General features: G+C 33.6%; 7 protein-coding genes across 9 annotated transcripts; 1 reads left to right on the forward strand and 6 right to left on the reverse strand.

Annotated features, from left to right (window-relative positions):
• Positions 1-3,995: 3,995 nt before the first annotated feature.
• LOC112726416 (uncharacterized) lies at positions 3,996-5,597 on the reverse strand. Its single transcript, XM_025775796.2, has one exon. It carries the CDS (start codon positions 5,056-5,058, stop codon positions 4,153-4,155), a length of 906 nt encoding a protein of 301 aa, XP_025631581.1. The 5' UTR covers positions 5,059-5,597; the 3' UTR covers positions 3,996-4,152.
• A 1,315-nt stretch (positions 5,598-6,912) lies between these two features.
• LOC112726419 (protein CURVATURE THYLAKOID 1A, chloroplastic) lies at positions 6,913-10,439 on the reverse strand. Its single transcript, XM_025775798.2, has 5 exons — positions 9,471-10,439; positions 8,373-8,467; positions 8,110-8,217; positions 7,926-7,997; positions 6,913-7,349 (listed from the first exon to the last, which is right to left on the reverse strand). The coding sequence occupies exons 1-5, from the start codon at positions 9,625-9,627 to the stop codon at positions 7,284-7,286; spliced, it is 498 nt and encodes a 165-aa protein (XP_025631583.1). The 5' UTR covers positions 9,628-10,439; the 3' UTR covers positions 6,913-7,283.
• A 3,628-nt stretch (positions 10,440-14,067) lies between these two features.
• LOC112726414 (disease resistance protein Roq1) lies at positions 14,068-19,142 on the reverse strand. Of its 2 annotated transcripts, none has more exons than XM_025775792.3 (5): positions 18,303-19,142; positions 16,706-17,798; positions 16,228-16,560; positions 15,129-16,124; positions 14,068-14,937 (listed from the first exon to the last, which is right to left on the reverse strand). In XM_025775792.3, exons 1-5 carry the CDS (start codon positions 18,812-18,814, stop codon positions 14,356-14,358), a joined length of 3,516 nt encoding a protein of 1,171 aa, XP_025631577.1. In that variant the 5' UTR covers positions 18,815-19,142; the 3' UTR covers positions 14,068-14,355. The 2 variants fall into 2 exon arrangements, with proteins under 2 accessions (XP_025631577.1, XP_072066200.1); XM_072210099.1 differs by having other exon boundaries at positions 15,457-16,124; positions 18,303-19,026.
• Positions 19,143-23,414: 4,272 nt separating this feature from the next.
• Positions 23,415-25,998, forward strand: LOC112726417 (uncharacterized). Of its 2 annotated transcripts, none has more exons than XM_072210100.1 (3): positions 23,415-24,252; positions 25,033-25,242; positions 25,372-25,998. In XM_072210100.1, exons 1-2 carry the CDS (start codon positions 23,728-23,730, stop codon positions 25,234-25,236), a joined length of 729 nt encoding a protein of 242 aa, XP_072066201.1. In that variant the 5' UTR covers positions 23,415-23,727; the 3' UTR covers positions 25,237-25,242; positions 25,372-25,998. The 2 variants fall into 2 exon arrangements, with proteins under 2 accessions (XP_072066201.1, XP_025631582.1); XM_025775797.3 differs by having other exon boundaries at positions 25,603-25,998.
• A 1,526-nt stretch (positions 25,999-27,524) lies between these two features.
• Positions 27,525-28,486, reverse strand: LOC112726420 (eukaryotic translation initiation factor 1A). Its single transcript, XM_025775799.2, has one exon. The coding sequence runs from the start codon at positions 28,237-28,239 to the stop codon at positions 27,802-27,804; it is 438 nt and encodes a 145-aa protein (XP_025631584.1). The 5' UTR covers positions 28,240-28,486; the 3' UTR covers positions 27,525-27,801.
• Positions 28,487-31,415: 2,929 nt separating this feature from the next.
• On the reverse strand, positions 31,416-34,931 carry LOC112726415 (BTB/POZ domain-containing protein POB1). Its single transcript, XM_025775795.3, has 6 exons — positions 34,514-34,931; positions 34,024-34,149; positions 33,640-33,740; positions 33,178-33,241; positions 32,810-33,089; positions 31,416-32,550 (listed from the first exon to the last, which is right to left on the reverse strand). Exons 1-6 carry the CDS (start codon positions 34,740-34,742, stop codon positions 31,737-31,739), a joined length of 1,614 nt encoding a protein of 537 aa, XP_025631580.1. The 5' UTR covers positions 34,743-34,931; the 3' UTR covers positions 31,416-31,736.
• A 2,900-nt stretch (positions 34,932-37,831) lies between these two features.
• On the reverse strand, positions 37,832-41,099 carry LOC112726421 (BTB/POZ domain-containing protein POB1). The gene is made up of 6 exons (XM_025775800.3): positions 40,645-41,099; positions 40,029-40,154; positions 39,704-39,825; positions 39,552-39,615; positions 39,171-39,450; positions 37,832-38,914 (listed from the first exon to the last, which is right to left on the reverse strand). The coding sequence occupies exons 1-6, from the start codon at positions 40,895-40,897 to the stop codon at positions 38,101-38,103; spliced, it is 1,659 nt and encodes a 552-aa protein (XP_025631585.1). The 5' UTR covers positions 40,898-41,099; the 3' UTR covers positions 37,832-38,100.
• Positions 41,100-71,799: the final 30,700 nt, after the last annotated feature.

Below are 71,799 nucleotides of genomic sequence, written 5' to 3' on the forward strand. Positions count from 1 at the left end.
AGAGAACTGGTTATTCAAATAATTATACTTAATTGAAAATTATTTTTAGTAAAAGAATACATGCAATTTGGACTAAAATTATGAATATAATTCCATTGTTATTTAGTAATAATATCATTATCATACCTATTTTGTAAAGACATCTTTGCCTACTTATCTAATTATTTGGTCTATATTCCCATCATGCCATTCACTACTTAACCAAAAGGAAAGTAGGTTGATATGGTAAATGGAATTTGAATCTATAGCATGGTAAGAAATGGAAACATTATCAAGTTATCATAACATCATCATCAAGATTTTGAGGTTATTATAAGATCATAAGGTAGACTTAGATCAAATTAGTGGTAAATTTCTTCTTTTTTTATTTTTTATTTTTATTTTTATTTTCACATGTCAATACCACTTTGAATCTTGCTTTATTTAGGTTTTGCTTCACAAGTCATCCTACTAGCTAGAAAAAAAAAAGGGTTAGATCATCACTTTTGTCTCTAATATGCAAATCTATTCGCATATGCACTTCAACTTTCAATTGTTGTTTCTTTTGTTTCAAAAGATAACCCTTTGAATAAATAAATAAATGAAACTCTTTTACATTTTGTAAAGCCTAATTTAAAGTGCTTAGGATTTTTTTTGTTCAATTTAAATTCGATTATTATTATTAGGTTTAATTACTCTGTTAATTCGTATAGTTTCGTGAAATTTTCAATTAGGTTCCTATACTTTTTTTCTTTTTAATTGGGTCCCTGCACTATTTTTTTTTTAAATTAAGTCCCTCTTAGTAGTAATTGGTTTAATTTTATAGGGATCCAACTAAAAAAAAACTGGTATAGAGACCTAAATAAAAGAAAAAAAAAGTATAGGAACCCAATTAAAAAAAAAATTGTGCAAGGACTCAGTTGAAAGAAAAAAAAAATATAAAAATCTAATTAAAAATTTTACGAAATTATAGAGACCAAACAGAATAATTAAACCTTATTATTAAGACTAACTAATTCAAGTTGGAGTTCATGGCTAATAGTCAACTATGATTTTTCAATTACTTTACCCTTATATTCAAACTCAAACTCAAGATTATGAAAAAGGAATATAATAAAATTTTATAGTATAAATCAACTCAAGTGATTAATTTATTTGTCTGTCTAAATAAGTATTAGAATTTGAATATTGTCTTGTGCATGCATTTATGCAATCTTATTAATTATCAATAAACTCTTAAATAAAATTATGATCCGCAATGAATTTATTTTTGGCTTATCGAATTAAGAGATACTTTGACAAACAAAAAATATAGATTATTTTTGGTCTTATTTGAACTACCAATATTACTGATTTTATTACAAAAAAATCATATTATTTGGATTCAACTTAATTGAAGTCTCCTAAAAGAATAGAAGTCTTTGAATGAAAACTTTTCTCATTTTTAGACTCAAATTTGAAACTAATAATTAATAAACCGAAACAATTATCATCTTGACTAATCTCACGTTTTTTAAACATATGATAGGTGATTATGACATTTCCGGTAGAAAAATGGTTCTTGGACATAAAATTTTTATCCCCTCAACCCTCCGAAACCCTCCGAAAAATATAAAAAAATATTATTTTTATTTTGAGCCCATATCTGCAATCAATTGGATCTAATATGTACCGATTCATTTTTTTTTTAAATCTCTAACAAGGCATGTGGGCTAAGCTAGCTCAAGGAGTGTTAGTGAGGCCTAGTTCAGCGGTTAAATTAACCATCTATCTTTTTCAATTGATCTACGGATAAATTTATTATTCTATTTAAATAAGTGGTGGAGAGTCGAGTTCTTTTTTATATATTAATAGAATTTCAATTCGTGACGGATTAATAACAAATTAATCATTAACCTGTCGAGTTGATAAAAACTGTAAAAAAAAAAAAAACAAAAAAACAAAAAAATCATTAATTCAGCTATTTGTATAGAATACATATTAAAATATAAAATATACAATAAAAATTAATTAAACAATATATATACACACACAAATATATAATGGTTCATTTGATATTTAAATTTTGGTATATATATCATTTTTGAACAAAAAAAATCTATCCTCACTTCAGACACAAAATGTTAGAACTGTGGATTGTCACACCTATTTAGGTGTTTACACGTCAATAAATGATAATTATTTGTTAGATGGTAGATATTTAATATTTTGGTTCATAGACAATTTATTTATTTATTTATTATTATTATTTTTTTAAAGAACTACATACGTGATCACTGAAAATTGTGTACCTATAAACATTTGTATTACTATGAATATTGTTCCAATAAACTTTGATTTTGATATTCAAATGAAGAATCCTTTCATATCAAACGCTAACAGGAATAAACCATGATTAGGTTTCATTTTATTTGAATTAGGACATGCTTCTAATTCTTTAAACGTTCGTAGAATTATATATTCACATAAACAAATCTCCTTAATTAATATTCATAATCAAGCCCACTTACTTTTACTTAAAATTAAAAACTAAACAAATAGCTTGTAATATATAATTTTGCCGTCCTAAAAGATTCAGCCATTTTTTTTTTATAAGTTATATAGCATCCTTCATTATTGCTAGACAACACATAAATAGACAAGAGATAGGAATAAAATTAGGTACCGTGTGGAAATAATAACAAACATATTTTATTATCTCTTCATACATAATTTATTCCTACCAAAGAATTTCACAACGAAGACAAAACAAAAACATGACATCATTATTCCATTAAGACCCAAAGACTACGTTTGATTTTAAGATCATAAAAAAGATAAGATATTGAAAACAGAAAAAATAAAAATATAAAAATTAGTATTTTTATATTTATTTGGTAATAAATTAAATATAAAATAAAATAAATAATAAAAGTTTTGATTTATTTTCATTTTTTTTCTTCACATAAAATTTAGAATAATAAAAAATATAATTGTAAAAATTTGATAGTAATAATAAAAAAATAAGTTGTATTTTCGTCAAGTGTCTCTGTGATAGAAAGGAGACAAAATACGTTAGTTCAGTATTTTAGGACACAATATCTTACATGCTAAATATGATTTTATGTCTCTATAGTAGCGTTTGGTGGAGAGATAGAGACGGAAAGACTGACACTGAGAGACAGAGACTAAGAGACAGATATTGAAATAAATCTCAATATTCTGTTTGGTGCAAAATGGGAGACAGAAATTAAAATAAGAATGAAACTCTAATTTAATTTGCACAAAGGGTAAAATTAGAATTAATTAATTGAAATTAGGGTATTTTAGGTATAAAATGTTATTAAAGTTTCAGTCTCCATCTCTAAAAATTTTAATCTCCTGTGTCCCCACTTTTTGGAGGTACTAAAATATTGAAATTTTGGAGACAAAAACAAAAATTTTAGTACTAGTCTTTCAACCAACTAACATGATACTGAGTCTCAGTCTCTTAGTCTCTGTCTCAGTACCTCAAAACAAACGCTACCTATATCTATGTCTTTTTTGTAGCATTTGTTTTGAGATACTGGGAGATTGTGACTCATTATCATGTTTGTTGGTCCTGGTATTAAAATTTCAGACTCTGTCACCAAAATTTCAGTTCAGTACCTCCAAAAAGTAGGAATACGGGGAACTGAATTTTTTAGAAATGAATACTAAAACTTTAATAATATTTTATACCTAAAATACTCCATTTCAATTAATTAATTTTAACTTTATTCTTTGTGCAAATTAAATTAGAACTTTATTCTTATTTCAATCTCTGTCTCCCACTTTATACCAAACATAATATTATGACTTATTTCATTCTCAGTCTTTCAATCTCTTTCTCCCAGTCTCAATCTCTCCATTTCTGTCTCTCTTTCAAATGCTACCTTCATGTTTTTATAAACAAAAGCAGTCCAAAGTGTTGAAAGTTATAAATTTATGTAACTTGTATTAAAAATATGCTAGATTTGTTTTCTTGCTGTCCTTGCACAAATTTTCCAAAAGTTGAATTATTCCAAGAAACAAACATCATATAAATATGCCCTAATAATATTCACTTGGATGAAATCAATTACAATAATACAACATACACAAGACAAAAAGATAATAATCAGAAAAATTGTAGCACCAATGAAACTAACTAATTAGTACTAATTACTTAATTAATTAATTACCACCACGATAATGATACTCATTCTCAAGAGATGGTTGAGTTCTAATCATGCTAGCTGATGGCAATTTTGTGTCACCAATCCAGAATGTATCAAAAGCTTCTTCAACTTCTGAAACCTTCTCCATTTCCTTTATTTTTCTCTTCTTAATAATCTTTATAGCTACTAAGATCAAAGCCAATAAAATCAACACAACAAGACCTATTACAAACCCTAACACCCACCACAATTTAGAAGATTCTTTTGCTGAAGAAGATGGAATCACAAGTGTGTAATGTCCTTGGCTTTGTGCTTCACAAAAATATGGCTTTGTCATGTTGCTAAATTCAACCGTGCCATTGTCACCAATCTTGGCACAAAGTGGTGTAACGTTTTTCGGGTGTGACGAAACGTTTCGAAACCGGATAGTAATGTTGCCTCCTTGAGTGTCAATTTTGATCTTTTGACAATCTAACAATTCTTTCTCTGAAGAACTATAAGCAATGAAACCAAGAATTGGAGCAATCATTGTGTAATTTGATACATTGAAATAAAGATTTGACCATTTGCCTAAGTTTTCATATAGTATTGCAATTCTCTTCATGCTAGGTTGAGCCACCACCTTAGGTGGAAGACTAAGGAAGCTATGATTCAATCCTCGATTCCAGAACGAAACGGCGCGCAATCTCACGGCGGAGATCTTCATTCCTGTCAAGTTGGAAGGGATCGAAATTTCGTAGACGATTGCTGTTTTTATAAACTTCCCTTTCACATCGTTCACGGCTTGCTTGCAGAGCAAGTCATCTAACGATTCGAGGCTATCAGTAATAATTGAGCCTCTAACAAAAGATGATGATAAGAACAAGAAAGAAACATTGATAATCAACCATGTAACTTGCCACCATTTATGGAGGATCCCCATTAAAAGAGAACAAAAGAAAAAATGTTATCCTAGAAGAACTCTTGTTCTGCCTCTAACAATGTTGAGTCCTTGAACAATAGCTTCTTCTTTCATGGAAAATGAAAACCATGGATGAACACAACCCATTGAAGCTTCTTCTATGATGATGCACTATTTTCAATACTCATTAGTGTGATAGAAGGAAAATTTCACACAAAAAAAACTCTAGGAAACTCCTTCACAAAAAAAAAAAAAGGGTCTACTTAAGAGAAGAAGGTAGAAGAAATCTCTTTGAAAAATACTTACCTTTATTTCTATTTTTCCATCTTCCTAATGAGTTTCTTCTTATAAGAGAAACCCACAATAAGATATTCCTAGTATATGATTGATACAATGAAAAAGTTACAAACTTTAATCATGGGTTTGGTTGGGAAGGTAAGCTTATACCACCTTATACCAAATGATTGATAAGGTTTTCCAAAAAAGCAAAAAGGAATGATGGGTGTGATGTTAAAACTAAAAAGCTTCTTCTTTCTGCTGAACTCTTCAAACTCTTTTGTTCCTATAAATCAGAGGCATATGTGGAAGAATGTAAGAAATGAGCTTTAAGATTGTGATGTGGATAATTGGAACTTTTCAAATAAAGTGTTTGATCATGCTACATTAAAATTTGTCATTGACTTCTTGTCATTATTATCTGTTGGATTCTTAAACATATAAGGGTGTTAATTAGGATTAGGATACATAAAATATATTAATTAGTATTTAAATTTTGTTTTTTTTTTTCTTTGATTTGATTCTATGTTACATGTTGGTCAAAGGAGAAAAAGGAGAGAGAATGAGTTGGAGATTGACCTATATATGCCAACTAAGAACTTAGTTTCTAGTTATAGTTATAGTGCCATATGAGAGGGCGAAAGCTATGCACTTCCAAGTATGAATACCTTTTTGAGGCAAATAAATCGGTAGCAATTTTTTTCAAAATAAAAAATAAATAATTTTTTGTCTAAGGTATTATATTAGAAGCCAAATTGTCCCATTTAGTTATTGGATGTTTATGGTGAATACTTTATTCTTGTCTTAAAAAATTTGCTTACACGGTTTTGGATGGGAGTGGTGGTTAAGTTAAGCCATTATTCCATTCCAAATGGTAAATACAAAATTCAGCTACTTTCATCATTGACCTATCTCACATAATACAAAATTGTACAAAGAAAAAGAAACACTACTAATTATGTTTTATATTTTACAAAATTAAGTCTAAAGTGTTGTACTATTTGTTAATTAAATAAAATTAAGTCTAACTATTTTGTTTATTCTATAAATCTGTTTAAATATTTTTTATTTGATTTATAGAAAAGTGAGTGGAAAAACCTAATCCTTAAAACTTAGAATGATATATTGTATGATTCCTCTCCATGAGAGCTTCTTAGAATTTTTTACAACTAGAGATACGGAGTGTGATGATATTATCATGATCATAAAATTAAGAGCAACTTTATCTTAAATTGTCAATATATGGTGATTGGTGAGAAAATTAATTAAATTAAATACTTATAAAAATTATTTGAGGCTTATGTTTGTAACCAACATGCAACTTATCACCATATCTATCTTATATTATCATGAATGCCTGCTATATCATTCTCCACTTACCTAAGATAGTATCATAAAATTAGTCACAAGCATCATTGTTAACAGAAATGTTAAGAGTTTCAAACTTATAAGAACTACAAAGTATGTCCATTTGCAAATTAAGCTATCTAGAAAATACAAAAAAAATCATATGATTTATGTAGCTGACTCCATCTAAAACGACAAAACTCGTATTCAGAGTGCGTTTGTAAGTTAAGGTTTTCGAGGGGAAGGGAATGGTTTGAAGTGTAATTATGAATTTCATTTAACTACCCTTCTCTTCCCTCCCTCTCTCCCTTTCCTTCAAGAACCAAATCTTGCCAAAAATTCATAGGAAGAAGAAGTGAAGAGATCAGAGGTATTCAGAGTAATGAATACACATAAAATTTGCTACATGATTTAAAGAAGAAAATGGGGTTGATACAAGGATAGTAGACATTGATATGAATCTATTCTATACCAAAGGGATATTAAGGATACACATGCCTCTTTTTTCAGAGATTTTTTCAAACAAGGATACTTATGCCTCTTATACAGAAGATACAACTAAATGGAAACAAATGGTGTTCAGCAAGATCAACTTGACTTAATTTATATCTCACAATACCATTCTATTCAGTTCCAGTGATTTTCTTCTTCAGTCCATCAATATCCTCAGCTAGCTCCTTTCTGCTAGACTGTATCAAAGTAAAACACTTTGTTACTTAAATGATCAATCTCATAATGGTTTGACATGTTTGACCGATTAACCGAGGCTTATTTGCGCAGAACAAAATGTGTTAATGTTCTAAACTACCCTCTATTCCATTTCAAAATGGTATGTGCATACAAAAAATCATATACATATGTTGTGTAACTCATCTCAATGTGTATTTTGTATCTCAACATGTATTCTATACGGGTGACTAATATTCTGTGTACACAGCATGGTTGATTCCATTTTACTTATCATTGCCATTTTTTAATATGATCTAAGGATGTACTAGAAAACGACAGTGATAGATTGTTCTGGCAAGTTTGTCGAGACAAATACAACGACACTAAGACTCGACAAAATTCTAAGTTTCGATATTTTAGGTGGATAGAAATTGGCAAATTTTGTCCATCCTTATAGAGACATTTAGCATGTTACTATATCTGTCTCTTTCTCCAGACACTGTTTATATCTCCCAATATCTTCGTATTTTTGTCTTGAGACAGCTAGCTATCGGTGATGGAGGGAGTAGTAAAGTATCATGATGCATTTTACTTACCTTGAACAGAAGGTATCGGTAGACGAACCATCCAGTGTACCCTAGCCCTACCAACTCCATAATCTTTGGAAGCTGAAACATTGTGAAGATTACTTTAGGTTGTTTCACCGAGCTTTCTAGAGGATAAAGGGATTACAAAATATGAAAAGAAGTGAATTAAATTCACGAAAGAGTTATGACTTACCAAGGGAACTGAGTTTATTGCACCAACAAGAATTGAAGATAGCCAAACAGCAACTATGGCGCCGCCACCATAAAGAAGTACTGTGGACTTGTTTTCAACAGCATCCCACTGATAATGAGTAATGTAGGGATATTATATCCTCTTGGTTAAAAGAAAGCTTGGCAAATTCAAATATTGGAATTGCAAGCTTGTCAATTTGCCAAATGAAAGTTCTATACATCAAATTAAATCGTTAAAAATTTTCAATCGGTAAGCTTGCTTGCCTTTTCCTTCAAATCTGTGAACAACTCGTTCGCGTCTACTGAACCGGATTCCTCCGATGAAGCTCTTGTTTGAAGCAGACAAGGTTTTTGGGACCCTAAAGAGGGAGGCAATAAGAAAATAATTTTAGCATTGTTAAAAGACAAACAAAAGGCACCATGATTAAACTTAATAACTATAATAACTAAAATGGAACAAATCGTAGGAATACTAGCACATTCGGTTTTCCACTTGGAATCACAAAACCATGGTTTGGAGTTTCAACATTCCCAAACTGGAAAATAAAAACACTACGAGACGCGTAAAGGTAGGAAGGAGGCACTTGTGGTAAACTAAAACTACAATTATGAACTAAAAGTTAGGCAAAACAAGTGTATAAACCTCTAAGACAATTATGAACTAAAAGTTCATTGCCCAATTCACATAGCAAATTAGGCAACCACACCAGCTCCTAATCATGTTTACCAGTCTCAATTTCAAAATGCAAAATCCTTTCAATTTCAGTTACTTTGCATTAGCATCTCCTCTGAAATAGTCAGCAGAATCAATCATATTATGGAATAAGGGCACATCACTATCTGATCTGCCACTTAAATCTCTCATTCACAGAATCTAGTACTAACCACTAAGAATTTACTCAGTAGTAAAGAAATATATACAAATATTTAAGGGTAAACTATACTAACCTCGTGTTATATCTCACATGACACTCCTCCACTTATAAAATTACATACTAATCTCCTTGAAATTTAAGTTATATGCCACTCCTCACTCTTTCTTGCATTGTTATTTGAAATATGCAGCAACATCTTAATGCTAAGGGATTTGAGCTCAATGATACTGTGATATAAAAAATCAACCATAAATCCATAATTCATGTAGTTTTAAAGTTAACAATTCTTAAAAAGGAAATAGCAACAATGATTATAAAGCCATGAAGGGCACTTCATAGGATTCAATTTCAAATTTCCAGCCCAAACCAAATCTAATTGAAAGCTCACACCCCAGTATCTTTGACTAACAAAGTTTGAAACTTTATGTGCAATATCTAAGAATTCAACCCAAAGAAAAGAAAAACAAAAACTTTAAGAAATGGGTACCTGAAAAGTGTTTGAGGGAAGTTGAGAACAAAGGGGTGGTGGTGAAGGAGGAGGTGGAGAGGCGTGGAGGAAGATAAGGCAAAGCAGAGCAGCGTGCAACGTTGGTGGTGGTCGGAATCCTAGGATGGAGGAGCACGGTGGTGGCAGCCGCCGCCATTATTAAAAGTTATTGTTGTGTTGTGGCTTGAGAAATGAGAAGAGTTTGTGAGTGATGATCCTGTTCCTATCTATCCTCAAAACAATCAAAATTTAGAACTTTGGTTGGTGCGACTTTGTTTGTTTACTTGCCAAAGTGATTGAAGGTTATTGGATATCCAATCCAATATGAGTCAACAAGGTGACACGTGGATCACCCTTGCTTTCTCATTGGTTGCTTCCCTATCTTCAAAATCCACATCCCAAATAGTGTAGTGAGTATGTGACTGAATTTTCCTTAGGCAAAGTTGAGTCATCTTTTTCTCATGTTTTCCAAAGGATTTGACAAAATTTAGTAGGAAAAGTATAGATAATCAACAAGATTTTTGAATAATGTGTAAATAATATGAATTAATAGGATTAAAATAGTAAATTTAATTAGTAGCATTGAATTAAGGTGTAGTGTATTTTCATTTGATTAGTGATTGTTCATGTTCAAAATTTTCATTGTTCCCCTAGCACTCCCCAATTTAGTAACCATTTTAATGACTTATACAGTTATATATTCATAAGAGTTTGATTAGTTTTAACTAACTTGATTAAATTCATTTGTCTATCTAATTAAATGCGGAGAGTTTAAACTCAATTTATAAATGCAACAATAGAAATTAGAATAAAAGATAAATAGATCTCTAATTTTTTTAAATGCGGACATTTTCGTCCTTCAGAATTAAAAAATACATTTCGATTTCTCACCGTATAAAACGCGTGACAATTATGCCCCTCCGTCGAATTGGAGCTCTAAACAGCAATGGAAATTGCTAGCATGGAGGGGTGGAGAGTGATCTGTCCGTTTTGATTGCTGATGTAGATGGGGAACAAAATGTTAGTGAACAATTTGGTCCTTATGCTCCAAAACGATGCCGTATGCATCCCCACTTTATTTCAACCTTCGTAATCCCCATAACACCCAAAAGTCACTCCACTTATTACAGAAAACCCTATCTGACCACGAAGAGCGCCCTTCTCCCTCAAAAAAAAAAAAAAAGACTTCCTCCAGTTGAAAGTGGTGGTGTGCTCAATGGACGTGGTGGTTGGCAAAGGTTACAGCAAGTTTTGTGTTGAGAGGAAGCTGCTATCTTCTACAGAGGTAAGGGTAATAATCGAGACTATGTACGTTGTTGTTTAAATACTTGTGACAATATAATGCATGGGGTTGGAATATGGGGTGATTGCATATTTTTTTCGGTAAAAGAATGAGAAAAAGCTATGTGGAGTTAACTGATTTCAAAATTTCGGACACTTGATCTAGGGTTTAATCTCCGATTTATGTACTTGTGGATAATGCAGATAGATGATATATATGTGGTACCTATTTTTTATCACGGAGACCATTTTGGTAGAACACCTAGTGGAACTCTTGAGTATATTGGTGGAAAAGTTGAAAAATTTTTGAAAATGGACTTAGACTTTGTGAATTTTGGGGATTTGGTAACATTGTTCAAGGGTCTGGGATATGCATCATATAGGGCAGTTTATTGGGTTAACCCAGCAAGCAGTGATCTTGAGGCTGGACTGCACATTCTGAGAGGAGATGCAGTGATCAATGAACTTCGAGAGAACAAGCTCAATAATTCAACCACTGATGAATTTTACGTATACTTCGACCATCCCGTTGATGAGCCACAGATAGTGAAAGAACATGCTGCGGCAGAAAAAGGAGCGGAAGAATTTGATGATCCTATTGATGTTGACAGCATCATGAGGGAGTTTCAATCATCACCATCCACAGAAGATGACGGACATGAAAGTGGGGAGGACGAACTGTATAAACCTCCTCCTACTGGCTCCAAAACTGTTTCAGATGAGAATTATTCTAGCCTTGATGAGGAAGATGATGGGATGAGAAAAAAAAATTCTGAAAGAAAAGGACAAGGTTCTGCCAAAGAAAAAGAACAGTGTGAAAGAAGGGACAGAGACAGAGTCAAGTGGAGGTAAAAAAATAGCTGGACTAAGGAGTGCAAGTGGGAGTGCTGCTAAAGGTGATGGGCCTACTATGAAGACCAAAAGAACTAGGCCCACTACCAAGCCCAAAGAAACTGGGCCTAATGTGAAGGCCCAAAGAACTAGGCCTGTTGTACATGCTGAGGAAGCTGTGACTACTGTGCAGCCTAATGATAGGCCTCCAATCGGCCTCTATGTAAATGAAGAGGATTCAGATGATGATGACCCCATTTATGAGTATGAATCAGAGGATCTTCACACACCAGTGTCGTCAGAGGATGAGGGAGACAAGCATGACTTTCCAGTGTTCAATGATGATTATGGGTTTGGAGAGGGTAGATTTGAGATTGGTACCAAGTTTGCAACCATTTATGGGTTCAAAGAAGTGGTAAGAGATATGTTCATATCTGAAGACAAGAAACTTCTCTGGATAAAAAATGATAAGAAAAGGGCGAGAGTTGGATGTAGGGGTGAAGACTGTCCATGGCTGGTACATTTATCCTACAATAAGACACTCTTATGCTTCCAGGTAAAGACTTACAAGGCAGAGCATACTTGTGCAAGAGACTTGGGTAGTAATGCTGCTGATCAACACTGGATCAGTAAAAAAGTAGAAAAGAGAATGGCAAGCCAACATCATATGACAACTAATGAGGCAATTGACTTTCTTAGAGAAGAGTTTAACCTGGTGGTGCATTCGAAGATGGTTTACAGGACAGTGAAAAAGGCCAAAGAGAGAATAATAGAAAATGAAAAAGAACAATATGGGAAGCTCAGGGACTATGGCATGGAGATAATTAAGAGTAACCCGGGTTCGACAGCAAGAGTTGATGTGAAGCCTATTTCACAATCCCTCCCTGTGTTTGATAATATATATATATATATATATATATATATATGCTTCGAGGGCTGTAAGCAAGAGTTTAAGAGTGGATGTAGGCCTTCCATCCATCTAGATGGAGCTTTTCTGAAGACATATCACGGAGGCCAACTACTTTCAGCAGTTGCATAGGATGCGAACAACCAATTCTATGTAGTGGCATATGGTGTTGCAAGATCGGAGACTAAGGAATCATGGAAATGGTTCCTCGCATTGCTACCTCTAAATTCAGACCCAAACAAATAATTGTCAGGCTCCCAACAAGTACAAATCCAACGCCTGTTGGACCACCAAATCCACCACAAACTCAAAGCACCAGCACTGGTGGGGCATCATCAAAAGAGACATTGAAAGCAGCTAGCAGTGACAATACAAGGATTTTCAAGTTCATCCCTATTCCTGGATCCAAGCATTAGAAAAACTGAAGACAACTGTATAAATTTTATTTTTTGTCCTAGTTATTACCATCAATTGAACAATGCTTTTTAGCTATCATAGTCTGGCAAACTTGTTTACATGTCAAGTAGACGTTTTGTTATTTTATGGCAAACTTATGCTGTTATTTTGTTATTTTGTGACAAATTTATGCTGTTATTTTAGATACATTAACGTGTAATGTTTGGTTATAATTTATGCAAAATTACTACCTTATATAATACTTGACTTGCAATATTATTTAGTTGTTCTTATCTCAAAAAAATCAAATTACACAACCAGCAGTGGCAATTGTCATTACAACATCACAGGTACATCAATCATCTTCAGGCCTTTAAGAAATATACAGCAAGAATAACAACAACTACACTAATCATATTAATATGCCACAAATTCATGAATTTTTCCTTTTCCATAGATAATAGCTTCCTCTCCAAATCCTCTAGTTTTTTCTCTACCTCTTGCCTTCGAAACAGTTGTTCTTCAACTTCTATTCCCTCAGCATCATCCACAGCACTAAATGCTTCACACTCTATGGCTCTGATTTTTTTCAGGTATTCATCAAGCCAGACAAAGAATCGGCAGTAACGTTCTTTAACCTGGAGCAAATTTTCAGAAAATCACCCAATTAGACACATTACAGTCTTATCCAACCATTGCCAAATTAGTAAATTACCTTGAAGAATGGACACCCGAGAAATATTCTATTAGGGTTAGTTGCTGTTCTTGACTTGTATAGAATAGCATATACGCCGTAGAAGCACCTTAGTGCAACCCCATCTCGCTCGTATCCTCCTAGCACGACGAATGAAGATCTCCCTTCAGGTCTTGTGCATGAAGAACCCCTTCACTCATCATGGACGATCGCACCATCAATAGCCATTGCTTCGTCGATGCATTTCGATCAAATAGGACTCATTCCAGCATATGGCGTCGTTTTGGAGCATAAAGACCAAATTGTCCACCAATATTTTGTTCCCCATCCACATCAGCAACCAAAACGGACAGATCACTCTCCACCCCTCCAGCAATCTCCGTTACCGTTTTGAGTCCCAATTCGACAGAAGGGCATAATTGTCACGCGTTTCATATGGTGAGGGATCGAAATGTATTTTTCAATTCTGAAGGACGAAAATGTTCGAGTTTAAAAAAGTTAGGGACCTATTTGTCTTTTATTCTAGAAATTAATTTGTGTTAATAATCAACTCACTCATATGCTTAAACAAGTGTTGAGAGTTTGAATTTCGATTTATGCATGTAACAAATTCTTAAATAAAATTCAAATCCCTTATGGACACAACAACAACATAGGCATTACATACTCGCCCATACGTGTGTATTGCTGTATTGAAGTGTTTTTTTTTTTTTTTGGTCACGGTTGCATTGAAGTGTTTGTGTGTGCCGTTGGAGTAGAAGGAAAAGAAAGAAAGGTTAACGGTTTGGCCCATCGTTGTTGTTTGTTTTTTGTTTTTTATTAGGCCCTACAGAGGAAGTATGGGAATGATTTCCATAAATATGTTGAAGATCTTCCTTGCACACCAGACGACACCCAGCCTGCACTATTCTCAATGAACCGTCAGACCAACTCGTCAAACCAAACCCATAACCTGTATGCATTCTTTCAAGGTATTCTCCAATGGACAGAAAGAGAATGTAAAGGTGCGGTTGTTTTGGCTCCATAAGAGGAACACTCCTGGTGATCACGTAAGACTCAGCCCTCCAATGATCTTTATCCGGTACCGTTATTTTTTTGGCCTGAATATCTGGTACGAGTATGCGGGACTCTAATGATGTTTGTGTTGCCGTGAAACAAGTGATCTCTGCATCGTAATAGCCCAGAGGCCGATCAGCTACCAGCAAGAAACACAGAGCATATCCCAGCCATTCAGTTGGAGGAGAAGGATGAGGAAATGGTATTTCTGCAAAGGAAGAGGACTTTTGAGGTGCAAACCATGATGGAATTTTATTCCCAGTGATAAACATGTCGAATCGTTTTCTCGGAAAGCAAATCCCCTGAAATTAACATTTTTTTTCCGATAGTTAAGGAACGTGTGATTCTCCTAAGAGAGTAGCCACAATTTCACAAAGACACACAGGAAATAACACAAGCAAAACTAAAAAAGACCTGAAATTGGCATAGAATTGCAATAATGAATAACTGACAGGAATGGATAATTATGTCAAGAAATAGTAGGGTTACAAACCTTAAGGAGGCACTTCCGTTCTCTTGGTAAGTGCCATTGTACAAGTGATGCAAAAATGCTGCATTTGCTAGATGGATGGAATTTAGAAGTTACCAATGAGGCACAGTTGCTTGCATCTACACTTTTTATGCTTAATGGAAGCTCAGGCAATGACTGAAGCTTCTTGCACCAGTTTAGACAAAGATATTCAAGCGTAGTGTGTTTGGAAATGTCGCTTGGTAGGTTAACAAAGTTGTTGCCAGAAAGATCTAAATCCCTCAGCAAAGATAAGCCACAAAAACCATCTGGTATGGATTCAGCAGGTAGATTGCAGTAACTTAAATCTAACCTTATCAAAAGGGATGGACCGCAAACAGCAGATGGAACTCGAAAGCAATTAAACTCAGATGTTGGCCCTTTGCAACCAGCAAATGACACTGCTTTGATGTTTCCTAGATAATATAAAAATAAAGGTAGTTCTTCAATGTTGCTTGCATAAAGTTCTTCCAGATTATTCATTTCCTGTAGGCACTCTGGCAAGCTACGGAGTTTCGAGCAATAAGAAACATTAAGAACTTTGAGGGACTTCAACTTATGAATGGTATCCGGAAGGCAAACAAGATACATGCAATTCTGTAAATGCAAAAGAACAAGTCCAACCAGACATCCTAATGATGAAGGTAGCTCTGTTACAGCAGTTCCATCCAAATGAAGCTCTGCTAGATGTCCCATGCAATTCCCAAAGTCTGGGACAGTGTTCATGTTTGAACAACCAGAAAGATTTAAAACCTTTAATGAACTCATCTCCATTTTACCTGGAAGAGCTTTGAGCCTTTTGCAGCCTTTTAAGTTCAATTGAACAAGTTTCTTGAGGTGCATAACAGATGAGTGGATTTCGGTTAGGCTTGTACAACCTTCAAGAACTAACGATTCGAGATTCGGAACCTCCACAAAGTCAGGGGTTTGGTTTAGATTACCGGAAAAACTCAAGTTGATGCACTTCAACTTATGTAAAATCTGATCAAAAGTATACATGTGAAAGCAAAATTTCAATGTAATTGTGATTTGTGAACATCACTAAAACGTAGTTTGAAAAAAGCAATTAACCAACGGATTTTACCTTTGTTCCGTGCCAAAGTTGTTCAATTTTGCTCCAAGACAAATTGATGTCAACAACATCCAGTTGATCAGTAAGTGGCAGAGTTTTCAGAGGGCATCCTTGCCAGTCAAGAACTCTGAGTGCATAAGGAAGGCACTCAAGGCCATGGGAAAGACGACCCACATTACGTATCTTTAACAACCTTATGTTGCTGGTCTTGGAGAAAGCTTCAGAGCTCCATCTTGCTTCATATGGTTTATTGTAGTACAATGTTGGTAGCATTACTTCAGAGAACCATCTTGCTAATGGTCGAACTCGAGCATCGTCTACTATTGCTTGAATTGCTTCAGTTCCCTGAAATTCAGAATTGTAATTACTCAATAGTGCAATATTGTTGATTAAAAGATAAAACAAATGTTTAAAGAAAAGAAATATCGCATGCCATTTTTTGTTGATCTAAAACCAATCATCCAGTAGTGGCAGAAGAATTGGCACAAACCTTATTTTGTGACAACACACGGCTGATGTCATCTTGAGACCACAATCTACTACGTTTTCCTGGATCATTTGGAGATTCTTGAAACACTATATTCTTTCCCATTTCTTGAAGTAAATCATGCATTTCCAATTGATTACGCCTACCAAGAGTGACCAAAGATTTTTCAATCAAAATTTCAATTCCAATTTGTGAAAAATGACCACAATTTTCTAACACTTCTACTACTTCATCCTTGTCCATGCCTTTGAAGAAACAAGCAATATCCAAAAATATTTCTCTCTCTGTGCTAGACAAACTTTCAAAACTTATTTTCAATGAATTTTGGATTTCAGGGTGTGGAGAACTTCTTATTTGCTTTAAAGCACTATGCCAAGCCTCAGGAGTTCTTCCACAAAGATGGGACCCCAATACTTCAAGTGCCAATGGAAGGCCTCTTGTGTATTCAACCACTTCGCTGCACAAATTCTGATATTGGCTTTTGGGTTGATCTTGTTTAAAAGCTTTCAGACAGAATAAATGAAGGGCTTCTTCCTGAACTAAGCCTTCAAGCTCGCATGTCTGATGCACGCCATGTGCCATTAGCAGATGCTTATCTCTAGTAGTGATTATTATTCTGCTACCGGGACCAAACCATTCTTGTTTTCCGGCTAAGTTCTCTAATTGGCTTCTTTCACTTATATCATCAAGAACAAGGAGGACCTTTTTGTTGTGCAAAGAGTTTGCTATTATTTTTACCCCATCAAACAAATTATGAAAGTAATTACTTCTTACAGAAAGATGAGAAAGAAGTTCCTTTTGGATGTGAACTATGCCATGTTTTGCAGAAACCTCTCTAATGTTTGCTAGAAAGCAACTAAAGTTGAACTGCTCTTCGATTGATTCATATATTAATCTGGCAGTTGTTGTTTTTCCTATGCCTCCCATGCCCCATATACCTATAAAGCGAACATCATCCAACTGCATACCGATGAGTGAATTCAACTTTTTCATCCTTGATTCAACACCAACGAGGTTTCCTACTGATGATGGCAACTTAGGAATCAGTAATTTTTGTATGTGATCAACAATTCTTTCAATCAATGCTGCCTCATGACTGCATAGAGGGAGAAAAAATATAGGCTATGATTATAAATTTCGCATGCCCATGGTTAGGTCTGAAGTTTAATTTTCATGTACTCAAGAATTAATGAATGGATCACAACTTGGATTTTTATGTATCATCTATTTTCTATATACGATGATGATTTATCATTTGAACAAAGAGAAAATTCAAAAACTCGAACACTACTGTCTACTGCACATTTAATGTGTGCTCAAACCATTTACAAAACCATTCATTGTTGATTTTTATATAACTTCTAAACATTATAATGAAAATAGATGGTTATGCATGTCTCTAGAGTATGAGTTAAATCTACTCCTGAAAACTTGAAATACTTGACTATGGGCCAAGAAAATAAACTAATATATATATAGAAGGGATTGGTCACTTTAACTATGTTTGGTGTCCAATTCTCTCATTTTGGTACCAAAAAGTTAAAAAAACTTCAGATCACTAGGGAAAAAAATAATCAAAATGAATGACAAGAGAACTCACTTATCTTTGGAGTCCCAACCGGAATAACTTGCAACTTTTTGCAATGCATCTCTCCATCTTTGGACTTTCCCCTTCTCTTCTTTGAACCTCTCTTCATGTTTTCTGAAAGCTTCTTCAAAGGTTCCTCTCTGATACCTTACATCAGAGGATTCTACACCATAGAAGATAGGAAAAACCACTTGGTTGAACTTTTCCCTGCACTCAACGATGTTTTGCAGCTCATCCAAGCACCATCTTGAGGAAGCATAGTTTGGTGAGAGGACAACAAGCGCAAACATGGACTCTTGAATTCCCTTGATGAGCCCTTTAGATATGATTTCCCCACTCTCAAGGTCATGATCATCCTTGAAAGTTTTGATACAACCCCTTCTTTCCAGTGCAGCATAAAGGTGATCTGTGAAGCCTTTTCTGCTGTCTGCACCCCTGAAACTGATGAATACATGGTTGATCCATCTACGGGTCTTGACGGAGGGAGAGGAAGAGGAAGAAGAAGAAGGTACATCAGTGATCATTGCTGATTCAAGAGTTGACTTTGATTTTGATGCTATTGTTAAGAGTGTGAATATGGTCTTTTTAAGAGCCTTGGTAGGAAAGTGTGTGGAAATTGGAAGCACTGGATTGGGGAAACTTCAGATACAGTTGCAGAAGTTCTAATTGGAAGAAGGCTGAAGAAAACGCCAATGGCAAGGGACAATTTCTCAGAAAGTGTTTGTTGGTAGGCTCCAATCTTCCATGAAACAAATTGTTTGAAATAAAGTGATGTCAACTTTTCAATAAAGTAAAAGTGTTTGAAATAACATAATGTCGCTGTGATATTTGTCATTTGGACAAAGATTTAACATTTTAAAGAAAGAACAAATGAGACGATATATACATGTAAATGCAATATTTAAAAACGAAAATTATTTCAATATTTTTTTGAAAATTGAAAGGTAAATAATCCCTTCTTGTATGTTATCACTTATCAGTTATCACATAATAATTTTAATTACACACGTATTTAACATATAAAATATTTTTTCATATGTTTTATTTGAATATAGAGCATTACCTCTGAATTAAATTCTAAATAATTAACTTATCGCATCATTTTCTTTCTCATAGAACTATAAAACTTGAGAAACACTGGTGTAATCCTAAAGTATATTTCATATGTGTTCCAAAAGCTTATTTTTATGTGTTGGGATTGGTTAAATATGACTATTTCAAGTGTTAAAAACTTAAAATATATAAAACATACCTATTGCATAATAAAACATGAGAGAACATAATTTATCTTCTAATTTCAAGAGAGTATTAGAGGTATTCCTTTAAAAATACATTAATAAATATTCCTATTGGAGGTACTGACTTAATAAACCCCCCCCCCCCCCCCCTTAAGTAAATAATTACTAGTACCTCTTTGTTAGATTTCAATCTATTCTAATTCTAATTCTAATTGAAACAATTTACTGAATTAGCAATAATTTTCATGAGATGAATCACTACAATCAATGAAATATTACTTCAGCTGTTTTCTTTGGTTACCAAAATATACCCAATATTCAATTCAACATCCAAAGGAATGGAATTGTTATATTATAATGTTGCATACTGTTTAATAAAATCTCCTTGTAAACTATCTGCTAATTTCAAAGGGAAAAGAAAATTAGGGTCTTTTCATCAGTTGCTTTGAAGCAAAGCACTCTCAAAATCTTGAAGACACAACATTTGAGCAGAAAATAATACTTAGCCAGAGCCTTCAATCTGCCATATAAAAAAAACAGATAAGAGTTTAATCAGTACACAATACTTTCATGCAAACCAAAGCTATCACTTCCAACACACAGTTTTATTTCAACTGAATCTTTCGCAATCAAATCTGTCTCAACTTTTTAGCAGAATGTAAAATGCAGGAAATGTGTATGTTGAGATTGATTATCTTGTATATTTGTCTCCAATTCCAAACACATTTTGTGCCTCTATCTTTATAGTTTTGTTCATGTTCTTGCTACCAAACACAGCCGAGGGTAATTATTCTAGTTTCAACATGCTTATAGACTATAGTGTTTGCATAATTGATTTGAGATTTGCATAGCCTGAACTTCAAGAACTCTCTAGATTTGCGTAGTTAAGAGAAAGTAGGATTTATAAGAACATAGTCAAAGCACAAGTGGGTAGGTTTGATGCAGAATATGCTCGAGAAAAAATGATATCAATGTTTGTTCGCGAGGAACTTCTTTTTCGATTTGTAGAAAGTCAATATTTTAAAGAATATTCAGCGGCTTTGTAACCAGGATTCAACACTCTTTCACGTATTACGTTGGCACGTGACATTTTGATGCTCTAGGAAACAAAGAAGGTTCAACTTTAAAAATACTTTTTCAAATACGGGGAAAAAGTTTGTCTTACAATTGATAACTAGAGTTCGTGTCAGAATATGACGTATATGTGTTTGACTATTCATTTCATTGATATGGACTGGAAGTTGCAAAAGAAAATACTAAATTTTTCTAAGTCACCGGCTACACGGGAGAAATTATGGCTCAAAATGTTAAAACTTGCTTGAATAACTGGAAGTTAAACAAGATCTTGAGTTTGACCATTGATAATGCATCGTCTAACGATATAGGAGTTATGCATTTACAAAGAAGGCTGATTTTTTGAAAGAGTTCAATTTTAAATGGAGAGTATCTTCATATGCGGTGTTGTGCGCATATTTTAAACCTGATTGTGAAGAATGGATTGAAGGAGATTGATGATTTAGTTGCCAAAATTCGAGATGCTGTGAAGTATGTTAGATCTTCAAATTCAAGATTAACTAGGTTCAAGGTATGTATTGCACAAAAAAATATTTCACATAAGAGTCTTGTTTGCCTACATGTTGAAACGCGATGGAACTCTACATACTTAATGTTAGTAGTAGCCTTAAAGCATTAGAAGGCATTTGAGCTATTAGAGATGCAAGACAAAAAAATATTGAAGAATTAAACAAGGAAAGAGGAGTACTTTCAATTCAAGATTGGAATTATGCTAAGTTCGTCTTACCATTTTTAGAAATATTTTACGATGCTACACTTTGCATCTCTGAATCCTCTTATGTCACTAGTAACTTATACATGAAGGAAGTGTTTGCTCTTGAAACGAGAATTCAACAATATCGTGATGATGATGATTTGAGCATAAGTCTTATGGCAAGTAAGATGAAAGCAAAATACAAGTATCGGAGAAATGCAAAAATTATTAACATGTTGTTGATTGCCGTAGTTCTAGATCCTTGCCATAAGTTGGATTATGTTGAGTGGTGCCTAGTTAATTCTTTTGGTGCAGACGTGGGCGGTGAATTGAAGACAAAGTTGTCTTCTTGTCTTCATTCACTTTATAATTTATATCAAGGTGCAAATGAAGAAAATTAAGATGATACCCTCTTCCAACCGAGTGCAAGTGATAAAGTCAAAGACATTTATGATATGGGAATATATCACCGATCAACTGGCCACAAATCCAATCTTAAATCTGAGCTTGATTGTTATTTGAATGAAGACTGTGAGCCATATGATAAGTCTTTGGATATTCTAGGATAGTGGAAGGCTAACTCGAATCGGTTTTCCGCCCTAGCAAATATGGCACGGGATATATTGGCTATACTAGTTTCAACAGTAGCTTCTGAGTCTGCTTTTAGTATGGGGGAAAGAATTATCGATCAATATCGTAGCTCATTGACTCATAAAATGATAGAAGTCCTTGTATGTACCGAAGATTGGCTTAAAGGAGACTTTTTCTCTTCTTTTGCATCTGATAATTTTGAAGAATTTGAAAAAGTCGAGCAAAGTAAATTGAATGAAATTAATTATGTAGATTCAAATGATGAATAAAATTAATTAAATTATTCCGTTAGTCTTTATAATTTTTTAAAATTTATAATTATAGCTTTTTTTTTTTTGCAGATTTGATTTTATTAGAGGACAACACTTGTTTAGTGGGTCCAAATTCAATTGTGCTTGAGGATGACTAGAAAGTCTTGATTGTTTATATTTTCTTTAGTTATGTTCTAAACACTTAGGTGGTAAAGATATTAAACTTATTATTTTATATATGATTAGACTTACTTATGTTTATGTTGGTTTGTTTGAGGCACAACTTAGTAGCATTCATACCAACTTCTTGGTATGGACAAATTTAGGATTCATGCCAAAAATATTTGGTGATAGATCAAAGAAATTCAATACTTCTTGGGTGGGGATATTGGTGTCAACAATTATAGCAATTGCAATATCATTTTTTAGTTCCAATGAGATTATATCAATAGTGAATTTTTTGTATAATTTGGGGATGTTGTTGGAATTTGCATCGTTTCTTTGGCTTAGGAGAAAATTTTCATCATTAAAGAAATCTTTTGAAGTGCGATTGAAAATGAAGGATTTAATTTTAATGTGCCTTATACCTTTTTTGTTTTTGGTGTATGTGATAAGTGTTGCCACCAAAAGTTTAGAAAAGTAATTATTATTTACAATGAAAAGAATTTCATTATTTACAAAGTTATTTGTATTATTTAGAAAGAAAAAAAAATTAATTTTTAAATTAAAAAAATCAATTAAAAAAAAAGGTAAAAATATAAGTTTTTGTATTTAAAAAATTATTTTTTAATGTAAAAACTGATTCTTTGATGTAAATACCGGTTATTTTTTTAAAACCGATTTTGTTTTAATAACTGATTAAAAACTAATTTTAAATTTTACTACCTGATTAATAATTGATTTTATTATGTAAAACCAATTTGATTAATTAACTAAAATTATATTTTTTATTAATAAAAAAATTAGTTTAATTTTTGGATTCATACACATAATATTAAGGATTTTATTTATTATTTGGCATCAGACAAATTTTAAACCTGAGTGTAGACATAGAAGATAATCACCATATAGAATATTAATATCTGTTACTTGAATCATGAACATGTGTTTTCTGCACAAATATATATTTTTTCTTCTGGTTTGACTACAATTTAATAATAAAAAATGCTATTTAGTAAATCAACTGAACCAAATATTTGTCATGTGCTTATTTAGGGAATATTTTTTTTTTTGATATTAGGGGAACATTTTCTTAATTAAACCAAAAAAATTAATAATACAAAAAATTAAAACTATTTTTTTTTTTGTCTTAAGCAAGATTATATCTCAAAATTACTGTACCAAAAATATTACATTGTTTTCGGTCTGTCAAAAGACTGTTACTTCATCTTGAAATCCATTTATTGGGCTGGATCAATAATTCCTTTAATGGGCCTGAGGCCCAATGCTATCATCACTCTCATCTTCTCCTACCTCCTAGCTCCTCCTCCATTTTTCAGACCTCTCTGATAAACCCTAAAACAAACGAGAAAAAGCTCGAAAATTTGAATCACCGAACCTCAAAACAACTTCGACGCATTTCTCCAACCATGCTCCGAATCACAAAGCTCAAACCTTTCCCTTCCTCTCTCACAACCCACAACCTCATTCAGCGATTCCCCGTTAGCGGAACCGCAAAGGGAAAAGCGAAGATCAAAGCTGGACAAGCCTTAAAGCGTTCGAAAATCACAACCAAGAAAATCGGATCCGAATCAAAACCCGGACCCGGTTCCCGAGAGCAACAGGAGCGTGAGAAGCTCTACGATCAGTGCCTACAAGCTCCAACCCCCGTTCGGTACCTGAAGCCCAAGGAACGCGCGCGAGAAATTGAGCGCGAGAAAATGGGGCTGCTGAGCAAAGAGAGGCAGCGAGAAATTCAGCTGATGAAGAGGAAGGACGACAAGTACAAGGTTTCGGAGAAACCCACGATAATTGGGACGCCGGGGTTGGATTATATCACTTTGGGTTTGGTTGATGAAGAGAAGATTCCGAAGTATGAGTTGACTGTGGAAGATGGTAGGAAGTTGGCGAAAGAGTATAGCAGGGTCTTGATGAGGAAGCACAGGGAGAGACAGGTAATTTTACATCATCAGAATATATAGTTAGATCGGTTAAAAGTTAGTTAATTTGTCATTTATATTGTTTGAAATTTGTTAGTGTATGTTTGATTCGATTACTTATTTAAGAATGATTTTAGTTAATGATAATGCTGAAATTGAGTGATTTATGTTTAGTAGTTTAGTATCTGAAAAGTTTAGGATCAGTTAGATTAATAGAAAGTTAGAAGCATAGGGAGAGACTGGTAGTATTTCACAGTTGAAGAAATCAGTTGGTTTGGTTAAAAATTAGTTAATTTTTCAGTTAGATTGGTTAAATGTTAGTTAATTTGTTAATTAGATTGGTTCAGCATTTGCGAGTTTGATTACTGATGACTTTGATTACTTATATTTACTTATATTTACTTAGCATGTGTTTAATTCTGCTTCTGAAAATTTAATTACTCATTACTTTGATGCATCTATAATTGATTTTGCTTTATATGTTTAAAGTGAAGTGATTTATGTTTAGTATTTTGGTATAGAAGGTGTTTTTAACAAAATTTGGTGAGCTAAACTATCTGCAAAAGCAGTTCATTGCTTATTATTCATGATATTGAAACCAATTCTAGAGCAATAGTCTGATTTGAGGATGAATCAAACAAGTTTGCCAATGGGAAAAAATGTATTTTGTGATTTTGAATTCACTATTGAGGTACTCAAATCTGCAACTAATCACAATATTAGTTGGTTAATGTATAGCTTAGTGAGAAATCATCATATTCATTTCCATCAAATTCGCTATTCTAATAATGACAGGCTAAAGAAACGACACTCTTGAGGTTGAAGAAGGAGGCGATTGAGGCTTTGCCTGAGGGTTTGAGGGAAGCTGCTTTGGTGCCCGACTTAACACCTTTTCCTGTGAACCGGTTTATGGCAACCTTGACTCCTCCAATTGAGGGCTACATGGAGAAGGTCAGGGAAGCTGCCGAGAAGATCAGCGGCACTGAGAAGATTAGATAATCACAGGTCAGTATTGTACATGTAGATGGCTAGATTGTGATTTGAATTTCAAAGCTGTGTGAGTACCACGCATGATGGTTACCAATTACTACATTTGTGAAGACTGAGATTGCTATTATTTTGTTATTTTGCCAGACAACGGTTGTTTCGATGTATACAACCTATCGATTGTATGCTGCATTAAACAATTCTGTGACGAGTGTAAACCGGCTATTTGCCATGGTCAAATGTATTGTTATTTGTAGGTTGTGTTGTGTTATTCTCTTCCGCTCATGTCCCTCATTTTTGTAGCCTTAATGACTAGTTATTTATCTTAAAAGGATTGACCCAAAAATAATAATGTTAATATTGGCAAATGTGAAACAGGTTCATTTTCAAGTGGCAGAAGCACATTTCTTTTAACTTGGGCATCTAGCTATGGACCTCGGACTTGATTTACATTGTTGCAATCTGATATTGTGGAGCTTAGTGAGGGATTAAGATCTTGCTTCAGAATCTTAGTTGAGAGAGGAATAATTGTTGACAAATAGCTAGTAATGATGTGCATGACTAATCATCATATATCTGGTTTAATGCTGTAATTTTATGGTTGGGTGATTATTTGTATAATTGTCAAGTGCTTAATCAACTTTAGTACTTGCATTCTAGGCCTCAACATACACCAAATTTTTGTCCGTCTGGTACATATGTCTTAGCATCATAAATTACACTGATTTTTGAAGGCCACATTTCTTTAATTCTATTATTTCAGTTTGTTCTAAATACCAATTATTCTCAATAGTCTTATGGCTTCACTAGGAAATATATTGGAATACGTTTGGTTTGTATTTTCATTTTCTATTTTTATTTTCAGTGTTTTCAGGATTTTGTGAAACGTCCCAAACGAACCGCATATTGATTTTGCTCTACTGTTTTTTGAGTAGAAAAGGAAGTAATAAATATGGTTAAAAAACATATACATCTCCTTTAGAAAAGGTCATGTAAACCATTGTTGTGCTAAATCTTGAAAACCTTGTTCTAAGGTGGATAAAGCTGTAGAGCATCTAGATACACCTCTTTGAATCATTGTTTGAAAGAGGTCACCAAGTTGATGCAAAATAAAAGAGCAAACTTGATATTAGTCAATGCCAAAAGGGGCATTGGATGTACTGAGTGTTCTGCTACATGACAAAACATTTTAAGAATTTCTATTTTGTATTTATGCCTGTTCATCATAATATTATGCTGGGGCAGCATTCACTGAACTGAATTTCCAGACATTCAGTTTATCCCCATTTTTTGCATGTTGTAGGGTTTGTATTTTATTCTGTTTCTTATTCGTGGGGATGCTCAATCTATAATAAAGAGTAAAGACATTGCTCAAAAGGTAGAGGTTCAATTTTTGGTTGTGAAGTAGGCAATTTAAAGTTAATATCACCTTTTTTTTTTTACTTGAACGAAAAAAAAGGGGTAAAATACACACACTAAACTTAATATTACTTGTCTCTAAATAATTGTTAACCTTAAAAACGCATCTGGATATTTATATTTGACGAATAGGTTATAAAATATATTGATTTTGTGAAGAGAATGTATCATTTACCTCTAAAGTTATTGGTTGTTCATCTCCTTTACAGGAAGAAACTTAAATAGACTTTTTTTATTTTTTACCAATACATTATAAAAAACAAAGATAAAGAAAACGTTTGCTTCAATTAATTGATGATAAATATGCTTATGATTGAGAAGTTCTTTCCTTCTCATGGAGGAAATTAACCAACATCTATTTATATTAAAAATAAATAAACAAGGCTCATTAGAATTACTTCACACTAATACCTACAGAGCAACAACTTGCCTCAACGTGAAACCCTTGATTGAAGAACCGAAATTTGATGATCAAAAAGGCTCAAACCACAAACCTTAGATGTACATGATCTAATTCATGAAGTGAATTAATTGCCCAGAACTGAATAGTAACCTTTCAACAGCACTAGAATCAGGCATCAAACCACACCAACATTCTTTCTAATGATACAAGATGAGATAATCAATCACCAGTGACCACAAAACTAGAACCAAACCTATGACTATGCTAATAAGGGTCTTATGGCAGAGAGGTAGATTGATAGTTTCCCTTCTCTTCCTCCCAAACTATCCAAACACACATCAATACATCATCTATATCTATGTCAATCAATTAATCAACTAAAATTGAAATACAATCTCAACCATACAACAAACATCACAAACAATAGCATCAACAAAGCTCCAAAACATACCATAACACAAAATCCAAACATAAAAAAGATAACAACATAACTCAGCTATTATTTCATTCAAATTCCACCAAATCCATATCCATATCTCACAGTACACAACTAATAAAAAGCTCCAAGCATTACATGAAAATTAAAAAAGTAACAGAAGCAGCAGTAATAATAATAATAGTAATATTAATAAAAGTAACACAATAGTAATTCTATTGTCGTCTTCTTCTCGTTCCCAATTTGAGCTATTAGGGTATCCCCAATTTCAATTTCAATTTCCCGAAACCCTAAAAACCAAACCTTTGTTTCCATCCCCTCAAATCTTATCAATATCCTCATCCTCAAACTCGATGTAATCATTACCAGTACCATCGTCCTCCTCATCAAGGCCACCACCGATTCCTTCGTTAAGCCTAACACCATCGGGAAGCTCACCGTACGCCTTCAGCAACCGAGCCTCGTCGGGCATGTACTTCAAGATGACGTCAGCCTTATCGTCCTGATAATCCCTGAGACCAACGAGGATGATGTCACCGGCGGCGATCCAAACCTTCTTGTGCATCTTACCGCGGATATGGCAAAGACGCTTGGTTCCGTCGATGCACATGGCTTCGCAGCGACCGTTACCGAGCATGCGGAGAACCTGAGCGTATTCCTGACCGTCTTCTTTGAAAACGAGCTCGCGCTTCTCGTCATCGGCTTCGTTCTTTCCTCTCTTGCGGTTCTTTCCTCCCTTTCCCTTGTTCTTCGGCATGCTTGTTGTGGATGCTCGAGGTTCTCGAGCTTTCTCTCTCTAGAAAATTGAGGGGATTCTCTCTCGGTTTCTCGCTCGCTCGCTCGCTCTTTCTGTGTGTGCGTTTGTGTTTCTCACTTTCTCTCTCTCTGAAACCCTAAATTTTTACGATTGCGGAATTTGGGGATTGTGTTTGGGGTTGACGCGATTGTTCTCGCTTTTGTTCTCTTTTCCGTGAGTTTGCGTAAGGAATAATAATAATAATAATAATAATAATAATAATAATAATAATAATAATAATAAATAAATAAATAAATAAATAAATAATTAAATATTTTCACTCTTATAAAGTTATATGGATGATACTATTTTATTTTATTTGTTATAAATTTATATAAATATACCATATAAGTGGATGAAATTGGGCATGTATTTTGTGGATGGAAAGACGTTTTTGCCCCTGGTTTGCGTCTGGATCTAACTTATGTTGGGCCTAATGAATAAAATTTTCGTAAGATGCAAGGAACTTTAGTCTTTATAAAAAATTATTTATGTAAATTTTATGAATAAAAGATAAATTATAGATGTTAATAATAGGAAATTTGGACAAAGTTCTCTCATGGTATATATATATATATATATTTTTTTTTTTTTGAACAATACAGTAGTATTTTATTATCTTACAAACTTCTTAATCGTAATTTAGCTGTATTTTGGATAGAATATATTTTTATAAGCTCTTTTATATTATCACCTAAAATTGATGCTTCTCATAATTACTTTTACAATAAACACGTTCTAGTTTTGTCAATGAATTATATTTCAAATGATATAGTCTTTTCATATTCACCTAAAAGTTACAAATTTAAATTTTATTTTTAATTTTAGGGAAAAGAAAAAGTATATTCTAATTTTTAATATGTTAAGTATGATGTTGGTCTTTATAGTTTAGATCGAAATTTTTTTGTCTCTAACCTTTTTTATTTTTTGCATATAAAATCATTCCTCCAGCTTAACCTAGTTTTAAAATCATATCAAAATACTCCTCTCTCTTCTTACCATTCTATCCACTCTACACCACCCCATCCTATACCATCCCATCACCATTTATTTATGAATCCAACTAAAAAAATCCAATCTTCAACAACAGCCTCAAATAAATCAAAACCAAAATAACAATTCAGTACCAAAACAATTATCATTAACAAAAAACAAGAAAATTAGACTTTAACAAGAACAACAAACATATTTTTTTTTCTCCAATTTCTCACAAAAATCAAAGAACCAAGAAAAGCAACAACAATCTATGTTCAAAAAATTAGAGTTTGTGATGAAGAAAAAGAGAGGGAAAGGAATTAGGGAATTATGTTAACACGACTACCACCACTACCTTCCCGACAATGACGAGAAACACAAGACAAAGGCGAGGGCCAAGCGCGTCGTTGTGAGGCGAGGGCGAGTCGCAATGAGGGGAGGGTGCGAGTTGTGGCGAGGCGCCATGAGGGCAACGGCAAGGTGCGGCAAAGACGACGACGAGCCTTCCTTCTTTGCTTCTGAGTCTTTGCTTCTCTCTCTTCTGAAGGTGTGATGGAGATGATGACATTGCGGGTATAATTATCAAGGACGATTTTAAAACTAAGTTGAATCTCAGGGACGAATTTAAATGCAAAAAAAGGTTAGAGACGAATAAAATTTTTTACCTAAACCCTAAGAACCAAAATCGTACTTAATCATTTCTAATACATTTAAAAATTAATTGCTTTAATAATTTAGAGTACTTATCCATTTTAGTCCCTAAAGAATTTCGGACCAGACACTTAAGTCCCCAACTAAAATTAATTACTCGATTGGTTTTTAACAATTAATTCTGTCAGCCACTTAGATTCTTTGCTCCGTTAATCCTAACAGAGGACAAAATGGTCCATGACCCCCTCTGATCCTAAATGACATTGTTCTCCCCCTAATTTCCATTATATCTCGCATAACCCTAATAGTCTAACACTGCAACTTCAAGCTACACAAAGTACTCTCTGCAATTTCAATGTTCTCAAGAAGAAAAATCCTTAACTTGTTCTCAACCAATTCATACTCAGAAAACTAATGACAATGTCGCTCAAGTATTTGTCGTCTTCGATGAATCTCATGAATCTAGACAGTAAGTCCGATTCGTTAAGACCTGTCATCTTTGTCGTTGCCATTTCCCTCCTCTTTTGCCCTATTATCTCTATGGCCACATTATCCACCACTCCGATCGCTTCGTTCAGCTTCTTCTCCAAATTAATGTTCAATAATCGCTTTAGTTTTTATATGAGCGGCAACGACGGCATTGCTCACTGTACTTATAGCTTGGATGCGAGGTCGAAGTTGTCTGCCAGCTTGGATTTCGGGAGAGAAGGAATGAAGCATTTGGAGTCCATTTCAAATGAGAATTTGCATATGATGTCGAAGGAAGAAGGAGAAGACGGAGAAAAATATTGTAAAGGTGAAGGAGAGTATGAATGTTAGGGTTAATCAAGATGCGATGAAAATTGGGGGAGAACGACGTCGTTTTCGAACAGCAGGGATAGAAATGATTTTGTCCTCCGTTAGAGTTATCAGAAACTATTTTGTCTCTCATTACAGTTGATAGAGTAAAAGACCTAAGTGACTGACAGAGTTAATTATTAAGAACCAATCGATTAATTAATTTAATTAGGAGACTAAAGTATCTTGATTTAAAATTCTTTAAAAACCAAAATAAGTATTCAAATAGCGTAGTCAAATTTGCAAAGTAACCCCGATAAATTGAAAAAAGACTTCTCCAATCACAAACTAGCAGCTCCTTATCAAAGCATTCGTGTTTATTTTTTCCAAACAAATCTCTAACAATATACCCATGACGTGTTCACTAAGAACGAATCAAATTCCTCATTGAATTTTATTTTTCCAACAATAGCACTCGCATGTTCCATGGGCTTGGTGTCACTACAATTATTTAAGCATTATTTGGGATTTTGTTCGTAGTCGCATTTTCTTTATCCTTTTTTATTTTTTTGTGGTCATTAGGAACTTCCATTTCATTTCACATAAAGAATCAGATTCTACATCGTTCACCACAGACTTCCGAATTTGAGATCCTTAATCCTTAGTTTGAACTATTATTAGAGTAGGACTCAAGAATAGCATAAAAAAAAGCATGGTTAATTTACACAATATCCTTGTCGCCAAGTATAATATATAATATAATATTCACACTATTAAATTTTGTCAAGAAAAAAGAAAACAAGAGGAAAAAATGAACTCGAGTCTAAGGCATAGATAGTCATAGTCCTAACTTTGCAAGAATGACTAGTTTCTAACTCTGAACATAGATAGTTAGATACACTAATCATCATTCAAGTAACTAATCAAAAGTTCCAATTAATACTTTGATCTCATGCAGCACTAGCCACCTATTTCCCATTGCCTGCATGTATTAAACTTACAAAATGGTGAATATACTATAGCTAGTCAACAGAAGACTAAACCAAAGAAGGTTTTCAGTTTCTGATGGTTAGCTCAGCTCTAAGGTGTAGGACACCATTAATGAAGTAACGACAATCCTCAGCCATGAACGAAGTCCATGGAATGGCAAACAAATTTCTATAGCCAACAGCCTTTCCTCCTGTGAATGTATAGCTTCCTTTGTATTTGCTTCCGAAATCCTCCATCGGTTTAGACCTCACCGCAAATTCATACTCGACGGTAAAGCCAACTGAACCCCTTTCCTGCATTCCAAGAAACAGCCCAAAGCAATGGAAAGAACTCTGTTGATCCATGTTGCAATGTGCTGACAGAAAAAACCCTTGTCCGCCTAAATGGAATGCCTGAGAATACACCCGGCCGGATGGGAACAACTTCGCACATTCCTCCCGCTTCAAGTCCAAGTATACAATACACTGCTTATGGGGAAATTCAAATTCTACTACCTTAACTGGGCGATACTTGAATGCCCGCTCAACAAAACGATGGTACAATGAGGAAGAATCTCCTGCTGCTAGTGACCGTTGGCGGTGTGGAACCTCAACCTTGTAAAAAAGGGCCTCAAGTACAAGATTGGATGCAACCTCATAATCAAAGTCCTTACACGTTAAGACTTTTTTAAGTTTTCGGGTGCTCATGTGAGGGAACCGGATAAAATGTGAGAGCCGATTACTCAGGACTTGTCGCCTTTCTTCCAGTTTGCCGTAGTGACTTCTAGCCCATTTCAAGATAAAGTCATATACAACATCTTCAGATGCAACCTGGAGATCATCACTAGAAATTACAGCTTCTATACCAGCTAATGGCAAGGTCATTAGCTCCTCTTGATACCTGCACAAATAAGATGAGTTAGCATTCAAAGCGAAAAGCAACATTAGACAGAAAAGCATGCAGAATGGCATGAAAAGAAACAAGTGTTCTACAAAAGAATGGACGGAACAAATTGAAACTGAAAATTTCACCAGCAAACAAAATGGATGTACAGGAGGAAATAGTAAATCCCAGATACAAAAAAAGAATAATAAAAAACAATTCACGGTTCCCAGAATATAAGATAACACAAACTTCTGTAAAATAGGGTAACCCTTACTTGGCTATATCCTTGAATTTATTAACAAGAAACAGCTTTGCTGCATCACACAATGGTTGGACTGTTTCAGCCATTTCGACACTAGAAGGAAGATCTATATATAGCAATGCAGAGTCGGTTGTCATGGGCATATTCCGCAACAACGAGCTACAGTGTCTCATGCATGATGCAACTTTAAATTTATCAGCAACCATCAACACATCCAGCACAGCTGGCGCTGAAGTATTGGTCAATGTACTACTATACATAAAATTCAATAACTGCATAAGAGCACCTTCTTCTGTAACAAGCGAAAGAAACATGGCATTTGTAAGAAAAAATTATTTGGGGGAACGCTCAATGTACTATAAAGCTTTTATGTTTTATACCAGAGGCATTAATTTTCAGGGTGACATGTCTTTGTTCTGACTGCTTCGTCTCATTTGAAAAAAGCTGCAACACGTAAACAAACAGCTCTAAGCAATTGAAAATATTTTTAGCAAAATTAGGCTTGGTTTGGTAAAACTTTTCCAAGAGGTGCTTGTGCTTATAATCTTGGATAAGATATGTTTGTGTGTTTGTAACAATATTTTGTAGTTTATTTTTTGATTTTTTTTATATTTTTTATTATAATTTTCATATGAAGGTTAAACATAGAGAGATGGGTAATGGGGCCCCGCGGAGAATGCGGGGAACGGGGCGGGGACGGGGAGCAGGGAGGCATCCCCCGCCCCGCCCCGCCCCATTGACATCCCTATTATGCCGTAGCTTTTAAAAAGTTGTCATAAGCTACTCTAAAAAAGTAAAAGCTTTACCGAACCAAACCTTAATCAGGACAAAAGAAAATCTACCTCGTAGAAATAGGGACTTTTAGCAGCCAAGATAGGGGAACTGATATGTAATGTTTTCACAGAGCGAACAAAATTCCAATCTGCATCAACGGCTTCATCACCTACATTAGCAAAAACCATAATTAAAAAAAAAAATTGTAAATCAGTGCAGAACCAACAACTTCATTATTAAGCAGAACATATCTATTATCTAGTCAATAGGTGACAGTTATACTCTTTGTAAAAGACTAATTTCTAGTTCCAGTTATACTCTTTTTTATATCAAACAATACATTTATATTGATTAATGTTCCACATTCGAGCTTTCCATCAAGAAAATGGAGAAAGGCGGAAGACTCAATAATCGACCCCCCAAACCTCTTTTTTTCAATGCAATAGAAATACCTGAAGGGGATTCTTCAACCACCACAACAAGATCATCGTCTTCGTTTTCACATTCCACAAAATCATCTGCATCAGGTTGATACTTGTTCAAAACTTGTTCTTCTGGCAACATAGCATGATCCACATCTGCCACGACAGAAAGCACAATACTTTATTCTCAAAACATTGTGCCTCAAATTTTCTACAAACAGTTGGCATGCATGTAGCAAATTCGAAGTCATGAATGATTAACCTTTGTTCTATTTTATTTTTCATATAATGAAGATTTTAATAAATTTTCTACCTAAGAAATATTTTCCAAGAGAAAAAAAAAATTACGAATTTTCCGCTTCTTAATTTTTCCGAAAAAACAAGTTACGCATTTCACCCTATACACCTAAAACGCGTAACAAGCAGGCACAAAAGCATAAAAATTCAGTTAATTTTCATCATCGACCAAAAAAAGGATTGCAGAAGTGATTGTGGTTTTAGTTTAGGGTTTTTCCCATACCGTTTTCCTTCTTGATGTCGTAGCGGCGGCGCTTGCGGTGGCGAACCCAGTCAGCGATGGTGGCGCATGCATCGGAGTCCGGTGGGGCGTCGACAGGTCCGTCGTCTGTGATCTTGATGCGGCGGATACGGTCGTCGACAGGCTCGTCGTCGGTGATCTCAATGCGGAGGATACGGTCGGAGAAGTTAATGTCGTTGAAGGCGAAGCCAAAATCGGCTTCAGAGGCCATAACGGGTTCGAATAGATCAGAATTCGAAACGCTAACAATCCACCGAATTAAGAAGAAGAGAAAGAGTAAACCCTACAAATGCATTAATAAGGTGAAGAAGAAGGTGTATCAGAGAGAAAGTGTAACCGAAGAAATTGGCAACTTACAGTAACTGCTTATTTAGTATTTATGCGTAATTATTATTGACTCATTCTTAAAACGTTTCTTACTTGCTTATAGAGTATATACTCATTTTCGTCCTCAAAGAATTTTAAACTGGACACTTTAGTTTCCAACTAAAATTAATTACTCGATTGGTCCTTAACAATTGATTTCTTCAGTCACTTAGATCCTTTACTTCGTTAATTCTAACGGAGGTAAAGGGACAAAATGGTCTCAGATCTCTTCTGTTCGGAAACGACACTGTTCTTTCTCAATTTCCATCATATCTCGTATAACACTAGCAGTCTAACACTGTAACTTTAAACTACACAATGCACGCTCTATAAATTTAATGTTCACAAGAAAAAAAATCATCAACTTGTTCTTAACCAATTCATACTCAGAAAATTAATGCATATGTCTCTCAACTAGTTATCGTCTTCGATAGATTGCATGAATCTAGACAGCAAGTCTGATTTGTTAAGACCTGTCGTCGTCGTTGTCATTTCCCTCCTCCTCTACCCTATCATCTCCATGACCACATTGTCCACCACTCCGAGCGCTTCCTTCAGCTTCTTCTCCGAACCAATGTTCAGTAATCGCTTCAGTTTCCATATGAGCAGCAATAGTTTCCATACGAGCAGCAACGGCGACGTTGCTCGTTGTACTGATAGCTTGGATGCGAGGTCGAAGCTGTTTGCCAACTTGAACTCTGAAAAAGAAGGAATGAAACAATCGGTGTCTAATTCAAATGAGAATTTGCATATGATGTCGAAGGATAATCTTCTTATAATGTCCTAATGTCCAACAATCTATATTGCTTGCCGGAGAGTGGAGAAAGGCGTGCCCTTTGAGTATTTGTGGAACTTGGTCTTGAGGATGTCGTGAACGTGTCGGGGTTGGAGGTGATGTTATCGAAGACGTGGAAGTAGATGCTTTTGGTGGGTGTAGTGCAGAGGAGGTGGATGTACCGGTTACAAAGATTTAGGAAGTGTGTGGTCCATAACATATTGAGGTAGGTGCGACACGTGTGACAATTACACCATGGCTTAATCTTGGAGCTAAAAAGGAGGAAGGAAAAGATGAAAAAGAAGACTGTGAAGGTGAAGAAGGAGAGTATGAATGTTAGAGTTATGCGAGATATGATAAAAATTAGGGAAAAATAGTGTCGTTTTCGAATAAAGGGGTCAGTGATCATTTTGTCCCTTGTTAGAGTTGTCAGGGACCATTTTGTCCTCTGTTAGAGTTGTCAGGGACTATTTTGTCCCCCGTTAGAGTTAACGGTGTAAATGACCTAAGTGACCGAAGAAATTAATTGTTAGGGACCAATCGAGTAATTAATTTTAGTTGGGGACTAAAGTGTCCAGATTGAAATTTTTTGAGGACCAAAATAGGTATATACTCCTTGCTTATATGTAAAAAAAAAAATACTTATTTATTAAATAACAATATTATACTTTTTGCTAATTAAAAACTTTAAATTTATAGTTCAAAATTTACAGTTTAAAATTTTATTTTTAAGATTTAAATTTTAGGAGAGTTCAGAATTTAATTTTTAGAATTTAAGATATCAATAATACTACACATTCAAATCTTTTTGTTAACCAAATTCAACCAAATTAGTCTAACATAACAAAAATCAGCTATAGCTAGTATTATTCCATGTTTTATTTTTTAACTTGGTTGAACTTGGTTCATAAAAGAACTTGGATGTGTAGCCTTACTCTTCAAATATATTGTACTACTTACTCACCTCGCAAAGTGTTAGAAAGGTAAGAGAGAGCAGCACAAAAAGGATTTGTGTCCATTCAAGTTGTATGGAATGATACCATATAGAAGAGTATTTTTATAAGTGTTAAGAAAACCGAGATAATCAAATAATAAAGACGTAATATCCTATAATAAATATTTAGATATGCTAAATAATTCTAAGTAATATCCTATAATAAATATTTAGATATGCTAAATAATTCTAATCAATGCTAATTGATTCTAATATATTCTAATACAAAACATTAGTATTCGTTGTAATTATTAATTGACTTAATCACCTAAAATATTTAAAAAATTAGATTTTTTTAAAAAAAATATAAACTGTTAGTATAAAATAATTCTATATAAATAATAATTATGAATTAGCAAATCAACAAAAATAACTAATTTTCTAACACATTATTTAAACAGTCATCTAAATGCAATATTAACCAAAATTTAAATTTTTTTTATAAAAAGCCATTACCTAAGTTATGTTTGGTTGGAGTAAAACAAAACAGAGAAAGAGAGAAGAAAAGTTATAAAATTTTATGTGTAATTTATGAAAGAAGTTTTATAATTTTTCTTTTCTCCCTTCTATTTTCCCTCTACTTCTCTCCAAACAAATATAACCTTGGAATTGAAGAGAGAAAAGGTCACAATGTCTCTTTTTTCTTTTTTTAAGGTTGTTTATCCCAAACATGTGTTAACAATGCCATGATTCCAATCATTCCATCACCATGAGTCCATGGAAGTGGGAAGGTAGCAACCAATTATCTCTAAAGATGAATATTTAAGAGTCTCCATCTAATTATCAGTGAACATAATACAAACACTTTTAGATATCCATAGAAAGCACAAAATATGTTGAAATAACATTATTGCTGATCATATATCAACATGCATTCGTGAAGAATTAGATTCCACAGCCTTCACCTCAGAATTATGTTTTCCTATCCTTTATTCTATTAATAATCAGAATAAGATTCCCCCATCCAGCAATGAGAATGGCATAGCATAGAATCATAGTTTGCTTTCTTAATTCTTCCACAACCTTGCCTCTTACAGAATACTAACATTTTCTCTCTTAATAATAATATAACACATAATTAGATGCAAGTGCAGAACAATTAACCTCATTTTATGAAGAAAACACATTACCTGCCAAATTAAGAATTAAGCTCAATGACAACATCTTAGTGTGAAATCAGATCAAAGATTTGGATTTTGAGATTCCAGGATCATTTGGAAACCTGGATTGTCTAAACATTATCTAAATAATGTATCAGTAAGTCCTAATTGACCCTTTGATCTCACACAGCATTAGCCATCAATTGAACATTCCTTCATATTGAGATACAAAGTACTATAGCTAGTTACAGAAAATGAGATACTGATGGCTGAAGAGCATAGACAGGTCAGAGCTACCCATTGAAACAAAAGATTATTAAATAAAAGGAAGGACTCAATGTCTGATAGTGAGCTCCGCTCTAAGATGTAGGACACCATTGATGAAATAAAGGCAATCCTCGGCCATGAACGATGTCCACGGAATGGCAAACAAGTTTCTATACCCGACGGCCTTTCCTCCTGTGAATGTGTAGTTGCCTTTGTACTTGCTAACAAATTCCTCTGTGGGCCTAGACCTCGCTGCAAATTCATAGTCGACAGTGAAGCTAACAGAACCCTTTTCCTGCATTCCCAAGAACAGCCCAAAGCAATGGAAAGAACTCTGCTGATCCATGTTGCAATGTGCTGACAAGAAAAACCCTTGTCCCCCCAAATGGAACGCTTGAGAATAAACCCGGCCGGATGGGAACAAATTGGCACATTCCTCCCGCTTCAAATCCAAGTACACAATACACTGCTGACGGGGAAGTTCAAATTCTACCACCTTAACTGGGCGATATTTGTATGCCCGCTCAACAAAACGGCGGTTCAACGAGGCAGACTCTTCTGCTGCCAGCGATCGTTGCCGGTGTGGAGCCTCGGCCTTGAAAAATAGTGCCTCAACTACAAGCTTGGATGCAACCTCATGATCAAAGTCATTACAGGTTAAGACCTTCTTTAGTTTTCGGCAGGTCATGTAAGGGAAGCGAATCAAACGTGCCAACCGTGCACCCAGAACCTCCCGCCTTTCTTCCAGTTTGCTGTACTGATTTCGAGCCCACTTCAACACAAAATCATATACAGCATCTTCAGATGCAACTTGGAGATCATCACTAGACAATATAGCTTCTATTCCAGCCAATGGCAAGGCCATAACCTCTTCTTGATATCTGGACACATAACGTGACATGACTTAGTATTCGAATGGAAATGCCAACGTTGAGAATGAAAACAATCTAGAATGGCATGGAAAGAAACTAATGTTTTCCAAAAGAATTGACAATCAGAAATTTATGTTGTAATTTCACTGGTAAACAGAAAGGTGGGCCCCACTTATTATAAAGGAAAACAATAGTCACTACAGAGCTTATAATGTTTGTGTCCAATATAAAGTGATTGAAACTAATCAAAGAACTAAACACTTACTTGCTTATATCCTTGTATCGACCAGCAAGAAACTGCTTTGCTGCATCAGTCAATGGTTGGACTGCATCAGCCATTAAGACACTAGATGGAAGCTCTAGGTAGAGCAATGCAGAGTCAGGTGTCATGGGCATATTCCGCAATAACCTGCTACAATATCTCATGCATGACGCAACTTGAAATTTATCAGCAGCCATCAACACATCCAGCACATCGGGTGCTGAAGTATTGGTCAAAGTGCTACTGTACATAAAATTCAGTAACTGGATGAGAGCTGCTTCTTCTGTAAAAGGCAAAAGAAATAAAGCATATGTAAAACAAACTATTTGAGGGGTCACAGAAATGACTGAAAAGATTCTATGGAATTTCTACATATGTTAATACCAGATGCGTTAATTCTTAAGGTAACATGCCTCTCCTCTGATTCCTTCATCCCATTTGAGAAAAGCTGAAAAGAAAAAGCAAATAAACTTGCCTAAGCAAACATAACTTCCAAAAAACAGGAAAAAGAAAAACCAAAGTAGAGAGACATCTACCTTATAGAAGAAGGGGCTTTTAGCAGCCAAAATAGGAGAACTGATATGCAGTGTTTTAACTCTCACAACTGAAGTGCAATCCATGCTCCAGTTTGAATCAACACTGGTCCCAGCTTCATCACCTACATTAGCATTAACCAGAATTAACAAGTGAACAAACAAGTTCACACTTGAGAAAAAGATGTATACTCTATTCACTTTACAGGATCCAAATCCATTTCCATAAATATTATAGTCCATATTTGAGCATTACAAAGAGAAAATAGAGAAAACCAGAAAAAACACTATCAGAATCCTAAATATAAAAGACTCCATATATGTATACCTGAAGGGGATTCCTCAACCATTGCAACAGCCTCTTCGTCTTGATTTTCACATGCCGCAAAATCATCCATATCAGGTTGATTCCCGTTCAAAACTTGTTCCTCTGGCAATAAAGCAAGATCCACCGCTGCAGCCAGAAAAAGAAAGTCATATGCACAAACATCAACAAACCCGTAAGCGGAACCAAGAAAAAAACAAAAACAAAAACAAAACTTTCTAGCTTCTGCGTTCTATCTCACAAACAACTACCCAAAACAGCAAAACCATACCTTATACCGCTTCTTTTGTTCCTACATATTGAAAACACTTGCCCAAAACATGAAACACAAAAGCACCTAGCACTTATACTGAAGCCATAACTCATCTTCTATTAGTAGTAGCATTTTCCATTATAAGAAGAACGAAGAAAAGTTGAACAATTCACACAGCAACGGAATTCAATTTGAATTTTTCATCCCCCTTAATCTCTCCAAAATTAGGCTAATCATGTCACAACTAAACTAACCCTAGAAACCTAACAGCAACAGAAAGCACAAAAACTCATCTAATTTTTCAAAACCGAAGAATAATTTTGCAGAAATACATAGTTTTCTAGGGTTAGGGTTTTATTATTATACCATTCTCCTTTTTGATATCTTCGCGGCGGCGCTTACGGTGGCGTGCCCAGTCAGCGATGGTGGCGCAGGCATCGGAATCTGTTCGGGCGTCCACTGGATCGTCCATGATCTCAATTCGGAGGATCCGGTCGGAGAAGTTGCTGTCGTTGAAGGCGAACCCAAAATCAGCTTCCGATGCGGCGTCGCCGCCGCGAGACCACTCTGACTCCATAACCATAACCGGGTCGAATAGATCCGAATTCGAATCCTTCATTTACGCTAAGAGGAACTAGAAACAACGACGAAGAACAAAATAAAGAAGAAGATGAAGAAACAGTTTGTTTTTCTCTTTTCTTTTTTTTAGTTTAAAGTTTAGTTTGTTTGTTAAGGGTTTGGTTTGAAAGAGGTTAAAGAGAGAGGAAGTATGACGAGGCAGAAAATGATAATAAGCTGGCAGTTATGGTTATTTACAATTTAGTACCTGCAAAAAAAAATATTTATATCTAGTAGCTGAAAATAAATAATAATAAATTCGATGGTAATTTATTAATTTAAATTGGAACCGAGAGAGTAATAGATTTTAAATTTTTTTAATTTAATAAATACATAATAAAAATTTTTAAAAAACTTAAATTTTATTTTTTTTATAAAATATTTTTTAATTATTTATTTATTATATACTTTTTAAATACATCTTAACTAAGAATTTGTTTGGGTGAATTTCTAAGAAAAGATCTTTTTTTTAGTTATCTTTTTTTAAAAGATCTTATAGAAAAGTAAAAATAATTTTATGTTTGGGTATCTCATACAAAAAGATCTTTTTATCTATCAATTATGTTTGGATATAACGATATAAAAGTACTTTTTATTTATTTATTAGATGAAAAATATCTTTTTTTTTAAAAAAAAAAGATTTTTTAAAAAAAATATAAAAGCTTCTCAAAAAAGATTTTTTTTAGTGCTTTTACTTTTACTACTAAAAATTTGCCAAATACACTAAAAAATTAAAAAAAAATCTTTTTGCATTAAAAAAGATATTTTTTATCAAAATAATGACGCCCAAACAAGTACTATATCTATAATAAAAAGTGTAAATTTGGTCCATATAATTGTATATGACTCTTATTGATAAGAGTCTTTAAAAAAAAACAGCGCATACACGTCTTTTATTATAATCCGTTCTTTTAGTGCCTAAAATTTGTGGAATAAGATAATTTGATGTTTGACTATTTAAAATGACTAATTAAATCTTCAATTTTTATAAATGTAACCTTTACAAATATAACTTTTATCTGTCTTTTTTGCCAAATTTTTTGTTTCACATCTTGGTTTAATACTAACGTGAAATACCTTGACAATTATTTTAGATAAATACTTTGTAGTTTATAATATCGTATTTGAAATTGGTTTATAACCTTAATTAAATAAACACCAATTAAATTACGTGAACTAATTTCAAATTTCATATTGATTACACTTTGAAAAAATACCAGTATCAAGTATCAACTAATTAGTATAATGTTATGATAATATTTAACTATTTACATTATACTAACAGTTGTGAAAGGAAAATTTGTCGAGCAACTAATTGGAGTCAAAATGAGAAATTTAATAAAATAATTTCTTTGGTAAAAAAATTCTGAATAATCCTCTAAATATTATTAAATAAAGGGAAAAAGCTCTACATCTATATAAAAAATACATAGATGTTATCCAAGTAACTTTCTCCACACACGCGTTCTCCCACCTCACAGTCGTTTGTTATACATGCGCCTTATATAACGTATCGCGTTTTCGTTCTTCTTCTTTTTCAACCTAATAAAATTCGTTGTTCTCCTCTGTTTGCATTTTTCTTCTCTGTTCGCATTCTTCATTATTGATCTGCATTGAATTCAATGTAATAAGCTCTGTCGTTCTTCTTCTCTGCATTGAATTCAACGTAATAAGCTCCGTCGTTCTTCTTCTTCTTTGTTTTCTTCTTCAATCTACACTTCTGAATGGAAACAACGAATGATTCAACTTCAATCAGTTGAATGAGGTTATTACGTTGAGATAGCTAAGGAATGATTGCTGCATGCTATCACAATAATCTTAAACATTGAACAAAGTAAAAGGAGGCCACCGAACCGAACAACATTCATTTGGTGAATCAAAATCACAAAGGCCACTAAACCGAACAATGTTCATGTGGTGAATAAATGGTGATCAACTTTCAATCAACAAGAATAGTATTTCTCCTCCTCTTCCTCCTTCTTCTTTCAAATTCGCGTATGTAGGTTCTTCTTCTTCTTCTTCAGTTCAGTGGATAGTTTAACTAGGGCTTTGAAATTGGTTGTTACTATGTTCAGTTCTTCTTTTGCATGGAGAAATACTATTCTTGTTGATTGAAAGTTAATCACCATTTATTCACCACATGAACATTGTTCGGTTCGGTGGCCTTTGTGATTTTGATTTGTAGGTAAAGTTATTTGAATTTGATTTTATATAATGGATTATGTTTCGTTCACTCAGTACTATACAATTGTTTCACCATGAATACTGTGTTCGGTTCACCATGAGTACTGTGTTTGGTTCATTCTGCAGAAAGCTGTTTGAATTTGATTTTATATAATGGATTATGTTTCGTTCACTCAGTACTATACAATTGTTTCACCATGAGTATTGTGTTCGGTTCACCATGAGTATTGTGTTCGGTTCACCATGAGTACTGTGTTCGGTTCATTCTGTAGAAAGCTGTTTGAATTTGATTTTATATAATGGACTACGTTTCGTTCACTCAGTACTATACAATTGTTTCACCATGAGTACTGTGTTCGATTCACTATGAGTATTGTGTTCACCATAAGTACTGTGTTCGGTTCATTCTGCAAAAAGCTGTTTGAATTTGATTTTATATAATGGATTATATTTCGTTCATTCAGTACTATACAGTTGTTTCACCATGAGTACTATGTTCGGTTCATCATGAGTACTGTGTTCGGTTTATTCTGCACTATTCAAAACTCTTCTTCCTCACCTTCTACTGCTTCTTCACCAGAGAGAGAAGGAGGAAAAGACAAAAAAATACAGCAGTAACAACAACAAAAGAATGACGATAAGGAGAAAACACGTAGTGAATAAGAAGGAACGCGAAAAATGAGGAAAAGGAGGAGGAGGAGGAATGCGAAGAAGAAGACACTCCGTGCATAAACGAGCGTGAGAAGAAGCACGCGAGAAGAAGAAGAAGAAGCGTGGGGGAGAAGAGAAAAAGAAGAAGAGAAGAAGAAGAAGAGAAGAAGAAGAAGCGTGATGGAGAAGAAGAAGAAGTAACATTTTTTTCTAATGAGCAGGCGCGTGTTTTCAATTTCATTAATGCGCGTGACTCTATTTGAAATTGGGCCAACTTGATTACATAGTTATATAGATGTGTAACGCACTCCTAAATAAATTAAAAAAAAAAACAGTTACAATCAATATATATAAGTGCCTCTTAAAAGATAATTAATTTCTTCTTTATTTAATAATTTGGACAATATATTTAGATGTATCGATTAGGAGAATATATAGAGTCTGTTTAGGGATAGACCCATTTAATTGAATGGTTCTGATTTAAGAGAAAAAAAAACTTATTATAAGAAAGAAATAGTCTCATTCTCTAATGACATAGGGAGGGTAATACCCCTGAGAAAGAAAAAATATGTATTAATTAATTTTATATAAAAAGCATAATATATATATTTACAAACTATTTGGTTGGATGTGAAATGTGAATATGTAATTATCTGAGTGAAGTTACACATAAAAAAAATAAGGATGTATTTAATTTGCGTTTTTATTTTTTATTTTTACTTTTTTTTCATAAAATTTAAAATATAAAAAATATTAAAAATAAAAAATAAAAACACAAAACAAACACATCCTAAACAATTCAATATCCTTATTAGTTTTTTTGGTGGACAACCAAGAGAAAAAATAAAAGAGCAGAAAAAAAAAAGAAAAGAAATCAGGTTCTTAACAGTAAGAGAGGACAAACTACTTCTGGTGGCTGGTGCTAAAGGTGAACCTCATCAGTTCCGCTACCTCCAGATTCCATCTTTGTCAACCGATTTGCCACGACATTAGCTTCTCTCGGGATAAGCTCAAAACGAATATCCCAATTCCTTCTTAACTTCAACTCAAAGATCAATTGTATCACTTCTTTTTCAAGATGCCAGAGTGGAACTTGCCAACCAGTCACTAGCTCAAAAGCTGCTGCGCAATCTACTTCACAGACAACAAGCTTAAGACCCGCCTCCCAAGCCCAAGCTAAACCTTTCCATATACTCCACAACTTCATCTTGATGACACTAGATCCAAAGGAATTTCCTGAGCATCCCATTACCCATTGACTGGAGTTATCGCGAATTACTCACCCAAAACCAGCACAATCATTCCCCAAGTTTACACTCCCATCACAATTTAACTTCCAAGCACCAGGTTCTAGCGGAGACCAATATAGAGGTTTTAATCCCTGGATGCAACACACTCGATTCTGAGTTGTATATTCAAAATCCACCATGCACCTGCGAGCCTTGTATGCAATTGACCCAGCAGATCCAAAAACTCCCTGAAAATTACCCATATTTATGTCTTGTCAAATTGACCATATTATAGCTGCAAATTTGGAACAACCTTCATTGAGGAGGCCATGCTTGAACTAATCATGCACCTCATGAGAGCCAAAGAAACACACATCAGAAAAAACCTAGAGAAACCCAAACTGATCGCACTACTTTACAATCCCGAAAACAATGAGGAATTGTCTGCGGAAGTTGATTGCAACGTGTACATAAGGATGAGGAGGAGAGATGTTGCCGAAAACGCAGATATTGAGTTGGTACAGCATCATGAAGGCAAAGCCACACTAGGAGCCTCAACTTTTCAGGAACCCGCGCCTTCCAAAGCCAAAGCCAATTGATATTCATATCCCAATTCAACTTATTTTGAATTAATCATAAATATTCTTGTTTAGCAGAGTAAAGAGTGTTCTCCCAACTCCAACCCAAATCACGACCAGAAGCCGAAATATGTACTAAACTAAGAATGTCTTCCCTTAAGTATTGACAAACCCCAATTTGACGGTTTATCTTGTATTGAATTTAGGGGATTTTATCACCTTTTACCCACATTTATTCAATGAAATAGCATGGTTTTATAACTTCTCCCTTAATTGTGCTTAAGAGTGAAAACATGCTTTTTAGGTCTTAAAATAGCTAAATTTAATTCTCCTTGATTCCATTAGATGCCTTGATATGTTTTCTAAGTGATTTCAGATTTAGAAGGCAAAGATTGGATTAAGGGAATGAAGAAAGAAGCATGAAAAGGTGGAGAACTCATGAAGAAATGAAAGAACCGGAAAGCTGTCAAGCCGACCTCTTTGCACTTAAACGACCATAACTTGAGCTACAGAGGTCCAATTGATGCGGTTCTAGTTGGGTTGGAAAGCTAACATCCGGGGCTTCGAAACGATATAAGATTTGTCATAGTTGCTACACGTATGGTGGCGCGCACGCGCAAAGTACGCGCACGCGCCGTTGCTGCCACCTAGTTCACTTAAAGCAAAACGTGGCCAACGAATTCTAAAGCCTTGTGGGCCCAATCCAACTCATTTCTGATGCTATTTAACCCAAGGAGTGAAGAGGGAAACATATGTTAGTTACCAATTAGTTTAGTTTAGCTTTGTAGTTAGAGTTAGAGAGAGAAGCTCTCCCTTCTCTCTAGAATTAGGACTAGGAATTAGGGTTAGATTAGGATCTCATAGTTCTAGGTTTAATTCAAGTCTCCTTCTACTTCTACCTTCAATTGATGATTGCTACACTTTGGTTCTTCTCTCTATCCCTATTCTCTTGTTGTAATTTCTCTTATTTTGTTTCTAGGTTTTGTAATCATGATACTCTTGTTCTCTTTATTTTCTTTCAATTCAATTAGAGGTAATTCATAATAATTGTGTTCCTTTTGATTGTTGTTGTTAATTCCTTGCCATAATTGTTGTTAGATTCTATTTTTGTTATCAATTTACTTTGCTTTTGTTTTATGCCTTCCAAGTGTTTGATGAAATGCTTGGTTGGGTTTTAGTATAGATTTTGTTCCTCTTGGCTATGGTAGAGTAATTAGTGACGCTTGAGTTATCTAATGTCTTTGTTGATTGATAATTAGAAGTTGCTAATTGATTTAGATACCACTAAAGCTAGTCTTTCCCTTGGGAGTTGGCTAGGACTTGTGGAATCAAGTTGATTCATCCACTTGACCTTCCTCCATTATTAGAGGTTAACTAAGTGGTAGCAATGGACAATTGTGGTCACAATCAAGGAGGATAACTAGGATAGGACTTCTAATTCTCACAACCTTGCCAAGTGCTTTTTAGTTGTTAGTTTATTTTCATTGTCATTTACATTTCATGTCTCTTATCCCAAAACCCCAAAATACAATCCATAACCAATAACAAGACACTTCATTGTAATTCCTAGGGAGAACGACCCGAGGTTTGAATACTTCGGTTTATAAATTTTAGGGGTTTGTTTTAGTGACAAACAACTTTTTGTATGAAAGGATTAGTGATTGGTTTAGAAACTATACTTGCAACGAGATTTCATTTGTGAAATTCTATACCATCAAAAATCCATTCGTCAAAATGGCGCCGTTGCCGGGGAATTGCAATGGTGTTATGTTATTGGTTATTGTATATATGTGAATAGTGTGAATATGTTTGCTTTTGTTAGCTCTTGCTAGTTTTAGGATTTAATTTTCTTGCTTCTTATTTGATTTTGTTTTCATTTTCTTCTTGCTATCATGAATTCTCACCTTGGCTATGAGTTTGGTTTTCAACATGTTGTAGGAAATGAGGACTATAATGAAGATGTGTATCAAGAATGGGATGACCAAAGGTGGGCGGAGCCATATGCATATGATCAATCCTCATGGCAACAACCTCCACCAATGCACTATGAAGAAGAGCCATTCTATGATGCACACCAATCCAATGGCTATGGTGACTCACCTTGTGATTTTCAAGAACCACCACCATATGCCTATGATCTATACCCTCAACATAACTCCCAACCATACTCACAAGCCCCTTCTTACCAACCATCTTCATATGACCCTAATCCATATCCATCCTACCAACAACCATATGAGCAATATGAACCACATATAGAGCCACCACCATTCCAACATCAATATTTTCAAGAGCCACTTCCTCCACATTATTACCAAGATGAACCACGTCCAATATATGAAAATTTTCAACCACAAGATGAATACTACTTTCCACCACAACCTCCCATGGAAGAATACTCATATCCATTGAACCAAGAGCCACATGATCCTAATCATATTATCCAAGAGGAACAAGAGTCAAGGGATCGTCTCAAGGAAGCATTGGATCAATTTCAAGCAACCATGGAGTGTGTTGTGCAACAAGTGGAAAGAGTGGAAAACATAGAACCACCACAACTCTACCAAGAAGAACCACCTTCCTACTATGAACCCTCCCCCCAATTTAATGAAACCTTCCACCCACCCCAATCTCTAAGGGATGACACCCTTGGTGTTCTTGTTCAAGGGCAAGAAAAGATGAAAAGGGATGTGCAAAATTTCATGGCCGCCTTGGATGCGGTAACAAATCAATTAGCCTCCCAATGCTTGAACACTCAAGGAACTCCCATGGCTACATGTGGAGAATCAAATGAAGAACATAGCATGAAGGAGAGATTGGAAACTCCGGTGGGAAATGAGGGAAGTTGCTTTGTATTGGAACAATTGGAGGAAGCTTTAATTGTTGAAGACAAGGAAGAAGTGGTAGAAGACTTAGGAGATGCGGAGCTTCCATGGGAACATAGAGTTGAAGAAAACCCCTACAAGATGATTGAAATTGATGCTAGGGAGGAAAGTGCACACCTTCCAAGGCATATTCCATATGAAGACTTGGATGGGATAGAGCAAGAACCGAGTTCCCATGGCAATAAAGAGCAAGCATCAAGTCCTAGTAGTGGAGAATCCTTTGAACTTGAAAAACCTTCTCCGGTTGGATTTGAAAGCGTTGAGGAGGTAAATTTTTCTCACCCTCCCTATTGTGATTTGAGTAAAGGAAAAGGTTTAGATAAAATTGTTGAACAAAGGATTGAGATTAAGAGATCTTGTGAAGAGGTGGAAGTCCCTAGAAATAGAAGAACGGGGGTTGGTTATGCTTTGTCAAGATCTTTGGAAGCATCTTTGCCTAGGTGGCCATCTACTCCTTCACTTGAGTGGGTAAAATTCATCTCTATTAGCTTTATTGTCCCACTTGAGTATGGCTTGCTTGAAACGGATGGTCAACTTAGGATCCTTTGTGGGATGAAGCGTAAGCGAGAGATGTTTCGTGGTTGGCGTTACAAATCAAGGCTCATTATGGTTGATGCATCAAACATGAGATATAAAGGTTGGAGTAGTGCTCAATTAGATGGGTCTAGGAGGATTGTTGGCTACTATATAGAGAATTCACCTCACTCACCACCCGGTTGGACTAATAATGATGATCAACCTCAAGACGGGTGTGAAAACAAAGTGTGGGATCCCGGATTACAAGAAGAGGATCAACTTTGGGAGCCCCAAGCTTGTGAAGAACTCCATTAAAACTTGGCTCAATCCATGAAGAATCTTGGGGCACAATGGAGAACCAAGCATTGGTGGGAGTTCCAAGATGAATACAAGCACAAGCCACCTTGATGAGGAGCTCCCCATAAGTCCAACTTAAGGACAATAAACAAAAGTGCTAGGTGGGAGACAACCCACCATGGTAAAATCCTTTCATCTTCTCTTTTGTATATATTGGTAGAATTAGTTTAATTTCATATTTTGTTTAGTTAGTTAAGTATGTTTGGTAGTTTAAGTATGTTAAATAAGGTTTTATGGTGTTTTGGTAGCTGTTTGGAGGTTTGGAATGCTTGGATTGGTGCAAAAACATAGAAAAAAATTTTGAAAAAACAGAGCACCATCCACGCGTACGCGTACATGGCGCGTACGCGCACTTACAGCATTTTCGACCATCCACGCGCGCGCGCCATGCGTGCGTACGCGTGGATTGAGAAGTTCCAACCTCCATACATTTTCCAGAGAGTTGTGCCTGCGCCGCGCCAACGTTGTGCCTTTGGCACAAACCTATTTGCGCGCTCGCGCACATGACGCGTACGCGTCACTCTCGAAATAAGCCATCCGCGCGCGCGCGGCATGCGCGCGTACGCGCGGATGTCCCTCCTTCACACATTTCTTTTCTTCTCCTCTTTCCATTTCTTTCCTTCTCCTTTCTTCTTCCCTTCTCCTACCCCTCATCCAACACCTCCAAACACCATTGACAACCATTTATTTTAGTTAACAAATTAGTTCGTTAGTTAGTTGATTAGTTAGTTTTAGTTTAGTTTTCATTTTATTTTCTCTCTTTTCATCATAAGTGTTGGAGTATTGACTTTGTTTACTATACATTGCTATATCCCTTATTGCCTAAATGCTATTTTAGCATGAATGTTTTTAGATAATCTTTGTTGGATTCTATGATTGAGGTTATATTTTGTTACTTGGTTTTGAGTTCTTCATGCTTACCTTTTGAAAAAATACCAAGTGATGAGAATTGTCTTCGAGCTTATAACTCTTTTGAATTGCATGTTGTAGTTAGCCATCATGTGATTTGGATCCTTTTCCCTCGATTAGGCAACCTCTTGATGGATGATGTTGTGCATTTACCTTAATGCATTGTATTTCATGATTATATCCATCCATATGTTTGACTTGAATGCTTTCATGCTTCTCTAATGCTTGTCTTACCTTACAAGCTTACTTAAAGCATCTCAAGCACACTAGGATAAGTGAAGTGCACGCTTCTTTTGTGACATAGCTTTTATGCTAATGTGTATTCTAAACCGCGCAATTTAGAATTCACACACCTAATATTTCTTAATGTCGCACTAATTCACTCACCTCATTCTAATGATTTACCTCATTCCAACAATGTATGCTTCCTTGCTTTCATATCTTCTCATCTTATGGTGTTATATTTTTGTTTTTCATAACGAATGCACCACAAGCAACCATGGAAGCGGAAGAAAGAACACATAGCAATCCGGAGAGTCGCCGTATCCCCTTGCTCATCTTTGAGTGCACCGAGGACGGTGCAAACTTTTAAGTGTGGGGAGGTCGTCCGACCGGTCGGCGATTTTGGGTGACAAATTTCTAATCCCAACACTTTTGCATTTCATTCTAGGATTTTAGGATTTTTACTTGCATTTTCTTATTTTTGCATATGTATACACAATAAGCTTAGTCAAAATAATGAGAATTTTTCAAGATTTCTATCTATAGGGCATGTCAATTGATTTGAGTGAAAACTTTTCATAGAACTTGCTTGAATTATATATATTGTGGAACATGTTTTGAGCTAAGAACACAAGCTTGTGAGATTTGAGCCTAACGGTGTGGTTACATCTTACAACCACTTATTTTTCCTTCTTGTGTGCATTATTCTCTTTCTATGATTGTAATCTTTGATTTGTTTGATTCTTTATGTCCATTATTTTGTGTATTTATGCATTTATGTGATTGAGGCCATCATTTCATTTAGCTCACTTACCCAAATAGCCTACCTTTTATCTTCCATTGTTAGCCAAATTTGAGCCTACGATTAACCCACTTGTTCTTAATTTAGCACATTACAAGCCTTAAAGCGAAAAACAATAAATATCCTTATTTGGATCTTTGATTAGCTTAGGCTAGAGTGTGTGTATCATTCAAATGTGGGGACCTTGGGACATTGGGTGAATAAAAGGGTAGTTTTGTATTATTATTGTAAATATTGGGAATTGGGTACATGCTCATGTATTGATTAAATGTATAGACCTTATGCATTGGTACTCTTGTATATAGTTTGAAAGAAAGAAAAAATGAGAAAAACAAAAGAAAAAGAAAAGAAAAATAATATGGAAAAGAAAAAAAATAGAAAAAAAAAGAAGAAAAAAATAATAAAAAGGGGACAAAATGCCCCAAGGCAAGGTCCAATAAAATCAATGCATAAGTGTTGTGAAATGAAAAAGAAAATGCATGAGTATGTGAAAAGGTGAAAAATGGGTAGCTAGATTAGAACTTAATTGTATAGGATGTCATAGGTTAGGTGGGAAGTTTAAGCTTATCAAAGATTCAAATTTCAAGCTCACTTGACCATATATGCATCCTACCTTGACCCTAGTCCCATTACAACCAATGAAAAGACCTCATGATACTTGTATGCATGCATGAAATAAATGTTGATTGTTAGAAGAAAAACAAATCTTGGAAAGCATGAAATAGAGGAGAATTGAGTGAATCAACCCTAAACACTTGAGCGAATAGAGTGCAAACACATCCGGTGAGGGTTTGATGCTCAATTACATGTTTTCACCTATGATCATCATTCTTCATGCAAGTTTGTAAAAATATTTAATAACTCAATTCAATTGTGGATTAGACTTGCTAGTCCTTAGCCCTTGTGCATATATGTTTCTTGGGAATTGATTTATTTTGACCAAGCACTTGCATTCATTTAGACAGTTACATATAGGTAGATTGCATTTAGTTAGTTTCCATTGAATAAATGCCATACCCTTACTTCATTCTTGGCTTAAGCATGAGGACATGCTTGGTTTAAGTGTGGGGAGGTTGACAAACCCCAATTTGACGGTTTATCTTGTATTGAATTTAGGGGATTTTATCACCTTTTACCCACATTTATTCAATGAAATAGCATGGTTTTATAACTTCTCCCTTAATTGTGCTTAAGAGTGAAAACATGCTTTTTAGGTCTTAAAATAGCTAAATTTAATTCTCCTTGATTCCATTAGATGCCTTGATATGTTTTCTAAGTGATTTCAGATTTAGAAGGCAAAGATTGGATTAAGGGAATGAAGAAAGAAGCATGAAAAGGTGGAGAACTCATGAAGAAATGAAAGAACCGGAAAGCTGTCAAGCCGACCTCTTTGCACTTAAACGACCATAACTTGAGCTACAGAGGTCCAATTGATGCGGTTCCAGTTGGGTTGGAAAGCTAACATCCGGGACTTCGAAACGATATAAGATTTGCCATAGTTGCTACACGTATGGTGGCGCGCACGCGCAAAGTACGCGCACGCGCCGTTGCTGCCACCTAGTTCACTTAAAGCAAAACGTGGCCAACGAATTCTAAAGCCTTGTGGGCCCAATCCAACTCATTTCTGATGCTATTTAACCCAAGGAGTGAAGAGGGAAACATATGTTAGTTACCAATTAGTTTAGTTTAGCTTTGTAGTTAGAGTTAGAGAGAGAAGCTCTCCCTTCTCTCTAGAATTAGGACTAGGAATTAGGGTTAGATTAGGATCTCATAGTTCTAGGTTTAATTCAAGTCTCCTTCTACTTCTACCTTCAATTGATGATTGCTACACTTTGGTTCTTCTCTCTATCCCTATTCTCTTGTTGTAATTTCTCTTATTTTGTTTCTAGGTTTTGTAATCATGATACTCTTGTTCTCTTTATTTTCTTTCAATTCAATTAGAGGTAATTCATAATAATTGTGTTCCTTTTGATTGTTGTTGTTAATTCCTTGCCATAATTGTTGTTAGATTCTATTTTTGTTATCAATTTACTTTGCTTTTGTTTTATGCCTTCCAAGTGTTTGATGAAATGCTTGGTTGGGTTTTAGTATAGATTTTGTTCCTCTTGGCTATGGTAGAGTAATTAGTGACGCTTGAGTTATCTAATGTCTTTGTTGATTGATAATTAGAAGTTGCTAATTGATTTAGATACCACTAAAGCTAGTCTTTCCCTTGGGAGTTGGCTAGGACTTGTGGAATCAAGTTGATTCATCCACTTGACCTTCCTCCATTATTAGAGGTTAACTAAGTGGTAGCAATGGACAATTGTGGTCACAATCAAGGAGGATAACTAGGATAGGACTTCTAATTCTCACAACCTTGACAAGTGCTTTTTAGTTGTTAGTTTATTTTCATTGTCATTTACATTTCATGTCTCTTATCCCAAAACCCCAAAATACAATCCATAACCAATAACAAGACACTTCATTGTAATTCCTAGGGAGAACGACCCGAGGTTTGAATACTTCGGTTTATAAATTTTAGGGGTTTGTTTTAGTGACAAACAACTTTTTGTATGAAAGGATTAGTGATTGGTTTAGAAACTATACTTGTAACGAGATTTCATTTGTGAAATTCTATACCATCAAAAATCCATTCGTCAAGTATCTAGGAATAAAAGAGTAAATCCTCTCCAAATGCCAAACTCCATCACGGTAAACATCTTCAATGGTCAAAGCAGCCTCACAGATATCAAGAAATTCAACCCTCGCTCTTACTGGCCCAGAGTGCAACCAATAGTCAAACCAGAAATTCTTAGAAAGAGCTCCCACTTCCCAAACAAACTCTTCCTTCAATACGGAAGCTGAGTGCACAATAGACTTCCATATATACGATGAAGAACCCATTGCTTTAACTGCAAATAGGTTTCTATTCTGGAGGTATTTCTGAAGCATAATCTTGACCCACAGTTTCTCTTGATTCATCAAAATTTGCCAAACTAGCTTTCCTAATAAAGAAAAATTGACCAACCGCGGCTCCCGCAAAGCAAGACCTCCAAACTTTTTTCGGAGTGGTCAAAACTCTCCAAGATACTAAATGAAGACCACGGTGATTATGACTTCCACACCAAATGAAACTTCTAGTAAACCTATCAATGTTAGAGCACACACTTGATGGAAAAAGGCTTACTTGCATCCTATAAATAGGTATAGAAGATAAAACTGATTTAGCAAGGCAAATCCGACCAGCTTTATTAAGGAAGCGACCTTTCCAAGATGCTAGCCTATTAGTAAGCTTATCAACCACATCATTAAAATCAGCTTTAGTAACTCTGCCATGCTTGAGGGGGACACCAAGGTATTTTCCCAGAGAATTAGCAAATCAGATAGAAGAAATACCAATGAAGAGATCCTTGCGTTGTCTAGAAACATTCATAGAACAGATAGCACGAGATTTGTCAAAATTCACCTTCATACCAGATGCTCTGTAAAAGGTGGCCATAGTGTCCAAAACATGAAGCACTTGAGATTTCTTCGTTTTGCAAAAAAGGATAAGGTCGTCTGCAAAAAGGAGATGGGAGATTACAGGACCTCCCCTAGACACAGTCACTGGTTTTCATCTACCAACCTCCACTTGCCTAGCAATGAGGCAACTCAACCTCTCCATACAAATAACAAATAAATAAGGAGACATCGGGTCTCCTTGCTTCAAACCCCTCTTTGGAAAAAGGGAGGAAGACTTTACACATTTCATAATAAGAGAAACAATAGTACTTAGAAAACCAAATATTAGGAGAGATTGCTCCAAAAACTCCCAGCTCACTTTATCATAAGCCTTTTCTAGGTCAATTTTAAAAGTAAAAACATCTTTCTTTAATTTGGTTTTCTTCATAAAATGGAGAACTTTCTGGACTACAATAATATTGTCCCCTTCCAGAAATAAACCCTCCCTTATTAGTTTGAATAAATACATTGCTAGTGGACAATAACTTATAAAAAAATAATATCACAATATGTAATTACTTATCATAATTGAACACTTAAACCACAATAATCATTATTTAATTTTGGCACCCACTGATTCTAGACGAACTGACTTTGTATAAATTCAGGTAAAGAGAAAAGAATTGCGATGAATGAAAAACAAACGAACACCAAATAAAATCAAAATACAAAATGTAAACTTAATAACTTAAGATCATACTAGGGTGCTAAAATGAGTTGGACACACTGTATAGGAGACATGTGTTGGTTTTGCTGTGAGAGGGGAAAACATTAGCTGAGCCGAAACAGTAGCGAACAGAATGTTTATCGAAGTGTAGAGAAGTAATTATGTGAGGTAGTGTATTAATTTGAGGGTATAAAATTGAATTAATCTTTTTGTTGCAGTTGGGCTTTTTGGCTAGTAGATGGAGTAGACTCGTAAAATAAAAAATTGATCCAAGCATAATAATTTTTTTTTTTGGTTTCCCACGGTATCCCCCAACCCGATAGGCCAAGGACTAATCCGTCGCGGTACTGAGCTCCATTTAAGGGTTTGCCGCTGGCCAATGAGTTGCTGCATGCACAAGGCGGGATTCGAACCCCCGACACTTGCTTAAGCGGACTAGTGAGCTAACCACTAGACCAACCCAACTTGGTTATCCAAGCATAATAATTAAGTTGGGTTGGTTTCACTAGTCTACTTAAGCAAGTGTCAGAGTCTCAGAGATTTAAATCCCGCCTTGTGCATGCAACAATCTATTGACTAGCAACAAACCCTTAAATAAAGCTCAATACCGCGATGGATGGCCTGTCGGACTAAGGGATACCGTGAGAAACAAAAATAAATAATAATAATAATAATAATAATAATAATAATAATAATAATAATAATAATAATAATAATAATTGGATTGATCGAGTGGTCAGTTCACTCATTTGTTTAAGCAAGTATCAGGGGATTCGAATCCCGTCCTGTGTATGCAGTAAACCTATTGGCCAGCGACAAATCCTTAAATGGAACTGTTGGATAAGAAAAATACTACAAGGTCATCAAAATTTATTATTTTTAGCCATCAACTCAATTCTTTTAATTTAGTTGTTTTAGTCTAATAATTCAACAACGTGCTTTATCCCATACTTTTAAATATTGATAAGTAATTGATAGCCAAAACAATAAATTCTGATAATTCTCTCTCTCTATATATATATGACATGTGAAATGACTAAAAAATATATATGAGAAATAAACTATTAAGAATAATGAAGTAAATTTATGAATTTCAGGAATTAGTAGGGACGGGACGAAAATCCTCACTCGAGTCCTATGCGTGTCTCGGGAGAATTTTGCACTCCATCTCCATCTCCGCAGAAATCGAATATCCATTCGGGACCTGCAGGATCCGCATCTCGGAGAGTTTTGTCATCCCTAGACAATAACATCAAAGATCGTTGCACCAGGGAACAGCATAAACACAGATGGTATCCACATGGGAAGATCAAATGGAGTGAGGATTCTAAACGCAAATATCGCAACCGGTGACGATTGCATCTCGATCGGCGATGAAAGCGTGCACACAACCATCTACAATATGAAGTGTGGACCTGGCCAAGTCATCAGTGTTGGAAGCCTTGGCAAGTACACTACTGAGGCTCCTGTGGAAGGTCTTGTTGTCAAGAATGTCACTTTCACAAACACTGACAATGGTATGAGGATCAAGATTTGGCCTAGTGCTCTCCTCCATGCAGAGTTGCTTAACACATGCATCTATACAATGCAACAATGGCTCTTCTTGAAACAGATTATTTATTTATTTTCGTGTAGCTTCTATGAAGGTGCATAAGTCATCCTCCCAAGAAGAGATGTATTGCTGTTTATGAATTATAAGACATGCTCCTCCTTTTTGTACTTTGAGTGTAGCATATACTCCTACGAGTCTGGTTCAAAGACCAGTAATACTTGATTAATTTGAGATGTTTCAAACAGCAGCAGAAGGATGCCCGTCAGAGCAGATTGTTTCAAAAACGATTTTAAGAAATTAAAAACAAATAAGTTATTTACTTTACGTCTTTACTCGTTATTCACAAGCCCAAGAGCACCAATTATATTACAAAGGCAAAAAATAGAAACACTCAATGATCCAAACTGTAGGACAAATGTTCAATGAAGTTTCTTTCAAAACTCAGAAGGAAGCTAAATACATGAATTATGAGAGGGAACATGCCATCCAATTCTATATATGCACCATCCTTAAAACAAGACAATATACACTGAGAACAAGACAAATGACAGAGATACAAAATTTTGTGTTATTGTATTCTATTTAGTGATAACTTAGAACAAATTATGAATCCAATTTATTATCATTTTTTCATTCAAAAAATTTGAAAAAAAATATAATAATAAAAAAATATAATTATAAAAAATTAACAAAAATAATAAAATAAAAAATAAGTTGTCTCCCTTGTTATTGTCCTTATATCCTTCTTGTCAAAATGGACACAATGTCTCTGTCTATATCTCATATATCAAACACGATTTTGTGTTTCCATATCATGTCCCGTCTCTAAAAACAAACGCGCCTCATGTGTTGCTTTCAACCTGTTTCACAACAACCGTATCTAACTTAAATACTACTAGCGTACTATTAACATATGAAGGGGAGACCTTTCCATCTTGCAACAATTTCCAAAATTGAGGGAAGGCTATTATGGCTCAATTATATCACGACCGACTTCTATTCTTGTTGTAATTTTCATAACGCCGAGAGATAGCGGACTCAGATAAAGTGTCCCAAACCTACAAAGTATGAGTGACAACAGTAAATTTCATAGAAAAATCTATCAAACACAAAAATCTGAAATTCTGTGGCCCTTTTCACTCGCTTGCAAATTTCCCTCTGAGCCTCCTATAGCCAACACAAAGGGGTTGTCCTCTCAGAACGAAATAGAAAATACAGCTCCCTGAAAAGGGCATCCAAAAAGAGAAGTCAACGGTGCTACTTGTATCATGATTCCGACTAGATTTGTAGGGTTGGAAGTGAGTCAAGCCAGCTCGAACTCGCCTCATTAATAGCTCAATAACCTAAACTCATGAGCTGGTGAGTTGAGACGAACTTATAATTGAGCTCATAAATTAAATAAGCCAAACTTAAACATGGATAAGCTCAGCTTATTAACTCATGAACTGATTCGATTATATATATATATATAATATTAAAAGAATAAATTAAATACATATAAAATATGTGTATTAATAATTTATATATATATATATATACTTACATTAATACATATAAATATATAAAATATATATTTTATTAGAATGGGATGCCATCCTTCTATCCATCTGTAAAGTGTAATGGCATTGAAAGCATTAGAATGTTAGATAACTAAGAAAAAAGACAGACAGAAATTCCAATGTGACCATTTCTAAAGAGAAGTCTCTTTTGGTACATGAATATTATACAACCAAAATCTACGGTGTAATAGAAATGCAAAAATATAGAGTACATAAGAAACATTCTGTTACTACCAGGACCACAGTATGATCAAATGAACCTCTAAGAAGACATTCTCGTTCATGATGATTCCAAGCAACTGCTTGAACCTGTCAAGATAGATGAACAAAGGCATCAGACAACATATTGACTCAAGCAACCTAAATTAATGTTAGTAAGACAAGATTTACAATATTAAATGACTTAATTAAGGAAAAAAGTGAAAATCTTTCCTACCAACGTATAGGTAATATTTTTGAGCTTGTACACTATTTAGAAGTAAGGAAAAAGAAGAAAAGAAAAGGTGATGGGCATGAAGGGGGAAAGTCCTCTTTATCAATAAAACAAGCTCATATTTGTAATAATTGATTGCACTTTAGCATACTACTTGCCTTGTCTGAGTGATGCTCCATTGTAATCTCACACTTTCTAGTAACCACATCCCAAATCTTGACTCGCTTGTCAGCACTGACACTAGCAAGATAATATATATTTCATTTACACTGTAAAAGAGATATATAAAAATTGAAAAAATACACATATCTCGTTTATAAGATACATACAAAATTATCTCGTTTATAGTGTAAACGAGATAAGAAAGAGATATTTATTTCGATAAATATTTTTTAAATTATTTATTTCTGTAATTATTATATTTATTTAATTTATAAAAATAAAAAATCCGTATTTAAGCATATACTTATTTGATAACAGGCCAAGCTAAACACAGGTAAGGGGCAAGTTTCTAACAGGTCTTATTGGTAACAAGGAGGAGGAGAACCCTTATTGGTACAGTACGGTGATGGTTTAACAGGCCTTTTTTTTTTGGTCTTGGGGTTTAACAGGCCTTAAACAAACTCAACCCAGCCCAATAAAGGCCCAAATATTTGGAAGCCCAAATTGATTCGGCATCGAAAATTTCTTTCCTCTTTTCACTTTTCGTTCCCCGCTCCTTCGTTCCTTCCTCCCTCTTTCCTCTGATGTTCAAGTTGAGCTGCTCGGTTCGCTCTCGGTCTCAGTAGCTGCGTCCTCTTCCTTTCTATTTTTCCTGTGAGTATCTTTTTATTCATTCAGCTCAATGTCTTTGTAAATCTAGTTTTATTGTTCGTTTTTATTTCCTTCTATTTCTACCACTGTTAATATATATTATTTCTGTGTGCATTTCTCCCTTGTCGATTGGTATAGTGGATTTGGGTTCCGCAAGTAATTGTGCAAGAATTATTCATTAATGAGATTCGTTTGATAAAGATCAAGTGCTTTTTGTGTAGTTGTTTTACAAATTTAATTTTTCTAGTATAAACCTTATATAATCCCTGTTTTGTTAGTATTATTAGTTTGATATGCACCATACCTTGTGTGTCTTGTAGGGATGTCTTTTTTTTTTTTTTTTTTCCTTCTTACTATTCTGTCCTAGAGGATGTTGTGTAGGTACTTTCTTTTGCAAAGTCCAATCTGATATGCTTTTTTGTATATCAAGGAATTGTGTTGGATTTGTAACTTTTGAACAGCAACATGTCACTTTGAGCAGGCTGCGTGATGGAATTTGATGCAGGAAGCTTCTTTGATTTGTGCACTGTGCATGACTGCAAAAAAAAAAGGGTTTCAAAAGGCTTAATTACTCCATTGAATGAGAGCGCGAGAGAAATGGAAGCTTCCTTGCCAATGTTGCACTCCCAATTCAAGCCACAAACACTAGATGATATAGACAAACATATGCCGAGAATTCTGGTGAAAATAAAAGGTCAAATTTATATGAAACTGTTTAAATTATATGGTACATAGTCTATATAGTGTATACAACAAAAATTCACCTTGCATAAAGAATGAATCATGTTCAAAGTTTTATTTCAAAGAGTTTAGATAGCGAACACTCATTAATGAAGTAGAGTATTTTAAATATAGACGTACTGATAACGGTCGAACAGCGAAGAAAAAGAGAATGTGTATTAGATAATAAATTCATTGTTTTGTATAATTCAGAATTGTTGCTGAAGTTAGAATATATAAATGTAGAATACACATGTCAAACAAGTTCTATTAAGTATCTATTTAAGTATGTATACAAGGACAATGGTCATGTAATAGCTAATTAGTCACCCTACATAATGCTGGTGATTTATCAGAAGCCACACAAATTGTTGACAAAATTAAGAATTATTACGATTATAGGTATATTTCGGCATGTGAGACAGTTTGGCGTTTATTTGGATACGAAATCCAAGAGAAAGAATAATTTGTGATTAGGCTTCCATTTTATTTGGAGGATAAGCAACTTGCGGTTTATAGTGAAACTTCTAATGTGAATGATATCGTTAAAAGTACAGTATCTCATAAATTCATGTTTTTGGGATGGATGACGGCGAACATGTCATATTCCTATGCTCGAAATCTGAGTTATACTGAGTTTCCAACCAAGTTTATTTGGAAGGAGGATGCTTCAAAATGGTTCCCTCGAAAGCAAGGTTTTACAATTGGAAGGTTCATTCATCATATTTAATGTTTTTTTCATAATCAATACATTTCTTTATTAGACTTTTTAGTTCTATAGAAAATATTTCATTTAAATTATAAGAAAAATAATAAATAAATATATTGATAGATCCACAGTTGATTTTGTGTCTATAGAATTTGTACTTATTCTCCAAATTATCGATTTTGCTCTTGTACTGCTGTTATGTAAGACATTTCATTAATTATTTAACTTTGACCTCACGGTGGGACTACAATAAAGCTAAATGAAACTTTTTTTAAATTCAACTAAGACACTTTAAACCTTTAGGACCAAAACAAGATTACGTCCAAACGAGGAGAACTAATTTAGTACTTTATCCTATTTTAAAAGGTGTAGCATCTATATTTGGTAAATTAAATTAAAAAAGGCTTTTAATAAGCACAAATAACAACAAATGTGTTTGGTATAACTTTTAAAATTAGTAGTATAATATATTTATATTTTAATTTCAATTTTAATTATAATCAGAGAATGCCATGTTACACATTTTGATTGTCAAATTTGTAATTATTTATTGATAATAATATATAAAAAAGATAGAGTGGGTGAAAGAACGAGAGAGATAAAAAAAGAAAAAGAGACAACTTTTTAATTTAAAAAAAATATTCAATTTCAATTATAATAAAAAAATGATATATATATTTTTCTTGTAAAATTAATAATATATAATATGTTCATTTAAAAGAAACAAAATTAAAAGACATCAACATCACATGACTATTTTTGGTGCCACAAGACTTGACTTGATCCCAACTTAGAAGGAGCCTTTAATCTTTTTCATCAGTGAATCCAAGTAGAGTCTCAGGCCAGTAATGTAGTCCTTTGGCATTCCAATGTCCATTCAGAATCCGGGAAGAATCATTCCGTAGAGGGGTTCAATAGGTAGATTCCGGCATTGATTTTATTACCAACAAATAACTCTGGCTTTTCTACAAATTTCTCAACCTGTATGTCCAAAAACAAAATATTAAATACCAAATTCAAATAAGGACTTATTTGTGTGAGTTTCTAAGAAAAAATATTTTTTTGAGTTATTTTTTTTAAAAAAATCTTATGAAAAAGTAAAAGTAATTGTATATTTGGATATTTCATGCAAAAAGATCTTTTTATCTATCAATTATATTTGGGTATAACAATATAAAAGTACTTTTTTATTTATTTATTACATGAAAAAAATCTTTTTTTAAGGAAAAAAGATCTTTTAAAAAAAGATGTAAATTACAGCTTCTTAAATTTTTTTTTTTATTTTTCTAGTACTTTTACTTTTACTACTAGAAATTTGCCAAACACGCTAAAAAATAAAAAAAAATCTTTTTTTTATCAAAATAATGGCGCCCAAACAAGCACTAAATCAACCTCTTTTAAGAGAAATATCCAAGTGGATATTCCTTGATTTGGTCACTAAAACTAGTACCGCCACAAATGTTTAGAAAAAAAAACATGATTTTAGAACTAGAATCCCCTCAATTTTGACAATAATAAAAAAAGCTTTACATGATTTTTCTTCCTAATTTAATATTTAATGTTGTTTAAATTTATTGTTGGAAATATTAAATTTTATTTATTTTTAACAAATTTCGTAATAATATATGTATATATAACAATGGGTTGGAATTATTAGATAGAGGAAAAAACAAGGACAAAAAAAATTAGGAGCTTCCTTCACTCCAATATCAAAAGATCAAGTAAACTTCAATTCTTCTAATTCATGGAAACCTTTGAACTCCAACCAGAACTTTGTTTATGAAGCCATAGGTATCCATGAATGAGAAGAATATATATTCTTACTTTCATTTTCTTCAGATATTGAAGTAAAGGAAGCTCCTATATCACACCTTTACCTAAATAATAATAATAATAATAACATGTAATTAACATGTAACATATAAAAATATGTGAAAGATTATTTGTTGCATGTTTTCATGGACCAAGATGCCTCGATTTATATAGGCTAGGAAAAAGGGTTCATTGCAATCAAGACCATTAAATTTGAGAAACCGAATATGTTAGAAAATCTCAATTTGTGATAACAATTGGTGAAACATGAATAATGTATTAATTACAGAATCGTTTTCTGATTTGGAATTGTTTCATCGCCAAAATAACTTTACAAATACAGATTATATATTATAAGCAATATATATTGAGTACAATATAATCATAATCGTGAATAATTATGAATAATAATAATATTAAATTACTGGTAAAAAAGGAAAGTTTTTACTGAAGTTTCCTTTTTTATATATTTTTAATTTATTAAATATATTAAAAAACATCAAAGTTGTTATTTTTAATATTCTTCTTAACAAGTGTCCTAGAAATATTTGTTAACTAATTCCTTATTTTATTCAAGATCCTACCCAAGATTTGTTTCTAAAATTTGAAATTGTTTTATGTTTGGGATAATGGTTTATTTTTGGTAGATAATTTTTATATTGATATGATCCCAAGACCGAGTTCTTTTGGGTTTTTTTTTTTTTTTTGGGTCAGTGGAAAGTCCATTAAAAGATATACCCTATAATTATGGTTAAAAAAGATTATATTAATAAGATTCTTATTTTTATTGTTTAATGAATTAAATGCACTAATTTCAATAAAAGCTAAAAAAGTTAACCCGTTTATTGATAAAAATTAACACGGAGTATGAAAATACTATAAAGGTTGAGGTCATCAAGAGTTCACATTGAAAAAAAAAAAAGAATTATGATAAATATATTTTTAATTATATTAGTTTGACATAAACTAATAATTTATATTGTTAAAAATATTAATTGATCTGTATTGAGTTATGTCAATATGATACTATCACAACTAGAGTAGTTATTTTTTGGATTATTAAATATTGTTAAACTTATCTTGCATTGTGATTATATTAGTTTTTTTTTCTTTTTAAGCTCAATAAATTAATTAATCCTTCATATTATTTGTTAGAAAAGGATAAAAGATAACGACGGACAAAAATGTTTGTGTATATTTAAGTTGTCGAAAATGATACAATATAGAACGAAAGATATTTATAGATGTTAAGAGAATTGAAATAATAAAGACATAATATCTTATAATAAATATTCAGATATGTTAAATAATATTAATTGATCTAATTGGTCATAATTATACTCGAACATTCTCCCTCAAATTAATGTGACAATTTGAGTTTGAAACTTATTTAAAACAACAAAATAAAAAAAAAATACATAAACTAATAGAACTGATGCAGACAGAACTGCTTGAAAAAAGCACAGACGAAACTGTTGAAAGGAAGCGCAGACGGAACTGCCGGAAGGGAACGCAAACGAAACTACTGAAAGGGAACGCAGATGGAACTGACACAAGGAAACACAGACAGAACGATCAATTAGATCAATTAGCATATCTGAATATTTATTATAGGAATTACGTCTTTAATATTTCGATTCTCTTAACACCTATAAATACCCTTTTATATTGTATCATTTCAAACAACTTGAATACACACAAACCTTCTCTTTTATCCTTTTCTAATATGATATCAGAGTCATAGTATCTTCCTTCTTGAAGAGGATAAGTTGATTTTCTTATGGTGAAATCATCGTACTTTTCATATTTCTCTTCCATGCCCTTTTTTTCCTTATCTTTTGTCAATGCTTCGATGCTTTTCATACCTCACCGATTAGCTCATTCACTACTTACTTGTTCTCATGGAGAAACCATATGTTTTTCGTCACCTTCCAATAGTTTGTCATCTCTTCGCACTTTGTCGCTTTGTCACTTTGCCAAAAAACTGTTAAAAAGATGGCAAACTATTGAAAAATTGTTGAAAAGTGACAAAATGTGAAAAGATGGCAAACTAAAAGTGACGAAAAACATATGATTTCTCCTTAAGAATAAGTAAGTAGTGAATGAGTTAATCGGTGAGGTAAAAAAAGTATCAAAGCATTGACAAAAGAAAAGGAAAAAAAAGGCACGAAAGAAAAATATGAAAAGTACGATAATTTTACCAGAAAAAAAAAATCAACTTATCCTCCTCGAGGAGGATACCATTACTCTAATATCATGTTAGAAAATGATAAAAGAGACAAATAGAGAAAATGTTTGTGTGTATTCATGTTGTCGAAAATGATACAATATAGAAGGGTATTTATAGGTGCTAAGAGAATCGAAATAATAAAGATATAATATATTATAATAAATATTCAGATATATTAAATAATGCTAATTGATCTAATTGATTTTAATTATATTCTAATATTATTTATTATTTTATTCTAAAGTATAAAACAATATCAAATAACTCTCATGCATGATATGAATTATTACACTTGTTTAGATTATAGCTGTTAAGAATTTTTTACTTTTTTATTTTTATCACTTTTTTTTTTTGCATTAATATATAGAAGAATATAACCATAATGGTATAATATATTAGTAAGCACCCACTTAATGAACAAGAATAATGGTTGAGAATAAAGTATTAGTTTCGTTGTTATATCTTTTTTATGTACCTCTCATTCTCAATATAATAATATGCAAGTAAATATTCTTAAGCATAGCATCATCATCACTCTTCCAATTATTTGGAACTATAGATATATAGATTACGGTTGAATATAATAATATAATATCCTGCGACTTTGGAATCTTGTCATGATTTAAAAAATTATGCAAGATTTAAATTAAAATTTATAGAAATTACTCTATATTGAAAGTAATAATGTAAAAATAGAGTAATACCCTAAATCAGTTTTTAAAAAAATTTTAGTTAAATATTTTAATAATTATTAACAAATTTTTAATTATAAAATTAATTTTATATTTTTTATTTTGTTAGGTAAATTAATTTTTACATTAAATTTTAATAAAATTTTAGATAAATTAATTTTTATTATTATTTAATAAAGATATCATATTTTTAAAAAAATTCAAATTTTTATATGAGCTAGTCTCTTCATATAAATGAATAATCTAAGTATAGTGAGTGTTTTATTTAACAAAATAAAAGTTTCAAAATCTATTTAGTGCGCACTTAGATATTTTGAGTATTATTCCTAATAATATATTGTGTATTTTACTTTATAATATTATATACATATATACCTAGTATATATCGGTATTATGCAAGCACTTTATTTGTCTGCCATGATTAATTAACAAAAGTGTTTACGTTTAATTTTTTATATATATAGATACCGTTTTGGGAGAATATTCAATCTTGTTGCTGACATCTTTAATTTTTTCCTTAACTTGAAATTGATAATTGCTCCATAACCCTTTAAAAATAGAAATTAAATTATCCTTTCTAATATGTACGAATATTTATTATATTAGTGGTTCATACTTAGCTTATAAATCGTATTTCGTTTTAATGTAATATCAACAAGATGAACAATTTACCCTCATAAAGACATTTTAAATAAAATCTGGCTAAACTCGCGAATGAATTACACCAAAGTTTATTATATATTTAGACAAATCGATTACAACTTTTTTTTTTTTTATAAATAACGGGGCTAATAAACGTCTAAAAAAAAGAGTAAATATCCTTTTTCGATTCCTGTCCTTTTTAAAAATTGACTAGTCGCACTCTAACCTTTAAAAATTGACTAACCGCACTCTAATCTTTAAAAATTGACAAATCGATCCCTGTCTATTTGCTCTATTAGACATATCGACCCTTTTGTGGCTCCCTCGCTTGAAAATCGACGGAAAACGCTGACCTGTAATGGTGAGCAGGTGACCTAACATGTACACGTCAACTGAATTTGTTAGGACAATTTGACTCCTGTCCAGTCATCAAAACGTCGTTGTTTGAAGGAAAGGAGAGACGTGCGTTTTAGTGACCTTCTCCCCCTTCTCCCTTTACATGTAGCTTCAGTAGAAAAATCACCCCGAGTATAAAATTACATCCTAATCCTAAGAAAGCGAAATGTTTTCCTTCAACTCAAGCTGACTAAGAGTTTCAGCGAGGAGGTGGTGAAGACGTTGTTGACAGAGTCATTGACGTCGCTACTAAATTTAGTGTGGTTTAGTTCGTTCGCTACTTTTTGAGTTGATTGTAATTTGTAAATTAAACTTGGGTTTTTGTAATTTTTTTAATATTCTTAGTCACTGTCATTGGTTATGATTGGTGTGGATGATTATAGTAGTTAGTTAATCAAAAGTGTTGCACATTTTTCTTCTGGCAGATGTCATATGAAATTATCTCTGTTTTTTACCATGGGGATTGGTTCGAAAGGAATTCTGATGGAGTGTTGCACTACTTTGATAGAAAGGTGGAGACATTTCCTCCGTTAGATATAGATTATGTTAACTTCAAGGACTTGGTAGAAATGTTTACGGGTTTAGGGTATACTAGCTATAAAGAGGTTTATTAGTATGATGGTACTACCCCTGACTTAGAATCTGGATTGCATGTTCTTAAGGGGGATAAGAAGATTAATCAGATGCGTGACAAAAAGATGGAGGATGTGGAGTCTAATTTGCTTGTGATCTATTTTGAGCACAATGTTAGCAAGCCAGATTATGTTGTTAGAGGTAGGACAGTGGATGAAGCTATTGAAGTTGATTCTTCTTCTTCTAACGATGGATATGAGACCACTGAAGATGAGTCCTACAAACTCCCTCCACCTGGTTTCGAATCCAGTAGTAGCAGTAGTGGTGAAGAAGGTAAGGCCAAGAAGAAGCATGTGAGTAAGAGTAAAAAGGGTGGAATGAGTGTGGAACACAAGTCTACTAAGAAGAGGAGTGTTAGAAAGTCAGATACTCTCTTACATCAACATTCTTCCATCTACATCAATGTCTTCCTCATATGCAAAATGACAAGAAATCAGCTCATCCAGCCACATGAAGTAGTTGCAGTGAGGTCGTTTTGTTTGCAATTGCAGTTATCATGAAGATAATTTGTTCAAGCACAAAGACAAATTGACTATAATAATCAAGTTCGGAGGAACACTTACACGATAATGACAACAACTGAGGAAGATTCTGTCTGAGTTTTTGGCAGTTGCATATCCTTACATGATTGCATAACTTCCACACTTGCATCTAGGGTGTTGAAACTTTACCTTTTTTCCTCCACTAGCATTACTCGAACTCATCCTACCCTTCCTCCAACCACGATGGGTCTGAGCGGCTGAGGATGGCTCTGCGTCATTCATGGTTGCTACTTGAGTTAGGATTTGAAGAGGAAAAAAAGGTCACTAAAATGCGCGTCTCTCTTTTCCTTCAAACGACGATGTTTTGATGATTGGACAGGGATCAAATTGTCCTAACAAATTCAGTTGATGTATACATACCAAGTCACTTGTTCACTGTTACAGGTCAGCGTTTTTCGTCGAGTTTCAAGTGAGGGAGTCACGGAAGAATCAATATATCTAACGGAATAAATAGACAGAGGCCAATTTATTAATTTTTAAAGGTTAGAATGCGGTTAGTCAATTTTTAAAAAAAATAGAAGTCAAAAAAGATATTTATTTAAAAAAAAAAAGACTATACCGACAAAATTATAGAAAAAACGACTGTAACAACATTAAATCAGCAAAAAAACAAAAAAAAATACAAGACAGTAAAATAATATTAATTAGTGAGAGGATGGATAATTTACGGGTTAAGTAGTAGTGTCTTTAATTTTTTTTTTATTGGGAAATTCAAAAGGAAGGCCTATATACTATAATAATTTTAAAATAAGCACCAACTTGATGAGCATAACAATATATATAATAATGTTCACTTTAATATATATATATATATATATATATATATATATATATATATATATATATAATATGCTGCATTATATTATTTATAATAAACATATATTCTTTTTATAAGCATCGATCGGTGGGTTTTTTTTTTTAACTGTATTCTTAGAGGTGAAAATTCAGGAGAAGTCAATTTTACGTAAAATCGTTAGATGATTTGATTGATTTAACTAAATTTTATTCAACAAATTTCAGGTATCAACTTCACATGAAGTCGACTTCACTTAAGTTTTTACCATTCTTAAATTTAATAAATTAATGATTAATTCATCACAAATTTAAATTTTATCTAAGAATTATCACTAATCAATCAATAAGTAAATGGATAATTAAACTGATTACTCGATCAATCTAAATTAGTTGGTGTTTTTCTTTTTATCCTCTCAAGACACAACTTAACTTCAGAGTTAGGTTAGGAAACAAATCTTTTTCAGTTATTAGTAGAGTTCTTTTAACTTTTTAGCTTTTTATAAATTTCACTAATCTACATTCTTACAAGTTATACCTATGTAAAATATTTGAGAAACGTCGAAATCACATTATCGTCACCCGAAAAAATTTTGTATAATTACAACTCAGGGTCGTAACTAGACCTTTTTTTAAGATAAAATATTTTTCATCTATGTTATAAATATAGATGTAGATATTTTTACTTGGTGGCTATGCACCAAGTATATATATACTATTCTATCTATAGCATTTAATAGTGGGGATAACGTATGTTTTTTTTTCTTCTAATACTTGTTGTTTTAGTTAAAAATATCTATAATGTTTAATTTTATTAATTTTTATTTTAAACATTTTTTATTTGTATTAAAATCGATGTTTTTGACTTTTTTTTTTCTAATATTTTATATGAAATTAATATTATTTTTTGGCAGGTCAAGAACTAATCTATTTAAAGATTTCTCGATATGCATAAAGCGAAATTCAAATTCTAACACTTACTTAAACGGATTAATGAGCTAACTATTAGATTAACTCAACTTGGTTTCACATATTTATATATTGTTCAACTTATTTTTAATTTATATTTTGTATATTAATATATATTTTATACTATTAACGACTATTTTTTTATGCACATATAACATAATTGAATTAAACTTTACTTCTATTAGGATCAAGAGCCTAATCAATTATCGAAAAATATATAAGTATGATTTGTTTAAAAAAAAAAAGAATATTGTTGTGTTTCTATTAAAGATAATATCAACCTATTGTTTAAATTATTAAAATTAAATCTAATTTATTCAAAATATATGATATTAATTTTGTTAGGGTTAAGTTCAATATAATTTAATTATTACTTTATTAGTGTAGTCACATTCAACACAACTTTAAATCAAAAGCAAAATTCCTTTGTTTTTTCAATAATTAATAATTAATTGACAAAAAGAATTTAATAACTAAATATTTAGTTCCAATTCACTTCAAAATGTTTGTGTTGAAATTCGATTCTAGTCTTGGAAGATTTGAAGTATATAATTGGAAAAAGAAACCTCTAGCTAATATATATACTTGTCATAATTTGTACTCAACTTTTATAAAACCCAATTGACATACATAAACTCCTTTTAATTAGTTGGCACTAAAAATAAATATTCTTTATTGGAGATTATATAAAGACTAATTAATATCATAAAATTTAAATTAATAAAAAATACATAAATAATTATATATCTAACGGATTTTAGTATCTAGTATCTACAATCCGAACACAAATCAGACGTATATATATGAGCTTGCTAGATCTCATCCTTTGGAGTTCTTCATCATTTCAAATCTTTATTAATAATAGTCACACTTTTGCTTTAAATTAAATAACCTGAAAAATAAATAAAATAATATAAACAGAAAGAGTAACATAAAAGCCAAATAATAATAATAATAATAATAATAATAATAATAATAATAATAATAATGAATTAGAATTTAACTAACTTGTGCTTTTAAGGGCTTTTAAAAATACAATAATAGACATTTTTAATGTTTTCGATATATTTAATAATATATTAAAAAACTTTAAAAAAATATATATTTTTGTAATAACTTTTAGAGGAGTGCTACACATACAAGTTATTTGGTTTACAAGTCATACAAGTTGAGAGAAACTTAACAAAAAGCACGCTGACCCATATACGATTTTCATGGCGTGCTTCGCGTTCCTCCTTCTTCTCCTCCTCTTCCTTCTTCTTCTCCTTCTTCTTCTCCTACTCTTCTTCTTCTTCCTCCATGAAAACGAGTTTCTTGCTAAATTTGATCTCCTTCGTGCGTTCTCTCTTTGCCTATTCATTCGTTGTTTTATCTGCGTTTATCACTGGTATTCTTGTTTCGTTTTTTTTTTTCGATTTTCATGGTTTCTGAAATCAAGCTTTGAAATCGTTTTGAAGATAATGGAACTTCAGAAATACACCCAAACGATTACAGAAATACACCCAAATAATTACAGAAATACACCCAAAGGATTACAGAAATACACCCAAACGGTTACAGGAATCACCCAAACGATTATAGAAATACACCCAAAAGATAACAGAAATACACCCAAAGGAAATAAGAAATACACCCAAAATTCGTTGAAGTACACCTTATGCATAATTCAGAACTATTTCTCTTTCTCCTTCTCATCTTCTGCTGCTTCTTCTTCTTCAATAACGATTTTAGAGCTTGATGTCAAAAAAAATGGAAATCGAGAATAACGAAGAAAGAAAACAGAGAGAAAAGCACGTAAATGAAGAAGGAGAAAGAGAAGGCAAGAAACGAAAGAAAAGAAGAAGAAGAAGAGGAAGAGGAAGAAGAACGTGTAGCAAGAAGAAGAAGAATGTGCAGAAGATGAGGAGGAAGAAGATGAAAAACGTG

This window comes from Arachis hypogaea, chromosome 12, assembly GCF_003086295.3.
Source record: "Arachis hypogaea cultivar Tifrunner chromosome 12, arahy.Tifrunner.gnm2.J5K5, whole genome shotgun sequence".
Taxonomy (NCBI): Eukaryota; Viridiplantae; Streptophyta; class Magnoliopsida; order Fabales; family Fabaceae; genus Arachis; species Arachis hypogaea.

Coding starts and splice junctions, on each gene's coding strand:
- LOC112726416 (XM_025775796.2), bottom strand. CDS start 5,058: ATGGGGATCCTCCATAAATGGTGGCAAGTTACATGGTTGATTATCAAT.
- LOC112726419 (XM_025775798.2), bottom strand. CDS start 9,627: ATGGCGGCGGCTGCCACCACCGTGCTCCTCCATCCTAGGATTCCGACC. Junction 8,468..9,470: donor TTCCCTCAAACACTTTTCAG/GTACCCATTTCT, acceptor CTCCCTCTTTAG/GGTCCCAAAAACCTTGTCTG. Junction 7,998..8,109: donor CAATAAACTCAGTTCCCTTG/GTAAGTCATAAC, acceptor ACAATGTTTCAG/CTTCCAAAGATTATGGAGTT.
- LOC112726414 (XM_025775792.3), bottom strand. CDS start 18,814: ATGATCACTGATGTACCTTCTTCTTCTTCCTCTTCCTCTCCCTCCGTC. Junction 17,799..18,302: donor GGTTGGGACTCCAAAGATAA/GTGAGTTCTCTT, acceptor CCCTCTATGCAG/TCATGAGGCAGCATTGATTG. Junction 14,938..15,128: donor AACGGAAGTGCCTCCTTAAG/GTTTGTAACCCT, acceptor TGTTAATTTCAG/GGGATTTGCTTTCCGAGAAA.
- LOC112726417 (XM_072210100.1), top strand. CDS start 23,728: ATGCTCCGAATCACAAAGCTCAAACCTTTCCCTTCCTCTCTCACAACC. Junction 24,253..25,032: donor GGAAGCACAGGGAGAGACAG/GTAATTTTACAT, acceptor TAATAATGACAG/GCTAAAGAAACGACACTCTT.
- LOC112726420 (XM_025775799.2), bottom strand. CDS start 28,239: ATGCCGAAGAACAAGGGAAAGGGAGGAAAGAACCGCAAGAGAGGAAAG.
- LOC112726415 (XM_025775795.3), bottom strand. CDS start 34,742: ATGGCCTCTGAAGCCGATTTTGGCTTCGCCTTCAACGACATTAACTTC. Junction 33,741..34,023: donor GGTTGAAGAATCCCCTTCAG/GTATTTCTATTG, acceptor TTGCTAATGTAG/GTGATGAAGCCGTTGATGCA. Junction 32,551..32,809: donor AAATTCAAGGATATAGCCAA/GTAAGGGTTACC, acceptor TTATTTGTGCAG/GTATCAAGAGGAGCTAATGA.
- LOC112726421 (XM_025775800.3), bottom strand. CDS start 40,897: ATGAAGGATTCGAATTCGGATCTATTCGACCCGGTTATGGTTATGGAG. Junction 39,616..39,703: donor AAAGCCCCTTCTTCTATAAG/GTAGATGTCTCT, acceptor TTTTCTTTTCAG/CTTTTCTCAAATGGGATGAA. Junction 39,451..39,551: donor CTTAAGAATTAACGCATCTG/GTATTAACATAT, acceptor TGCCTTTTACAG/AAGAAGCAGCTCTCATCCAG.